The 60,462-nt window shown below is 42.6% G+C and overlaps 1 protein-coding gene across 1 annotated transcript; it reads right to left on the reverse strand.

Annotated features, from left to right (window-relative positions):
• Positions 1-513: 513 nt before the first annotated feature.
• On the reverse strand, positions 514-20,769 carry TXNRD3 (thioredoxin reductase 3). The gene is made up of 16 exons (XM_054838484.1): positions 20,542-20,769; positions 14,017-14,077; positions 12,313-12,422; positions 12,022-12,135; positions 10,351-10,423; positions 9,355-9,474; positions 8,808-8,950; positions 7,307-7,422; positions 6,973-7,198; positions 6,652-6,744; positions 6,102-6,178; positions 5,063-5,219; positions 4,753-4,860; positions 3,747-3,842; positions 2,089-2,223; positions 514-1,799 (listed from the first exon to the last, which is right to left on the reverse strand). The coding sequence occupies exons 1-16, from the start codon at positions 20,662-20,664 to the stop codon at positions 1,737-1,739; spliced, it is 1,815 nt and encodes a 604-aa protein (XP_054694459.1). The 5' UTR covers positions 20,665-20,769; the 3' UTR covers positions 514-1,736.
• Between the last annotated feature and the right edge of the window lie 39,693 nt (positions 20,770-60,462).

Genomic DNA, 60,462 nt, shown 5'->3' on the forward strand with positions numbered 1-60,462 from the left:
GCTTGCTATGAGAGACCAGAACAAGTAAATCCCCAGAGCTCTGCAGCAAAGTACCACCAGAAGCTCAGCAAGTGTCTCCATTGTCAAGTGAAAATAATTTGCAGTACTACTAGGCACCCACAGCAAAACCTCAAAGTCTCCAAGAGTTATTAAATTTGAACACCAGCAACATTTGTTGCTAACATTCCAGCTAGATTCTACTGAGCTTCTTTCATCTATGTTGCAGTTAAAACACCACAAGATACATATTTAGGATCTTCTGTAGTACACAGAAGTGGTATAAAATTGTCTTCTCAGTTTGAACAGAGAGAATTCTGCATACTGAAATAGAAGCATATCCAATTTCTTGAGCAAGCCCCTAGATGTGGCAAGAAAACTCATTTCTCTATTTGAAAGATTACAGCATGCACAAGCCTAGAGGTTTTAGTATTGCATATGATAAACAATATAATTGAAGCACAATAAAATCTCAAGTATGCGATAACATAAACCATGAGGTCAGACACCACAAAGTGTTGTATGCATTGTTTATTGAACTTCAAATTCCATGGTACATCAAAGATTAAATAGTTAAAAACTGTTTTTTTACTATCATACAACATTCAGAATAATCTTTCAAAACATCTATTTAGACAAAACTAAAAGCCAAATTCAAGCACAATTCCCCCAGAGCAGAATGCTAGGGGTGGAAGAAAGCTTCAGAGTATTGACTGTACACAACACTACACAAAGCATGATAGCACACCAAGCCACTGCTCTCTGGTGCAACACATGCTTCAACGAAATTGTATGCAACACTTACTACCATCATGGGCAGGCACCTACTATATTAGTGGGACAGATTACTCTCAGATCCTGCTCCCCCCAGACTTCAGTACTCCACATAAAGAGTACTGACTTACAGTTCTAGGTTCTGTGATGTTTTACATTACAGAGCTGAAACCAAGTTCAAGACTATTAGCACTAAATAATCATAAACAGCAAGAGCAAACTGACAAGGTCTTCCACTTCTGTTCTTTAACCCTGACACACAAGATGCCTGCAACTGAAACTATCATCTTAAAGACATGATGTCACCTGAGGTCAACCAACTATGAATGTTAACAACAGTGATGCCTTAGATTACTTTGAAGTTTTAGAGTGGTTGAGGTGGGAGACTAGTGCTTGAACTGCACTACTCAACGTTACATCCTATTTGTGCCGTCTTGCCTCAACTGAATATACAATTAAGTAAAACAAAATGCATCAAAAAAGATAAATCGGTCATCTGTAAACTGTTGGCAAGAATCATTTATTGTATATTTGTCCTCTATCTCAGGCATTTGTACAAGACAGTGGAGCCTAGAAGTGTTAGCTTTAATTTGTGCAACTTAAGAGTTTCCTTCAGGAGGAGTTCAGTCATCTGACCGGACGAAGAAATCTCCCAACCTTGCATGGCAGTCATCAGTTGTAGCTCACCTCACAGTAAGGTTCCGAGCCAGAACGTCAAAAAAGCACAGTAGTGCTCATTCCAAGCAACGTCAGGATTTACAGTTCAAGATTTCCCTGCTGTATTACTGTTTCCATTTGCAACACCACTTACTGAGGAAGCCTCACAAAGGCACCACTCCCAGCTGCAATACACACAGTGGTACTGATGCAAATGTTTATTTTGCTGCAAAGCAGTTAGATGTATTAGGGCTTCCACAGAACCAAGTGTGCACAACATGAAAACATGTAAAACAGCAGGTTTAACCTCAGCAGCCCCTTTGAGTGATGTCTTGTCCTGAAGATTTTGTAATATCCATTGTAGTGAACACCTGTAAGACACCAAAACAACAGTTTATTTACTGTTGTTCTGTATTATCATCCACATGGCTATTGATTTCCTCTTGTAAAGTAACAATACTAGATTTCTTTGAACTGTAAGAATGGAAAACAAGCTGCAGTACACAACACATTTTATACCACATGTCAGTATCTTATGGTTAGAAGTTAAGCAAATACTAAATAAATCTCAAAATACTATGTAGTATCCTTTCTTTGCGTCTAAGGTAACTATCTTCAAAAGCAGGTTTTAAATCAAGCTGTCCCCTCTCCCTCCCTTACCTCTCCACAAGTTGGATGGATACCAATTGTTTCATCAAGTAATTCTTTGGTGAGGCCACATTTTATTGCAGCAGCAAAACCTTGGGTAACTTCACCAGCATTAGGTCCAAGAACATGAAATCCTATCACACGATTCTTTAAGACAAGTGAGAAGAAAACCCCAGGAGTTAGTACTAGATAAAGTTTAATGGAAACTCTAGTATATAATTCCCACTACACTAAAAATTATATGTTGTGCAAGCAGGTCAATAGCAGTGTCTTTCTTCTACTTTGAAGAAAGTAGTTCTGCAGTTCTTTTCAGTCTATTATAACAGAATGAAACAAGTTTTAAAGTATATGAGTTAAAATCATGGTACAGCAGCAATTCAAAGACACTGCCTAAAGCTAAACAGATTCTAGTTTTGTCAGCTGTTTTTATGACTTTGTAGATACACAGTATGTTTAGTATCTTCAGATTTAAAATTACTTTTCCACATTGAAATTAGGTCAGATAGAGGACCTTATTTGTTAAAAATCTGATACTGAAGAGCTTCACTGGCTGTTCCCTTCCTCCCCAAGCAGTTAATAAGAAAATGACGACATTATAGGATTGAATTTTGAGCAAGCCATCTCTGTAGCAAGATCTAGAGTCACGGCAGCAGGCTATTAAAAAAACCAAGTTAAAAGCGGGTGTAGTTTGTTTCAATTTGTTTCATTAACTGGTTTATCAAAAAGGATACAATGTTTTAAAAAATTTTTCCAGGACATTCCCACACCTTCAGAGATGTCCTAGCCCAGGTCTGGCCATGATTCACAGGATAGGATACAAATTCCTCGTAACACAAGTAATTTAAATACACTATTTACATACTTTCTCCTCCAGCATCCTAGGAAAAAACCTTTCACATAGAAATCTAAATAAAGTCCCTGCTTCCACTGGGTTCTTTTCATTTGGATTATTTCGAATGAGGGACCAATAACAGCAGAACTTTGAGCCCTTCTGCAATCTTTGAGAAAGGGTTAGGTGGGCTAGTAAGGAAAAAAGATTACTTCCTCTTAGTTTAAAAGCCATGTTATTTCATCATATCATTCCTTCTCTCCAAAGGAATTTTAACCACATAAATCTTCCTTTGTCTGTTCTCCCAGATAGTTTTGGGGGAAAAATACCAGCCAGTACACCACTTTTTTTTTTTTTGCAACAACAAGAACCTACGATCACTAGAAATTCCCATTTCTCATCACTGAATTTTCTAGGACCAACCACATGTTTTCCAAGTCTCTACTAAACATACAAAACTCTGCACTTTGCAAAGGGCAAAAAAGCGCAAGGTCCAGAAACATAAAGCAAGATACCAGATAGTACACAGTTACTCAAAACCCACTTGGAAAAAAACCCTGGCGAATTTCTTCACAAATCTATCCTTAAATAGGAACTCAATATGAAGTTTCATAATGTATAAAGCAAGCTACCACTTGCTCAAACAGTTGTTATATCAAACAACCCAAACCAAACCAGTCAGCTCTCTCCCAATTGATTAGACCTCTTAAAACAAAAACTTATGTTAACAGAATGGGTAGAGCTGGCCTCAGGCAGGCCAAATAAGATACTAGTCTTTTGGCTGGTCTAAAAAGAAATTTCAAGAATACACTCAGCACATCCATTCCAACTTGCTACTCACGTTGTCACGTTTACTGCAGATTATCTTTGCGTAACAAGTATTGTTATCTCTGCTTGGTACTGTCCATTCAAGTGGCCAGAACAAACTGTGATAAACCTGGGAGGATGACAAGAAAGAGCATTACAATTTGATGAATTAATTCAGTCAGATATAATTCCAATTTTTAATGTCTTTACAAATAGGTGGTTTGCCATTTAACTAGCCAGATTTTCATAACATATACTAGACAAGACAGTGATTTTTGTTCCCCTCCCCGCCGGGGCCCAAGCAGTGCATCCTCCCAAAGTCAGCAGAGGAAGACTTGACTTAAACCACGTGTCCCTGATTGAAATACTCAATTAAAACAGCAACAGGTATAAGACACAGCTTTTTAAGATCATACTTTCAGAAAGAAGTGCTTTAATAGTACAAAATGAATATCTAGTTACTATAAGTTTAAACCTATTCTGCAGAAGAGTAAACAGAAGCTAAATAATGCCAAGTGTATTTGAAAGATGTAAGGAGTTGAACACAAGGCATACAAACAGCTTTAATGAAACTCTGCAGAGAAGTACAGAAACCCAAAGTTACCATAAAACAGGAAAGTTATGCCTGAAACTTCTATAGCCATAAGAATAGGTCAGGAAGAAATTAATTCCCAATTCAAGTACAGTGAATAAGCAGAAAATAGTCCATCCCAGGAGTTTGGTATACTTCAGCAATAAGTCTTCAATTCACAACAACAAAAAACCCCACCCACTTACAGTTTTGCAACCTGAGTTTGGCCTCCTGAAGTCAAATGCTTCTTGGCAGCATACAGCTATGCACACTTCTAACAGTACTAAGTCCAATCCTGCATTTCTGGGAGTCCCATACCTTGTTAGCCAGATGACACCACTTCCACTATCAAAGACCTATCTAGCTAACCTTCTAATCTTGTTTTAACACTGTGCCTTCAGCATAAAGCAGCAAGGCCCAAGAAAAACATTCTCAAGCTACCAGTTAAGCAAGTCTTGAGTGCTCTCACCTCCAAGTTTTGCTTTCCATATTCTTCTATGGCTGTTTCTTCAGCTAACCCACAGCTGCCATACTCTAAAGGAGTAAACACTGTCGTTGGTACATTGATATAGTCACACTAAAAATAAAAAAACAAAATTTATATTTAGACTATGCAAGTTCTACACAGTACATAACAGGAAAAGTTGTATTAGCACTTTTTTGTTTTTAGAAAAAACACTTGGAGCGCCCACAGTCAAGTGGACAAATCAACTCGTGTTATTGCAATTGTGAGGCAAAAAGCATAGAACTAAGTCGAAGTTATATTCTTATAACTTTACCTTTGTGGAACTACCACCATAAAGCCTGCGGGCTAGCAGTTTCCCTGCTTGAATGGCAACTGGAGTAAGTTCAAGCTTTCCATCCAATATATCTCCAATAGCATAAACATAAGGCACATTGGTTTGTTCTTCATCATTTACAGGCACTTTCCCATTCCTTAAAACAAACACAAAAGAGAATGAGTTCAGTATCATAACATTCCTCAGAGATCAGCAAAACACAGAGGGGAGAAGTTCTGCTACAAAGATGTTACTCTAACTACTGAGCCCATTTTACTAAATATGCTTATGCCTTTTTTACTTCAACTGCAAACTCTTCAGAGCAACAACTACCTCCAACTCTGACACGTGGCTGAAGCCAGTATTCAGTGGGCCAGTTTTGAGCTGAACAAAAATGCCTGTCTGGTGACAGTGAAGTTAGTTACTCAGACATCTTTGGACTTACGATCTTTTATTGATTATTATACAGCTTGCAATGTACATTTTCCCCTATAGGGAAAAAGGGCGGCAATATCACTCACATGTTTAAGTAAGATGGCTTAGTAAGTTGTTAGCTGCTGCAACCTGATCTTAATTTTTCTTTCTCCTGAACAACATAATCCTGCTTCTTTCTTTACGCCAATTTTGCACTGACACCAGGGAGAAACAAGAAAAAAGTTACATCTGTAGGAAGCAAGTAGTTTGCTGCCTCTTTAAATCCCTAGATGAACTTGCCACATGAGCTGAATAAAATATTTAATTTAACAGAATATTAAACTGTAGTTTCTAAGTAAATTAAGCAAATACATTAAATCTATTCCTTAAGCACATTGGTCAACAAGTAGGTATTAATTCAAAATAGTTCTTTTATGAAATACATAAAGAAATGAATTCATGGACAACTGTACTCAAATCCAGGAGAAAAGTTTTTAAAGGTTCACATAATAGCCACCTATAAAAGTGAGGATTTAAAAAAAGCATCAGTATCATTAGGTATTAAAGAAGTTTTAAAAAAAAAATCATCGCATTCAGTGGTTTAAGGGAGTTGAACAATACTCACTTCTCATTGATTTTGACACCAATTGTCTCTAAACCAATATTTCTGGTACATGCATCACGACCAATGGCTATCAAAACCTAAAAAAAACCCAAAATTACATGCAATAATTTTATGCAAGAGTGCAATCAGCATAACACTTCCTTTGGTCTTTTTCTGAAACAAACAGCCAAAACCATCCAACAACTGTTGAGCATACAATTGGAGTGACTTTTCAAAAACCTTTTCTGAAAGAGCCACCAATAGTTCAGGCTCCTCCACGTGCAACTTGTTTCACAGATGTAACAAACAGCAAAACATTAATATCAGAACAAAAACAGAAGCAACAACACTGTTCATATGAACTGCATTCCAGGCACGTAAAGTTTCACCCATTCTGCAGACAGGGCACAATTGAAGATGAATATTCATATATTTTTTCCTGCCAGTAATTTATGTAAATAATTTTTCAAGCAAGATTTCCCTTTACTTTTTTCCTGAACAGCTTTTAAAGTGTTTTAATACATTTTCATGTGCTGCTACATTCAGTTATTTCAAATCCAGAAATGCTTACAGTGTTATATTCTTCTTCAAAGATTTCTGGTCCCTCAGTAGACTTTGCTGTCACTTTCAGTCTTCCAGGCATGCCCTCCTCCAGCTGTTCAACCTGTATAAATATTTGTAAGCTTAGAATGACCTTAAGCAGCAGAGCTCACTTACACTGTCACTTCAAACCTCGACCTACTAATCTATCATTCAGCAGTAAAAAGAGCTTAATATCATAAAACATTTATTCCTGTACAGAGCTAAAGCATTCCCAGACAGCACATGCATTCTACAAGTGCTGTTTGAAGTAATAGTGCGTGGAGAGAAGAAACCTAAAGAAAGCACTTACCTGAACAGGTACAAACTTCCTTATGAACTTTACGCCGTGTGTTTCCATGTGAGCACCTACTCTTTCTGCCATTTCTTGGTCAAAGCCCCGAAGGAGTATGGAACGCACCATCACTGTGACATCCAGACCTAGACCAGCAAGAAATCCTGCACACTCCAGAGCCACATAGGAAGCACCCACAACTAGAGTTTTGCCAGGGCAGTAAGGCAGGGAGAAGAGGTCATCACTGAAAAGAAAATAAGTGTAAGTTACACGGTTCTTTCAACACAAGCTTGTTCGTCTTTGCGAACACTAGAGCAAACAAAGTTCAATCTATTATGCCTTTTCATCTCACCTTGTAATACAGTATTCTTTATCTCCAGGGATACCCAGATATCTAGGCCTTTCTCCTGTTGCCAGGACAAAAGTCTCTGCTGTGTGATAGGTTACTTGTCCTTTTCTATTAGTTGCCTGTTTATATAGATAAAATTAAGAAAGTCTTCATCATAAGAACAGATTTCAAGACAAAATAAATTTTGTAATCCTCCCCTTCCATTAAATATTGTGGATATGTTTAAGAATCAAGAACAAGCGGTTCCAAACAAGAACTAATGCATTTAGAGAAGCCATGCAGGTCACTGAAGAATAACAGGTTTAAAACAAACTATCAGCCTTTTCTCTCATCAGAGCACTTAAGATCATTTACTCTTTCAATTCTCTCCATTTCAACTATTCATTTAGGTTGAATTGTTCTTAACAACTACTTTCAAGCTATAAAAAGCTATAAATTAGGCCCCTCCTGCCTCCCACTTCCAATAAAAGCCCAAAACAATGCTAGTGGCAGAATAACATCAATTAGTTCTTAGGCTAATGGAGAAATGAAAAAAGTATCTAGTTACATGATTTCATAGGGCTTAAAACCTTGACTTCTACAGGCCCTTGGTCTTGGGAAATTTCATCTTGCCAATGCATCTCTCTCAAAATCTGACCTCCTTGCTCTTCAGTTACTTTCCAACACAGATGAAGGGAAACTTCCTCCCCATCAAGTCATCAGGTAATTCAGGTTGGAAGAGATCTCACAAGGTCATCTAGTCCAACCTCCTGATGAAAGTCTTTCTGTTCTACTTCATTTATAGACTAGGGATACATAAGTAGATGACCTGCATACCTGGACACTATAACAGTTCGTAGATGAGGCAAGTTCAGCATACTACTATCTTTTCAGTGCTAGCCTCTTGGTTTCAAAAACATGCAGTTCAGCCTTCATAAACTCATATTGAAAACAGACAATTACATTCACTGAGCTAAACAGTTGTCTTCAATATGCACTTATTCTAAGTTAACCTTGCTACAGTACGATCACTTACAGCAAGACTGCCTGCACATTTTGTCTTGCAAAACCGACAGTTTTTCTTATGCTGATACAGCATAAGGTTCTAGCAGCACTGTTACTTAAGTGCCTAATCTGAATTTAACTTCAAGTTTTTATGCTTTAGTATGAAGATTTTACAAGTGGAAAAATCATACAGCTAAAGCTTTTTTTTCCCCTCCTCACTCAAGCTGCTGGTCTCAATCATGAAGTTAGCAACTGAGACAACCTTACTCTTATTCATGCAAGACATAAGTTTACAGATATCAACATTACTTTTACATAACAGTTACTAGGTTTGCAAACACTGTGGCATGTACTAAAGTACAGTAATAATTTAAATCAATTATTTCATAGATGAATTGTTAACTTCAGTTGACTTACACTGGCAATGTCAAGATAAAAACTTTTCCTTCTTGGATTTTAAAAGGCAGTTTTAGAACACAAGTTTTACATCCCAACTAAATGTTTTTAACATAGCACATACCTTAATTTTGTGTGGTTCAATGAATTCTCCGTAAGAATTGAGGTATGTCACGGACTTCTCTCTTAAGGACACTCGATAGCCCCAGTTTAAAGAACCAATGTAGTTTTGAATTGCTTCTACCATGATCCCCCAGTTATGTTTCACTGAAATGACATTAATTTCATACTTAAAGAAATCAAAGTGCAATGAACCTTAAAGAAAAACTTTAGTCTTATTAATTGTACATCATACTAAGAAAACATTATCATCAGTAATGAGGATACATATTAAAGTCTTGTTCTACTATGCTAATATTTACCTGACTTGTTCCTATCTGAAATAAGCCCTTTCTAGAAGTTCTTTCATTTAATTCAGATAATACAGGGAACAACACACAATTAGCTTTCAATCCTAAAGGTTTTTATGACTGAGGAAGGAGCATGCCTTTCTGATTTACCCAAGAAAAACTACTGAACTCTGCCTCTAGTTTACCAAGTTCAAAGTACAAGAATGATCTTAAGCTCAGATCTGTACACCGTCTTGGTCTGTCCTCTGTGTTCTTACTAACCTTGTTCTTCATACTGCCACCCATATTTCCTTGAATCTTGGAGCGCCTGACCCAGAAGCGCTGCTTGATGCATTAGCTTCTTAGGAATGCAACCTACATTTACACACGTGCCACCAAGTCCTAAGATGGAAAAAACATGTTATTGCCTGTGTAAACAGGATATTTATGCTTTTCCTATCATGTGCTTTATACAAAGCACCCATATATCAGTTGGTGATATTTGCTATAGTCATACATGTAACAGAAAATGTCTGTTGTAAGAGAAATTTTAAAATACAATGAACACACTAAGCTTACAAGTTTGTATTCAGTTTAAGAGGTTACTTGACTCATTGAACCAAGAAGGCTGCAGTGTGCTGTCTTGAACATAGACCTGGGATACTCACTCCAGAACGCTTCAGATTTTAGTCAGATTGGCAAGTAAGCAAGGCAAAAAGCCCAGAGTTCCTAGAATTTAGTGTCACCTATTATGTGGTATTTGAAATACGTATTAGTTTGAAATCTTAGCTATGAAAGCACATACATACTTCAACTCAGTAAAACTTGACCAATGAAGTTCCTTACTCATTCTCAACTGCCAATATAACATTAATAAGGTCAGAGAGCTGCTGTCTTTAATTATGGAAAGGTGAGGCATGCATAGCCTTATAGTCACACTGTTCTAGAGGTAACCTAGATCAGTTGCCCACAAAATACTACTAGATGAACTAAAAGACAAAAAAACCCACAAACACGAGAATGTCATCATGCACACACACACACAATCTGGAACAGAACTAGAACATTTGACAAAGAACTGAGAGTTAGCAATGCACAAAACAGAAATAACTGCCCAGAAAAGCAGGCATGCCAGGAAAACAACCCCTTTGTTATCTGTGTTCCAGAATTACAGGAATTCAGACACAATTTTTAACAATATAAATCCATAATATCTAACAACTCAATATGTATCACTGGCACAGAAACATCGTAAAATACAAGTTAACAGAAGCTTACCCCATGAGGTTCCGAGAGGTGTTGGAACAACATAATCTAATACCATTACTTTCTTTCCCAAAGCAGCAGCTTCCTATAGAAGACAGAAAGACAAGTCAGCATTACTAAACTTTTGCCTGACCAGGAAAGCCTGTCTGCTCATTTACAGTCATGATATACTTAGCACTAACAAAAGCCTCCTCTGCTAGTTAGTCTCATTATCATACACGGCTCTTCTACCTCCTTCACTAGACAAAAATTCAAATCCCTCAAAAGCTATTACTCTCTTCTGAACTTTGAATGGATGCATATGTTCAACGCGGCATCCGTACCATCCTACACTGTCAAAAGCCATGGTCTGAAGAAGGTATGAGATGGGCTTACCAGCCTACGATCCTCATCTACCTCACCCAAAGAGATATTTACGCTGTTAGCTCTCCTTTTCTCTCAGGAGGGCAGGACTGACTTGGCATATTCATGAATGAAGTGACAGTAATAAACTGGAGACAGTTTAGTGGAGGACCACCAAGATGGACAGGGGGGTGACGCACGCGCCCTATGAGAAGGGTGAGGGAACTTGGCACGTTCAGCCTGAAAGCCCTGCATAATCTTGTTTGACATCACAGTTAACCCTGCTTGGAGCTAGCCATCCTTCTAACACCCATTCAAACCTGAATAATCCTACAATACTCTACCCAAGTAATTGGCAGGCACTTGATTGAATCTACCCATTGTTTGTAGGTGCCTCAAATTTGTTTAAGAACTCCTGCACGGTTACTGCAATCCTCGTTCAAACAATGTTTAGCCAGCTATCTTACATTCTATGAATACTTGACCTCTTCCACTCCGAACAGTTTAGTAATTATCACCAAGTTTATAACTGGTGTTCCAGAATGCACTGCAAGGAAAGATCTGGAGCATTCTGAAAATGCCCAATTAAGATTGGCTAATACAAGCAGTGCTATGTCACCTTCTCCTGCCTTTGTTGTATTTATCTAGTGAAAGTTGTACACTTAACTATTGTTGTACAGTAAGTCGACAAGGCTGTCAAGAATAACATCACCATGCCCAAACCATAAATTGACAGTTAGGATATCTGGCTGAGAGGTGGGAAGCGTGGGTTCAAATCCTTCAAGTAGAAGAGAAAACTGAATCCGCATTTTAGGTCCTGAGGCACTCTGAACAACAGCTAATCATGTAAGAGGTACACAATCTCTATCACTTTTTCTGAAAAAGCAGCTAGAAAGAGAACTAAAAAGCGAGCCAGTTCCTTGAGAGAACAGCTGAAAGGACTTCATTTTAGATGATTAGCAATCCTGAATCCTTAACAGTCAGGTGTACTTCAAGAGTAGCCTTTAGGTTTTCCAGATTACTGCTTGGAACTGTTCAAGTGCCTGCGTACTACACATGAAGAGGAGATACTTAAACTTTTGGTTCCACCCTCAGCCAGGAACCTAAAACCTATTATTAGGACCAAGACCAATAAATAGGCATTGGCTAGAAACTGGTCCACACAGACCATGATCTCCTGAGTGAGCACATTACTAGACTACTATTGATTCATTAATTAACAAGTTGAACAGTAATAATCATCAAAACAGACTGTTTTATACTATTGTGATTAATACAGAGACTAATTTTTGAAGAAGTTTCACATATAGCCTGTTCTTTAATGCAATTTTCACGTCATACCTTGGAACACGCAAGTCCACCTGAGCCACCACCAATAATAATGAGGTCATAATCATAGGGTTCTGCATCTTTGCTATCCCCAAGAAGTTTCTGCAGTGATCCATCATGATAAGCCTGTAAAAAAAACCCCAAACATATTACACACATTTCTGAGCAAACAAAAACCAAATGATTGGCTTCTCTGACCTAGATCACCCAGTCTAATACGTCACACACAATTTAATTATGATCAAACAGCAAATTCACTCAGTAGTCTTGCCTACTTCCAGCTGATTTTTAAAGTAGTATTACCTGATAAGTTGAATCACAGCCACCTACATGTGTTCCATTCACAAATACATTAGGCACTGTCCTCTGATTAGTTAGCTCTGCTAACACTTGCTGAATACTGGGTCCATCAGCTAAGAATAAAAGAAACAAGTACATTATAGAACATTTTTCAAGAAGGGAACTTTTGAAACAACCTGAAGTATTAAATGCTTGGACTGCAATATACTGTAGGCCTGCCAAGAAAACAAACGTTAAGCATCACATTTCTAGACTTCCTGAACATAACCAAGTCTTTAGAAACTCCTTCTCAAAAGAGCATGCTTAAATACAGAGGGCAAATTGGTACTTCAAGCCATAATTCTACAGAACACAGTAAAGCTGAAGTAATACCGTTTAGTCCCTGTACTTCCTGGATTCTTATCAGTCTCTTCCTGACAGTGTCACACTTGCTATGCAAAAATTCTTTTCCAGATATCACAGGAGATCATACAGACAGCTTTTCTTTCATGAGAATTGTCTGGTTTTGGAGTATGTTCTGTGTAAGTGCACATAGTTTTGCCCAGTAGCTTTGTACTACGACAATATGGGGATGGGAAGAATTAACATGGTCTTCTACTCAGACTTTTTCTACCCACCACACTGTCTTAAACATTTCAGTTTTAAGATTATCATTGCCTGACCTGACCTGTCATCTGAATCATCAGCACCTACACATAGACTCAGTTCAGATCTCTCACCACTTGTCCAACAGTAAGCGTGGGAATGAGAATTTACAGTAATCACTGACTAAAATCTTTTTACTCCAAGATCGTATCTCTTTGGTATCGATACTCAGAGCAATTGCAAAGGAAACACATTATTAATTAGGACTAATTCCAGGGGGAAAAAAAAAAAAAAAGGATTGTGCATTGTACTTTGCATATCTTGAGCTATAATTAGTTCACAGTATCTAACTTTAATAAAAAGTAAAAATAAGTACAAAGAGATGCTATGGATCAATAACTACATTTTCCCCCAAACACTGCTTAAGCATAAACACTTCAAAAGAGCATTAGCACTAAAAAAAAAGAAAGGCATTGGAAACTAAGTTTTGTACAGGAAAAAGCTGATGATAATACACATTCAACAGCTTACCAACAGCGCAATTAAGTTTACTAGGAATTACATTAGAAACTACTTGTTCTTAAAACTACAATAAAAGCTACATGCATTATGTACATATATGCATAAGGCACTACGCGTGTACTTCAAACTAAAGCGGTTTGGGCTTTAAAAAAAGCCCCACCTCAAAATAGCGACAGCCAAGGTACTGGAATTTACCCTTCCTTCCAATGACTAAGCAACTTTCTCTGTGAAGGTCACCCATATACCAAGTCACACATTAACAATTCCTCTAAAACCACAAAATAACCTGACGCAATAGAAAAAACACCAGCTTTTTTCCCCCCAAAAGACAGAGCTCCTCAGAGAGAAATCAGATCTCACATCCTCTATCTGTTGATGACTTGTACAGAAAGAGTCAAAGCCTTCAGTTATATTAAAAACACATCCTGTATTAAAATCCACATTGAAGCCTAATTGTTTTTATCTCTGAATATATTAAAATTTATTTTAAATGTTTTATATATCCTCCAATTAGTTCAAGACAGCCTAAAGAATCATACACAGTCACCCATTTTTAGTTATGTTAACCAGCATGTGATAGATTTTCTTTCTTCTACTTACCAGTTACATCAAGTTCCAAAGCATAGTACTCCACACGCATAGAGTGGAAGAGTTCTTTCACCTGCAACAGAAACAGACACAATGCCAGTGCAAAGCCTTCTAAAGATCTGATACACAGCTCAGGGTAAAACTTGAACCTGTGACACACAGGTAACTTAAGTCTTGGTTATTCTGCTCTGAGGGCCTAGCTCTACATGCCTTTGATGAAGTTTGGCACTACTGCTTTTTGCATGTTCCTCACTTAAAGCCAGGCTATTTAACAGCATTCAGATTAAGCATCCCACATCACAGCAACCTTCCAATACAAGTTTCATTACCTTAAGAAAAAGTTTCTATATACAATTTGCTTAGCTGCAGACTTCTCCATCCCTGACAGATACCAACTGCCATATGGAAAAACATCATGAAGAGAGATAAAGTAGCAGCCAGATTCCTTGATAGCACTAAGGCAAAAAAGAAAAAAGGGACTAGAGGATAAAATGCAAAACAAAACACTGTCAAGCAAATGCCAAAAAAAGAGTGGATTATGAAAAGCTGCAGAAAGGATAATACTCTCCAAGTGTACTCAGCACTAGGACAGCTCATGCCTACCAGCCCTGCATTCTCTTTTCGTTGCTATACTTCAGAAAAGTTTTAGAACAAGTAGAGAACAATTACTGTAAGGAGTCAATAAGTTGGGTTTAACAAAGATGGAGAAATAACTGTGTTTAAATAAATGACTACCTGAAGGAAGAAAAGTGGAGGTGGATGGAATAAGAACTAATGGTCTTGAACTGCATCCAGAGATTGAGATTATACTTTAGGAAAAGCTTTTCCTAATAGCAAGACACTGGAACATATTGCCTAGGTAGATGACAATCTTCATCAGTGAGTGGCCTCAAAGTATACAACTCTGAGCTACCACTTCCCCTACCTTGTGCCGGGGACAAGACTAGATGATGCTTTGAATTTTGTTCCAGTTCTGATTTTTGGTTTGCTGTTTAACAACATCTGCCTCGACCTCCAGGATCAGGCAGGAGTGGTTTAACTTCTTTGCCATTGTTTTACTAAATTAGTCATATCTTGCTTGTGAAATATTGGGAGTGTTAATACCAGAATGTAACAGTTACATTTTTTAGCCTTTTAAATTGTTATTCTTCTCCATTAAGCAGAAGCAGCATTCTAAAGATGCTTCGTCATTAAAAGGCTGCTTTTCTCCTGCATTGCTAGATACAGTATCACTAGAACATGCCCTAGAAACATGGTTTATGCATCTAGAAGTCAGCAATAAATTAGAAAGGAGGGGAAAATAGGAAAAAAAAAAAAAGAGAACACTATATACGAGCCTAGTGTTAAAAAGGAAAAAATAAAACAACCAACCTAAATGACAACTTAGTGGAGATTCTCCCCAGCCTGGACAGAGTTCTGGGTGTTTTTCTAACATCAGTTTTGGACAGACAGAGTCTACAATTATCAGAATCAAATGAGGGAGCATTTTAGAACTGAGATTTTTTTTTTACCGTAACACCTATTTGTAACACCTATTTGTAAAACTGGCAGTACTGAAATTGTAAACTATCCTTCCAGTTAGAAAACAACATACCTCATGGCACAGGAGGTAGTATTACATCTGGCACTATTTACTCCTTTAAAATATAATTTGCAGACTTACCCATGCAAATAGATATTGTAAGGCAATGGGTAAAATATCTGCTTTTAATCATAACTGTCTTGATGTGAAAACAGCTGTAGCAAGAAGCACTAAATGTCTGTGTGATGGATCCACTTGCCAGCATGGAGTCTGAACAATGAAGCACACTAAGTTGCTGCCAATTCAGGAGAAATCTTTTACAACCAGTTTTCTGATGAATCTCAAATTTATTGACAGCACTAAGCTGAGTCACATCTAATAAGCATAAAGATGTCCAACACATGATGAATAAAAAAAAAAGTGTTGTTAATGTTGCTGTGATCCATGCTGTTACTATGCCAAAGGCTGAGTATCCAGTGCTTTCTACCGGAGTTTCAGCTTTATGCTGATAAACCTAAAGCTTTTGTGTTCTGGATGAACTACAAGGCAAGTTTCTTACCACATCACATATCAATTGTAACATAGAAAAATAAGCTCTGCTTGTATAACTGATTACATTAGTTCTACAATTACAGAATAATTCAAGTTGTAAGGAACCTTTGGAGGTCATCTGATCCAACTCCCTGCTCAAAGCAGGGCCCAACGTGAAATTTTATCAAGTTGCTCAAAACACTGTCCACTCCAGTTCTGAATGCCTATAAGGATGGAGATACCATAACCTCTTTGGGATGTTCCAATCTTTGACCATCCTCAGAGTAAAGAATTTCCATTTTATCTCATTGGAGTATCTCTTGGACTGAATGAAAGGAAACAGCAGTGGAACTGTTCCAGACCTCCCATTCTGCAACTGCTCTTACAAAGCCCAAGCTGAATGCCATGAAAGATCTAAAAAGCAAAGCTTAGAGAGACCACTACTATGAAGTAGTAAGCTAAGAATCTGGAGGGAAGTCACAAAATTAGCTACTTGGCTGCTGTTTTAGTTTGCAGCAAAGCAGCAGAGTAACAGTCAAGTTTTGATTAGGTTTTTTTAAAAAAAAAAAAACCCCAAACTGCTAAAACATTGCAGCAGCACCTGGCAGGGGGGAGCACAGGACAGAGCACATTAGTAGAACAAGAAAGGATTACACTCAAGAAAGGGCAGATTTAAGACAAAGCATTTAGGCAACCTTTATTCTCTACTGAAGATAGGGAAGAAAAAAAAAAATCAGACAAATGTCAAGATCCTAATTAGAAGTAACTATTGCACTTCATACTTATGAATAGATCATGCTTGTGTTGTGCTAATGAAACAAAGACAAGTAACAAGTATATGATCAGAGTTATGAAATCTTCAATACAGGCAAGAGATAACAGATTATTTCAGTTTGGAAAGGAAAATGATTACGAGGAGTAGAAAGATAACATACACTAATCATGAGTAATATCTAGATAAGGTGAACAGGAAATGATTTCTGAGAAATACTCACTGGAGCAAACAGCAACAACTGCATTTACCAGAAAACAATTTTGAAATGAAAAGCAAGCCTCCAGACAATACATAAACCAGAGAACTTACTGCCACCTGACATTGTAAAAGCCAAAATTAAAAGGAGATCAAAAGAGCTATTAGATCAACTAATGAAAGAAAGAGCCACTGAAAACTTAACTCAACAAAATTAATACAAACTCAGGTCAAGAAATTTCTGAGCTACACAATGCTGAAAACTTCAGCTGCATACTAGGAAATTTCCCAATCCTAAAAATGTAAATTCTCCAACAAGTGTATAGGACAGGATACTAGGCTGCATGGTCACCAATACAACTGTTTACTTCCTGTCTGACCAATGTAATGGCCTCATTTACCTACTAAACTCTTCCAGTTTTCTCAAAAAGAGTCTAGAAAAATTTCTAGGTATTACTAAACAGTAGATAATAGTAGATAATTTCTCTGAAACTGAGAAATTGGTCTAACACTTTAGAAAACTCTTCCTGGAGATGCTTCCTCTCGCTAGAGTAGCTAAGCATGTTTGAAACAAGCTTCATACAGTAAAGTAATAATGGTATGTCCTATGTCTGCTAACATTCTATAATAGCCACACAGCTGAATTGACCAGAAATCCTCATGGATACAGAACATAATCAACAATAGCCTAACATATAACTAGAATAACCGGCAACTTCTATGCAACCACAGTTGTTGCTCTTAAAATAATTTCAACATATCACAGTGTTCACACATGGCAATTTTTCATGCTAAAAACCTATGTTTTCTTTATGCACTTCTATCTTAGTATTAATCTTTTCAGGGTGGTAAGATATTAAAAACAGCCGAGTTATGACAAGGAAGTCATTCTAACACCACCCTCTCTCTACTCCTGCCTTACTAAAACAATTGAACAACAAATCGCATTTGCAGAAAAAGAACTGCACAATTGCCTAGTCATGCTACTAGCTAAACTGGACAGAATCAGCTACTTAGTTCATTAAGAGACTTTATTTGCAGTGCTTTTCTGAAGGAAAGCACAATCTTAATTTTCTTCCAGCATGGCTACATCCATTTGAAATAAAGAATTCTTCCCACCCCCCAAATTAGGTCCTTTTAGAGCACAAGTGTTCTCTGCACTAGTGCTAAACATCATCAGTTTTTCAATTAATCCTACCAAAAGCACATTGCTAACAACCATCCACAGTAAAAGATAGACACAGCACACACTATTCATATTCATCTGTCTTTAAGAACTCGAAACTATGTGATTACAGGCTAAGTACCCAAGCTGTAACTACACTTTCAAATTATATCCACTTCATTAATTCTACAGACTAGATCAGCTAGCAAGAATGCTGCATTACCCACTGTTCTCCCATTCCTTTTGTTATTTTCTAAGTCTTCAGTGGAAGGGATTGTTAGTACTCATACTGTTGCTGATATTTATGTTTTATCACTTGATGTTTCATGTGTGGCTTCCTTCTCTCATAAGCTTCCTTCTTCTAGTTCTCCCTCTGCAATATATGTACCTCTTCAACGTGTTTTCTTCTGTTCCAAACAGGAAAGCAAGCCAAGAAAATCTGCCAATAGCAATCAGCTCTTCCTTCCCCCCCAAGTTTATCACCTGTTCCTTCAAAAAGATTCATACAGGCTCTTTTAACTCTTCTGCCTAAAACAGGCCACGAGAGAGGGCCCTCCTACTCATGATATTCATTCTTCCCATTTCCAAGACAATAAAGAATATATTCCTCATATCTGATTGTCTCCTTGAAGCAAGTAATCCTGCCTAATAGGGAAACTCTGAACAAATGTAGAAAAGAACATTAATCTGGAATTTAATTACTGGACTACAATAAAGTCCATTTTTTTCTTAAGCTCCTTGTATCAGTCTATCCCCAGCGCAATAACAGAAACAGATGAAGGAAAAGGTTGCAAAGGTTTAAAAAGTCACGATGCCATTGTATGATCTCAAAAACGCTGGGCTGAGTGCCATGCATATCAACATTTGAGCAATCACGATCACTAAAAGCACACAGAGAAACACAGACAGGCACGACTCAGTATTTTTTGAAGGACAGCACTGAAGTCCTCAAAAAAAGGATTTCTACTCAACAGAAGACACCGTTTTTGTCAACTGGACTAGACTTGAGCAAGACTCCTACCCTATAATAACTGCATTTGCCAAAACTTCAATTGAATAAATTATTAAGTCAATAAACTTTAGAGGGATTTGAGCTGCCTATTATGCTATACTATCTTTCTGCCAAAACATTCTTGGAGAGATACACAGAAGCTTCCTTTCCCAAAACCTCAATTAAGTTACAAGTGAAGTGGGATATATTCATTTAAGTTTTCTACAACAGGGTCACAATATCTCCCCCCTCACAAGAGCTACTGGAACTAAACCTAACCTACACATGTGAGCACAGCTTCTGAGTGTTTTCCTTACTGTCAATTCCAGTGAGGAACATCAAGACTCAATCCCATAGTTCCAATTATGTTTTTCCACCATGGCCACATCAAATATGATATTACGAGGTTTAACTGACACTTCATAACACGCTCTTTGCAAACACTTAAGAATCACAATGCCTATAAATGCACAGATTCTGTATGGGCTATGACTATAGTGTGTTGGTATCGTAAAACTCGAATGAAGATCCTGTTTCTCTTTAATGACAATGGTTCACTAGTTACAGTTACCTTGTGATACTGACACATAAACAGGGCTAAAAAAATATTTTTCACTAAATATCACAACTAATCAAGTGGGGTTTGTTTTAAACACACATTATGGCCAGCATTTAAAAGTTACACTCTTGCTATAGAGTAAACCTTCTACCTCAAAGTTCCAAAACAAGAGGAAACTTAACTTATATTCCTCTCTGGGATGCAACTTTGTTCAACTTGAACACCAGTGTGGTGCTCAAACTTTCAATAAGAAAGCAACACAACCAGCACCCTGACCTTCAAGTAACAGATACAAAAGCTGCTTAGCTGAGGAACAAGCAGACTGTGCAGAGCATCCCACACATTCATCTATCCCTTCACTCACGTGGCAAAGGGAAAGACCTACCGAGGACGCTGGTTAGGATCTTTGCCTCATTTCGAGCCTGATAAGGGGGTTTCCAAGGGGTGGCACCTGGTGCTAAACTTAAGCGGGATGGATACTGAGCTACTTCTGTACTGCTTAAATCGCTAGGGTGCCGTCACAAGAAGCAGCATCCCTGCAACGTTTGCTTTCCAACCCTTTTCTTCCTGCGCGCTTCCCACGCCTCGGGCGGGCCGCCAGCCGTGCGAGCGGGCGCCCTCAGGGGAGATGCCTCTCGCCTCGCACGGAGGCATCGCGCCAGGCCTGCCTCCTCTTCGCGGCGAGACGAGCCGGCGAGAAAAGGGAAGCGGCTCCGAGACCCTCCGTTCCAGCGGCTGCCGGCCCGAGGAGGGGGCCCGCGGGGGGAGCGCGCCGAGGTGCCTCCCGCCGCCGTCTCACCTTATTGCAGTAGGGGCAATAGCTCTTGCTGAAGATCATGACGCGGTGGGAGGCGATGAGGGTCTGCACGCGGAGCTTCAGGCCGTCCCAGTCCGGGAGCTGGGTCTGGCCCGGCGGCGGCATGGCGGGGCCGGCGGCTGAGGCGCGCAGCGACGAACTGCAACCGCCCTGCGCGCCCAACGGCAGCGGCGTGCGCCCAACGCCCGCACTGACCCACAGCTTCACCCCACCCCTTCCGGAGCGGGGAAGGTGACGAGCTGGACCGACCTATCCGCGGGGGAAGAGGGGGAGTCAAAATGCGAAAGACAGTTTCTCGCCCTTTCTTTCCGCCACACGCATTATGACTCATTGTAAAGTAATAAGAAGTAGTTTCCGTCACGGGTGGAAGCATTAATATTTACCTAAAGGTGATTTAAAGAAGGATAAACTTGCATTTTTTTAAGCCATCCCTCCGCTCTGAGAGGAGGTGTAGAATAGCCCAAGAGCAGGGAGGCGAGAGGGCGCATGCGCGGCGCGGGGCGTGGCGTTGCCCGGGCGGCCGGAGGGCAGTGCCGGTGTCGGCCGGTCCCTCGTGTGGCCGCGCACAGCGCCCGGGTCCAGCGGCGCCTCCGGAGGCTGGGGAGGGCACAGAGTTCCGGCGGGGAGCGACTGGAAGGGACAGACGGGAGTTGGGGCTGGCTCAGGTGCAGGGGCCGTTGGCCTTTCCCTGCCTGCCGTCCTCACCTCACGGGCCGTCCGGTCCCGAAGTGGCGGCGATCGCTCCGTGTCCGGCGTGGAACAAATACCCGCAGCGGGACCCGGGGCCGCCGATTTTGTTCCCTCTCGGTGCCCTGTAAACTAGGGCAAAGCCTGGGGGAAAGCTGCCCTCCGCCTGTAGAAGGCAGCTTCCCCTGCCTGCCTTCAGCTGCTGCTTGGGTCTGGGGCACAAGGAGGAGAACAGGGGCACGGGTGGAGCTTCTCCTGTAATAAAATGGGTTATGGCTTCAGAACGCGTTAGCCAAGACATCGGAAAGAAGCTCCCTTTTTCACATTGAAGGATAAAGGAAGGGGATGCTGGCGCATCTGGTACTGCTTATCATTACGCACATCTCTGATCCATCGTTCTCTTCCCAAGAATCATAGTAATTGTCAGGACTGAAAGGTGCGGGGGGGTGTCCTGGCCTAACAGTGGAAAGAGCCTGGATCCGGGCATAGAGCAGGAGGAATCCTGCCTGGTTATTCCCCTGCTCTGGTGGGGTTTTGGCTGGGGAATGGCAGGCCGTGTGCCACGGTCCCAAGAACCTGGTCATCTCCCTGCCAAGTGTTTACGAATTGCAGCAACAGCTTTTTGTGAACTATCATAAGGAGTTGCTCAGATTTAACATCTAAGAACTTCACTAATGTTAATAAATCAAACACTGCAAGCTTCTGAGTGACAGGGATTGCTTTCCGTAGGTGACGAAAGCACAGAGTGATTTAATAAGGTTCAATAGGAAGATTGTAACAAAGCAGGTAATAAAGTCCAGTGCTCCCTCCCATGCCTGCCACAGACCAGCCCTACTGCTATTTACTAATGCTAAAAATAATCACATATAAAAGCTGTAATGCCACCAGTGATGAAAATGGGCCTGGTGGGAGACAACTGAATTAACTTGCTTAATTCCTTTTTGATCACATGTATCTGTGCCCAGTGAGCTTGAAAAAATGTATATTACATTTATTTGAATGCTGGCGATGAAAGAGTTCTAGACTAAGAGTGTTCCTGCACTCCCCACAGAGAAAAACAAATCTAGCTTTTGCAGCCTCTTCTTTCAGTATCAACATGTAGGAAAGCAGATACGGTACCTGCAGCTACTAAGGTTTGACATAACACGCAGGGGCCAGAACTATCCACTGCACTTTGTTCATAGTCCAGTCAAAACTGCTTGTTTGGTTCCTAGCTTTGGCTAATTGTTCTCCTTCCTTCTCAGACTCCTTTAACCTGATGAGAAACATCATTACTCTTAGTATTCTTACAGGAATTAATATTGCAAGGTCAAGAGTTTGTGTCATTGTCTGAAGGCAGTGGGTTTTCATACTGAAGTTGGCATCCATTAGCTCTGGAAAGGTCAGAGAATGTAATAAATATTCAAAATATATTTTTCTGTTGAAATGCTCAACACTGATGGCAATGTGCCAAGTCCCATGATGAATAAATGTCCAAGGCAAATTATGTCACTTGAGCATTTTTTCCCTTCTGTGCTCTCTCTGCTGTCGGTTATTATTATCACTGTTACCTTAGACAGACCAATAATGGGGGTAATGGTTTTAAACTAAAGGAGGGTAGATTCAGACTAGATATAAGGAAGAAATTTTTTACGATGAGGGTGGTGAAACACTGGCACAGGTTGCCCAGAGAGATGCTAGATGCCCCATCCTTGGAAACAGTCAAGGACAGGCTGGACGGGGCTCTGAGCAACCTGATGTAGTTGAAGATGTCCCTGCTCATTGCAGGGGGGTTGGACTAGATGGCCTTGAAAGGTCCCTTCCAACCCAAATGATTCTGTGATTCTATGAAGAATGAATGAAGGGGATGATGTCAACTCAGAACACAGATGGGTGATCTGGAAGCACTATAATGGCAGTATCTTGCTTAGCTTTGTTTTCCTCAAAGCTGGAGTGGAGGAGAGAGCAGGGAGATATGGTCTTGCCATGTTGGCGGTCGCTGTTGATGGTTGAGAGAAAAGGAAAGGATAGAACTCTGGTGAAAGAAGACAATTGTTCAGTTCTAGAGAGGAAGGGACTGCCACATGAGTATCCTGCCCATACACCTCAATGACTCTGTAGCTCTGATTATTGTTTACAGTATGGGCCCTGAATCTGTCTTCTGTTCTGTGGGGTTTTTTCTCCCTCAGAATACCAAATCCTATTCAGCTCTCAAGATCTTACTCTTCAGGTGTGCTGGGGGTAGATGTAAGGGGTTGACTAGAGCTCTTTGGGCAACCATTCCACTCACTAGGAGACTATATCAAAATATTCGTAACAGCAGAAGTGTTGTAAACATTTCTGAATGAAGTGGTTTGCAAGAAGATATTTTCAGGAAGGGGCAAGTGGCTTGTGGAAACCAGGGAACTGTTTTAAACATAGGACTGTGAAAGACGTGTTTAATAAAGGTTTAAGCATGCTTGAACTGTGCCTCCCTGCAGGCCAGTCAGCAGCTATACAAAGAGCAAAGATGATAGTAAACTTCCCCACCTTCCACATGAAAAGCCTTGGTCTGCTTTCTCTGATATAAACAGATAGAATAAAAGCAACTGGTCTCATTAAGACAGTCCACTCCTATGCATTACTCACCTTAGTCTAAAGGATTAGTAAAACCCAAACCACATAAAGTAGTTCTTAACGATGTAGCATAATGTGCCATGGGAAGGCATTGAGGTAGAAACTGCGAGGGGAGGTTTATGAATGGAGTGGAATGGAATGGAATGGAATAGAATATGCATAATTTTGGCAGCTCTTGCACAGGACTAGAGGACTCTTAGCATCGTAAATGTCTGATCCCATATTTAAAAGTGTAAAGCTACACACCATTCTGAAAAACATGTCTGCCATAAAAATGACTCCAAAAGACAAATTGACACAGACAGCAGATGTTGGAAGCATTTCAAAATGAAATTGTTTGCAAGAAGATATTTGGAGGAAGGAGCAAATGGCTGGCAGAAAAGAACCAGAGAACTGTTTTAAACAAAACAATGTGAAAGTCTAGCCATCCTTTTGTCTAAAATCAAATTCATGTGTCACTGGGCTTTCTCCCATTCCTCAGGTACAAACAGCTGTGAGCCTTGATGCTGCTGAGGGGAGTTGATTTAACAGTGAAGAATAGGCAGGGAGCTCCCTCCCAGCCACATCTCTTTGTTCTGTGACTCAGTCCTCATGTCACAGCACAGGAATGGAAAGAGCATGACCTATATCCAGCTTTATATTCCATTGCAGATCTGTCTATGAAGTGGTATTCTCTAAGGTTGCTGCCTCTTTTGTATATCCAGAATGCTGTGACACGACTAAGAAAGAGTGGAGAATGTGTCTTAAAGATCAAGAAGGTGACAAAAGCCCTAAACTGTATCCTAATTCTTTCTCACATGATTCCAGTGCCTTCCCTGACCTTCTGGGAACTTACCCTCTCTGCATCAGGAGAAGGGTGCTACGTTTTAGAACTGCGTTTCCTGTTTTGGAGAGGGAGCTCCAGGTCTCCCCAAAGCCACGAGCATTTCATGGGTAGAAGGAAGAAAAAAGAGGTTGGTGATTTCTTCAGAATAAATAATAACTGACTGTCCTTGAATTACTGTAGAAATCACTCATAAGCCAGGAGACAGCCAAAATCCTTAGCCATGAGCGTGGTTACACTCTTTGTCAACACTAACAATGGAGAGTTAATGGAGAGTGAGCTATGCTGGCGGCTGTTGAAAACCTGATTTGATAGCCAGTCACTTGGGTGACATGCAGATGGCCTGCAGCTCAGAGTTTATGGATTAGTGTTCATGGCAAATGGTGTCAAAAGCCTTCTGGCACCTTCACAAATTTTGGCACCATTAAGCATATTACCATCAGGTCGTTGGAGTGCTGATGGTGCACATAATACAGAGTGTGTAATAACCCTGTGCTCCAAGTCTGAGATGGGGAGAGTCTTTCAGATCATAAGAGATTTTGGCCAGGGAGGGAGGGGAAAGAGCTTAGGGAGAAATGATTATTCTTCCTTAACTGAAGAAAGAGGAAAATAAGCTCTTCAGCCAAATAGCAGCACTCTCCAGGAAGGGCTGGGCATAGCGGTAACTTCTGTTAGTAGTGGTAGTGCTAAAATACAGTGAGCATACACACTGCACAGGGCAATCACATCTTCATTGTTGTAAAGATTCAACATCCCACCCAGAAAAGCTTGTCTGGACAGTGGTGGAGCATTGAAATGAGGCATCGATGTTAGCTACTATTGAGAAGTCAATGGGGGGAGCTCAAGACCCACCAGGAATAATTTTTCTTCAAGATCTTGAATAAATAGGGAGAAGCTGTTGTGCTCCTTTTTAAAGGGCATCGGAAACCAGGCAGTTAAAAAGAAATAATCAAAGTGGAAGAGTTAGGACCTGCATGTGTTAATGATGTACACATGTATATTTTCTGTGCAAAACTCAAGCTTGTGAAGTCGTAAAAGACAGAGTGGGTGCTTTAAGTTCGCTTTCCTGGCTTTGCAAACCATCTGTTAGTTTGTGACTGCAAATGAGAGATGGCTGTATATCTGCTTTTCTGCAGATGTGATGTTGGTGGTTCTCCGTTTCAAAATTTGTCCTTGGGAGTCTGCTGAACGTGTCTCATCTGATCTTACCCATCACACTTTCAGTCTAAAGAGTATGGTCGGTGTCCCTTGAACAATGTTTAATTTCGATTATTATCATTATTTTAAAGTGTTACGGTGAGCATGAAGTTTTCTGAATGCATCATAATTGGATTGCCAGCGCTTAGGCTCAGGGAATGTCTCCTCCCATAGGTGTAGGGCACAAGGTTTGTTGATGATGTTATATGTATTTTACAATAAACAGTAGTATAAAGAGTGCCAGGTCTTCTTCCTCAGGTGGCTGCAGTGAGAGGGAAAGCAATGAGGCTGTCGGGTTCCAAGGATTCGTAGCGACCAGGGTCTCCTTTTGCCCAGGTGAAGCTTTAGTGAAGTCAAAGAGACTCGGGCTGGATCTGAACCTGCAGAATAATGGCCTCAGAGTTCAATTGTGCTAAGTGCTGCAAGCCAGAAGCTTTTCTAGAGCTGGCAGAAGGTGTTGGTGCTCAGCTACTTTACAGGATGAGCCCTTTATTTGTCTGCTTTAACAAATGGCATGGTGTTCGTCTCCCATGGACTGAAGTCACCTTTCCATGCTAACTTTCTTATGAGGGCTTTTTAAAAGAAAAAGGAAAAGAAGTGTAGAAATAAAGGATAAAAAAAAGTCTTTAATCTTTTAGAAATATGGGAACTTGGCTGTATTTCTAAGCAAAACCAGTTCCTTTAAGTTGTCATATGCTGCATATTTCCCAGGAGAGTATTTTAATGAAGGCTGGAGGTTTTTTTTAAATTCTAGTCAGCTTTAGGAAGACAACTCTTTTGCACTTGCAATGCAGGGGTCTGGCCTGGGGTCTGCTCCCCTTTGCATTCCTCACTTCCAGTGAAATTCCTAGTGTCTTGATCTGTCCACTGTGACTGTGCCATTCTCCACTTGAGAGAGAGAGAGAGTCAGACGCATCACAGGTTAATATTTCAAAACAGGGAATATTCAAATGTTTCCTACAGTTTCTTTAGCTAGACCAATTTATTTTATCCTGCAGCTGCACAGGAATGCTCAGCAGGGAGGTCAGATAATAAATTCAAAAGCACAGATTTCTACTTTGCCTTTTGTCATAGATTTATTATCAAGTGTGTCTCTTAAAGTCTATTTACATGGTTTTTCCTTTAGGTAATTAAATACTGTGCTGAACAGAGCAGGGATTCTCCCAGTTTTTCATCCTCGGGGTGGCTGCATCAGAGAGGGATCTTTCTGTGTATCCGGATTCCCACCCAGTTTGTAGTTGCCCTCTCAGTTTTTAATTCCATTCTGCGGAGAAGCAGGCTGGACATCTTTGAATCCTTGGAGTTGAGAGCTCTGCCCTTTGTGCCTTATGGTTCACACGCACTGTGCTCTCTGCTGATCGGAATAGTGTTGCTAACTGCATATGTCAAAAGAAGCGATCCTTTTAGGATTTTCACTGCTTCAGTGGAGTGAGTTTATTCTTAATAGTGGCTGATGCTGATGAGGATAAGCAGTTGGCTGAATTTCTGGATCCATTCAAGGTTACGCACCACGTAGGGTGGTTTGTTCAGCAAAACCAGGCCTGCCCAAGAGGTTCATAATATTTCCTGCTCCTGGGTGGTGATCTCAAGGAGCAATCTTTCTTGTGGTTATTTGGTGCTTCCAGGCCTGGCTGGGACCCAGGAAGATGCAAGAAGCACAAGAGAAGGTATTGTGGAAAGGAGAAGACATAACAGACCTGCGTTTTTTAAAAGTTTAGAGGTGGATGAAGCTCACATTTCAGAGAAGGATCAAATAAACCCATATTTGTGCTGGAATAGATATCATGGCCTTGCTAGATAACAGCATAATCCAGACACAAACCCAGATTTGTTGTCAAATCTCGTCATTTTAAGACATGTCTCTCAATTCTTGTGTTTTGCTTAACACCGTGGTGAGGATAGAAACCCCACCTTCTTTTTCAGCTTCTGTTACAAGCAATGGCTTGGAAACGTGTGTCTGACAATCTCAAGTATCAGGCTGACTATGCGAAGAACTAAACATTTCTTAATAGCACAATTTTAGAGCCAATCGATTTTTGTATGCTTTCATGGCAAGACTCAACAGTTGGGTCTTTAGAGATCGTGGTCTGATTGACTCTTGATTCAGTTTGCAGGTGGTCCCCGTTTTTCTAACAGGTTAACTCAGAAAACAGAACAAAATGTTCCCAAACACTGGTGTTTGATCAGGTCTGAACATAGTCTTGTGGAGTATCTGAAATGTTTTTGTTCTGCAGCCACAACACCAGCAGGGTGCTGCTTTAAAATCCTACTGCCTGTGTGCTCCCTGGAGCCCCCCCGTTCAGAGGTACCTTACATCGCCAAGACAATATGCACAGTATGTCTAGCTAATTTTAAATTATTGACTTTATCCTCGGTGAATCTGTGAAGGAAAGCCTTAGTACTGTTCAGTGAAGGCCTAAAATCCAAATCAAAGCAAATGCATTTATTGATTTTAATTAACTGAGCCCCAAAGTGATAGTAGCTCAAAGTAAGAATTGCCGAAGTGCTGTCGTTGGCCTCGGAGTTTCCCAAGGCTGCCTTGTGTTTGTCCTTCTCTTCTGCAGTAATCCACAAAGATCCCTGTCTCTGGGAATGTCAACACCTAGCACTGCAGTCAAAATGATGAGTAGGATGACAGAAATTACTTCTTCCCAGCCCGTCCTTCTCTCCTGAGGTGGTGCTGCTTGCAGCCGGCTCCATTTGACGCAGATTGCCTGGCAGCAGGACTGTGCAGATACTGTGGTCTTTGGTCTTGCCAATCTTGCATGTCCTTGGTTTTCTTCACGTAGCTCTAGTAAGCATTTTGTCACAGGAGGATGTGGTAGATGGGGCTGAGGGTGGTGGGAGGGACAAAGCAATGAGTCTATAGGAACTAGTTATTTAATTTAAATAATTGGGTTTGGAGCTCTGCTGGGAGAGGAGGGACAGCAGGGCTAAGGTGTGGAGCTGCTAGCACTTCTGTGCTCCCTACTTGATTTTTCAGTTGCTTTTCTTCTCCCTCATATGGAATCCATTTTGTTATTTTGACTTCTCTCCGGCTAAAGTGTTTTATGTAGTACCTTGGATGTTACTGAGTCATTGATAAGTACTAACAAACCATCTGCTTATCTCAATTTGAGCCAGAGGACAGGCTGCAAAGCACGGCAGGGTCTTTTTTTCTCTCCTTTTAATATGTCAGAGAAAAATGCAGCAGAGGGCACTGTGTTGTTAGGTTTCAGGGGAACATTTACCGAATTGCACTGGGTGGCTGGGAGTAGCCTCCTTCCGAACGCCTGTACAACTAAATAACAGAATATTAAAAGCACGTCCTCCGAACATGAGGGTTTTAGGGTTTAGAAAGCAGTCTTTCTTAAGCTGCGAGGACTCGGCTGTTTTAATTTTTCGCGTACCTGGGAAGTGCTAGCATCGGGATCTTTTTCTATTATGTATAGGATCTGAAAGACAGCCTCATTAAAGGAGCAGCGTAGAACACAGATGACATCGAGTAGGCAGGCTACCTATAATAATGTCATGTTTTGTCATTTATAATAGATAGCTCTTCCAAACCTTTGGGATTCCCACAGCACTTGGCAAATTAAATATTTGAATGTTGTTAAAGGGAAGCTTGTTCAAGGAGACCAAGCAGCTGTGAAGTGGGACGTGGATGCCGTTGCAGGAAGAGGCGGAGTGCTGAAATTCCATTTGAGGAAAAGTCCCCATTCACACAAAGCATGTCATGGGACATTTTAAAGTGTCTCTTCAATAAATATGGCCTTGTGTAAGGCATGACTGGAGAGAGCTGGAGAGAGTAAATAACATGCAGCGTTTTCACAGCACTGAGCTCTGTCGCACGGCTCATCGCACAGCAAGCAATGTGCAACCCCCTGTACCTCCGGCTGACGGCAGGAAGGTGGATCTGACGCATCTGGAAAGGGAGTCCGTGGTTTTAAGAGGCCCTATTTGTTCAGGCTGGAGGCTGGCAGTGCAAAGCCACCTCCTCATGCCAGCCTTTGCTGTTAAGATGATGTTGACGATAATGTTAAGATAATTAATTCTAGATGCTTCAGGTCAGTGGTGAAGGTTTCTCTGGCGGATAGGGACTCTGCTGAGATAAATACTGTACTTCCCTGAGCTTCCTCTGGAGCAGGGTTTTGGTCTCACAGACTACACCCACACACAGTGAAGCATAAACCCACAAAAGAGGCTCGTGAGGTCAACTAGATTGTTCTTGTGCTTGAAGTTAAGCAAGCGCTTAGATACATGATAATAGGTTATATTTTATTTAATATATAAACTGGAGTACTGGAAGAGGACAAGATTCCCAAGGAGAAGGATGGACTGCTCTGACACCATTCTGTCAAGGGACTGCCAACATGGCAGGACGTGCTATGGGTGAGGAGCAGGGAGAGCCCTGGAGAATGCAGCTTGATCTCATGGGAGCAAGGAGTTCAGTCTGTCCTGTGTGGGGCCAAAGTCAGGATGTCCCATTTCAATGTAAGTTCATGACCTTTCGTATGGTTTATTAAGGGAAATGGGAAGTGGAAAGCAGCTGTAAAAATGAACAGCATTAAAATCTCCAAAAATTAGAAGAGGAATAAAAGGAATGAGTGGAAAGCCTTCTCCTCTCCCCGCCACATAAATGATGTTCTTATCCTAGTAATGGTGACAGGAGGTGGTCAGATGGCATTATTTAGCTGAATGGCCTGCGCCTCCATGTGTGCTCAGATAAAGTTCAAAATGACCTTTAAAAAAATCCATTTTTAAAGATTCTTTTCACTTCAGAAAGGTCCAACTTTAGTAGCTTAAATTTAATTTTGTTCTTGAGGGAACTGCCTATGGGGAGGGAAGGCAGTGCTAGAGATGCTCACGGTAAACTAATAGCAGGTAAAATGTCGTTTTAAAAAAGTGAGTGGAAAGCACGTGTCATTGCAAAGAGAAAATTAATGAATTCTGTTCCCCTAATTCCTTTTCTCAGGTTTGATTTCTGATGTCTTTTCTTCTGACTGCCACTGCCACTGCCTCTGCCTCTGCTTATGTTAACACAAATTTATTAGCTGGCTCATTGGTTAGACTGAACCCAAGGTCACAAGAACAGGGACACCGTAGCGGTCAGCTGCACACACTTACAGGCATAGCCATGGGAGCACAAGTGTCTCCAGCTCTAGAAACACTCAGCTCACAGGACAACCCCCATTGCTCCTCGGTAAGCACAGACTGGGGTTTTTCCTGTGTATCTCCAGCAACAGAAAGCTAAACTGACTGCAAGCACTTCACAGCTGTACCCCATAAGGAACAACAGTGACATATAAGCACCGGCAGACATGTTGTACAAGGCCAGGGACTTCATCACTTCTTAAGAAGCAGCAGTTGCTTTCCTTAGTTCCCATGCTGAGGAAATTGGTCTTCAGATTAGTAATGATGCAAGGTGAAGGAGACATTGCAGGGAAACCCTTGCTGGGACTGACTGGATGAGGCATTCTGGCACTGGCCTGTTGCACAGGAGTGGAGCCACCTGCCTGACCCTGAGCTGATCTTGGCTTGGAAATTTCATTTTGAGCTCCCTTCAGTGTTTGCTACTCTTATGTAGCATGCAGATAATAGTCGTGTCAGTTTGCCCCAGTAACAATTATAAATGCATCATTGTGGCAGCTGGTAAGCAACCAAAGAACTGGGCAAATGTGTGTTGCAACCAACAGAAGAAAAAGACAATCTAAGTCATTGGGGTGAGCAAAAAAATCCCCTGGAGTTACCATTACTGTCCATAGGAAAACATCCTCTCTTCTTGTCTTGCTGCTTGGAGGTTCCTGGCTGGATGCTGGGGACAGCTCAACACCTTCATTCTCTGAATTTGGGATTTCTCATAAAATGTGTCCACTGGATGGTATCGTGCCTCCTTTCCCAACACATGGACCTCCTGGTCTGAGCATTTCGAATGTCAACCAAAGACTGGTTGCTGAGCCTCACAGGACACTTTTATTTTCTTGCACTTGAAGTATCCATCTGCCTGGTGAAGTGAAGCCAGAATTAACTGTGCTGGCAGCTTTGGTTTGGCTTGTCCTGTGGTTAAGCTGCTGACAAGCTAATTCACAGTGCTTTGTTGTCCCTGGAGATCCTCTCCTGGGCTTGTTGGGAACAATAAAAGAGATTGGGCTGGGGATGGACAGCCAAGACTACCCATGTGTAAGAACAAAATGGGCAGGCCAATATGGGAGGGTCATACAGGTTTGGCTGGGTCTTCTGCTGCTCTGGGATGGACACATAAGCAGTTCACTGTGGACTGATGGCTATACGGTGCTTTGGATGAATTTTTGCACATAGCCCCCTCTGTCTGGATCTCACTGCAAGATGATGCCTGATGGCTTGGCTGTATTGGCAAGGTAGCAGCCTGGCCCCTTCTCTCAGCCCTGGTGTGTCTCAGAGATAATGTCTAACAGGAGATCCAATTAGAAGCTTGACTGGCTAAGCAGAAACAGCAACTGGAGACTGAAGTTGGTGTGCATGCTGTGGATAAAATAGAAAACTACCTGCAAATCCATCTAAAGACTGCTACTGGAAATTATTGTATTTTGCGTCTTTATTGCTGAGGAATAGCCTATCTGCTTCTAGGCCTCTGATGCAATGACTCATTCGCAGGAGTCCTGTAACTCTTCATTTTTTCTCTTCCTGCCACCAAACACGGCAGATCTCCCTCTAACAGCAGTTTGTGTTGGAGCTAATTCTCTGCTGAGCCATTATTATGGCAAACAAGGAACTCAAATATAATCCCATCGGCCTCTCTCTGCAGGAAGAACTTGGACCTCGACATACTGCCTTCCTGGGAACATCTGCAAGCTCAACTTTTTTTTGGTATTATGTAGCTGAGAGTCTGGGCTGTCTGAATGACCCCAGGCAGATAGTCAAAGATGACTTTAAAGGCTGGATAATGTATTTCACAACTGTATAATCCTGCAGTAGCCTGGGGGTTTAGAGTTGTTTTGTACTGTTTTGATGTAGGGCTTATTTTAGGTTTTATGAAGAGATGTTGCTTTCTTAACTAACACCGCAGTAGCTTACGAGCTGTTCTGCCAAGGACCCGTTTGCTTTAGGCTCTCAGTGTACAAACCAGTGCTTTGGGGGGGCTATGTTCAGACACGCACACGGGTGGAGACATGCTGGCCTATGGACATCAATGCACCCCTGCACATATGTGCAGCTGCTATACTGAAACTGCCACGTGAAGAAAGATCTATATCTACTAGTGTCAGATTTATGTATATGCGCAAGCACGTGCTCATACATGCAGAGAGAGAACTGCCTGTCCTCAGACATGCACACAGAGGCATGTGTCTGTACAGAGATGAGCAGAAACGAGGCCATAAATGCCCTTCAATTAAAAGGCACATTTTTATAACATTTGTTCATGTAATGGTTATGCACATATTTTTGCCTGCATCCTGACTCAGACCGCTCTCACGTGACAGTTTCACCTTAGCCTCAGAATACATGAACTAATGATGAAATCTACAGAAAAAACATGAGGCCATAACTTAAGAGAACATTGTAGGAGTCCATTTTGAGCTGTTTTCCTCTCCCTTTTCCACCAAACCCTTCTAGTCTAGTTATAAAAGGTGCTCCTCCTGTTTTTCTCCTCCAACATCTTTCCTTATGAACTTTAATAAGTAATCAGGTGTGATCAATGCCAGCTACTACTCTCCTCTCCTCCGCTTGCTGTTCTAGTGCAGAGCGATTCTGTAAAAACGACCTCCTGGGGATCTTGCATTGATTTATTCTCAGCTGATCTGAAACTTCAGCCATTTTCCTTCTCACATTGTCCCTGGTAGAGCCTGTTCTGGAAACAGAAGGATGCTGGTGTGTGATCTGGCTCTGAAGCCTGAGCCAGCCTCTCTGGTGACACGGGTGTGCAGGGCAGACACAGCTCAGGTTCAGGCAGGGAACAGAGAGGGACACTCAAAGGGGGCACTTAAATGTCCCCTTTTTTTTTTTCGCATCTATTTGCAAGCCATGAGTAAAAAGGCACCATATGTTTTCCTGCCGTCAGAGCTCACAAGGGAAGTGGTGTGAAATAAGGAGTGATTAGGAAGGTAAAGCTCTCTTCACCCATCCTCAGTAAGCACAGGAGTTTCACCAGTGCAATATGAGAGATGGAGCACAAGGGCGGCTGTACGAGGTCATATGGAATAACCATCTAACCCGGGTCTCTGGTATTGGCCAGTGACGGAGGGGTCTGGAAAGAGAGCACAGAGAAGAGTGGCCCTCTTCTGCTGCTTCTCCCCAGCAGCTGGCAACCTGCGGTTCAAGGGACAATCTTGGAGCTAGCGCATGTGCTGATGGAGGAATTTTGCAAACAAGCTGGGTTTGCTCCCCCACTGTGAAGCTAGAACAAAACAAAGAGATCTCAGGGCAGAGGCACACAGCAGCCCTATGGAGGCCAAGGCAGGAGTTCAGACTACGATCCTCCCCGTCCTGCAAACACAGATGCAAATAGTGTGTAATAAAGCATGCCAGTCTCTCAAACAAGAAGCTCAGGAGAAATTAGCCCAGCTGCACCATCCTTGCTCTTTTCCGCATTTAGAGAAATGACACTCAGGGACTGCAGACATATGCTTATGGTGCCAGCATTGACCCTCTCTTCCTGCTAGCTGAGATAGATGAAAGAAAGGAGGGTTTGGATGTGATGAAAAAGCACCAGAACTCTGGCAACTCTGATAACAGCGACAACTCTCCCCCTGCCAAATCAAAGGGGTTTGGGTTAAAGCCTTGACATCAGGGCTCTGTAAGATGCATAGGATCATGAGATACGTAAGGTTAACAGAAAGTTAAAGCCTCAAGCATCAGAATGCCTGTGTTTTCAGCACATCTGTGTTTTCAGTTTGGATTAAGTGCTATGGCACCCTTTGATACAGGAGTCACCTTACAGCCGCCTGTAGCTGTAACCAACGGAGGCTGCTTCTCTTTGCTCCCTCTTCCCTTTTGTACACAGCCCATTGCATCACTGGAGTAGGATGAGGATAGGGAAACCCTCTGACCCCAGCGTGCAGCCTCCCTGCATCTGGGAGAATAAAATCTGCTTCTCCCCTCAAGCAATTATAAACGATAGCTATTTTGCTATTCAAGGATCGTGACTTTAACACTCGAGGGGTTAATGCACCAGGGAGGCAGCCGATGCTTTCATGCCGGTATGCTGTATCAAACAGCACAGTTTCCAGGAAGATGAATATCCGTAACCAAGTAGCACAGCAGAGCCCAAAGCCTGTTCAAAAGAATTCTTTTTGATGATCTGGTTTTATTACTTTCAATGAACTGGAGTCTCCAAGGTACCAGTGAATAAGGGATGCTGTAAAGCGGCATCTTGTATACATGTTTCAAGCTGCGTCTGCTGGTGCTAAAAAGGATGAAAGAGAAACTGCTTAGCAATGACCCTAGGGCCTAAACCCAGCTCTAGCTTCCACGGGGCATTTGCTGAGACAAAAAGAAGATCTTAACCATTTGCACTGGGACATGACAACCGGGATGCAGCCTACATCATTCACTTTCCCCACTGGGAAAACTAATCCATTTCCAGGACAGAGCATGTGGCATGTGTTATATGTTTCATAAAAGCTCTTTGCCAACTGGAAAAAAACCTATGAAATGTCAAATCAGGAACAGGTAGATGCGAATTATGGGGCTCTGTGCTATCTGGAGAATCTGGGTGATTTAATAATATGCTATGTGAGGCACTACACCGGTCAGAAACCCTCTACAGAAATATAGTGCTTAAATTCACTGGTTTTGTTTTGTCTCCACATAATATGTGGATTTGAGCGTAAAACACAGCTTGGACCATGAGTGCATGGACCCTCCTGGGAACGTGGTTCAGTATGACCCCCACCAGACTTGTGAAGGGAGGCAAAAAAGAGTGAAACCTGGTCAAACTCAGCAGAAGGAGCACCCAGTCATGGGTGGGTTCTGTAGGCACCATCTTGCCATTTCTGTAACAGCACTAAGGAGAAATTTTATAGCTGTAGTCTGGAGCTCAACTTCTAAATGGACAGAAACCCAGACTGTTTGAAAGTCCTCTTATCATTAAAGGACGTCAGCAAGTGCCCTTTCTTCCTAAGCTCTGCGTACACCATTATAACAATATTAGCCTGTGCATTGCCTCTCAGTGCTTTCGCTTTGGAATTCAAATCATGTGTATGTTTTATAAAAGGCTCTCTAGTGTGAGCCTCAGAAATACATATGCACTCTCCAACTGTGTGGGTTTTCTCTTTCCTGCCTAGTGCACAAATTACTCATTGTAACATGATAAATGAATGGGACTGTGTAGCCCTCTTTATAGTTTACAGTTTTTATAGTGCTTTGCCACCATATGCTATAAATTCATGCAGCAGTTGTAGCGTGTAACAGGTTTTTCTGTTTGTTTATTTAGTTATTTGCTAATTCTTACAGCTGTATATACATATATGGATGTGTGTGTAAATATATATAGATATTTGTGTCGTGGACTGAAGCTTAGGAGAAAAGATCGGCTGCATCTGGAGAGCACTTGAGGGGCAGAAAACAAGAAGGATAAAAATATTGCCTTGATATCTGGTGAGAAGTGAGGAGATTGAAAAGGAAGTAACTTCACAGGAAAAATTCACATTTCATGGTCTGCAACATTTTGGGGCAACTTCTGCTGAAATCAAGTATATGGTACAGTCAAGAAAATACAGAATGTAAAATCGCGTTGTGAAAAGCCTGGGGAATTTTCATGTGATCCTGTAGCTTGCAGACAGCTAGGAGCCAAGGAATGAGGGAAAACACAGCTTTTAATAAGCTTCTGGGATTTCTGATAAGCATTGTCACGGGATCCCATGCGCTGCTCCTCCCGAGGAGGGGAAGTCGTGGGGAAGCGGCTAAAGGAGTTGCTGATGGGCAGAGCACCTGGGTTCCCAGGTATAGATGTGAAGACATCTTCTGCTTCGACCTGCAGTGCAATGGGCTACCTTGAAACACCCATATAGCTTGATAAACTTCTGTGCGGTGCAATTACAGGAGGAGCAAACCTAGCTGGCCCTTCGGGGGGAGGTATGTTGGGAAGGGGCTATTTGTGAACTGGGCTTTCTTCTTGCCTATTATTCTGCTCCTCTTCCTTCTCTCTTGTGACTCATCTGCAAGTACTGTTTGCTTAGGCCTATCTGTTTGATTCATCAGTTGTGAATAGGGAATTATATTCACCGAGTACCCAGACAGGTTGATTTAATTTCCCCATGTTTCCTGGTGGGAAATCAAGCTGGTGTTTTAGTGGAAATCCCTAGACATTAAGCCTACTTGCAGTCAAGGCCTGACAGAAGGAATACATATAACTGCCTATAAATCTATATCTGTGTAAGCATGCATTTTTTTTTTTCATATCTACAAACACAGCTACATGCATCGGTGTATATATGTGTGACCATGTGTATTTATTCTGTGCCTGGCCAGTTTCAGTATCTTTCTTAGCAATCCCACTAGCATTCCCATGTGTCTCTCTGTTTAACAGAGTTGGACAGGACGTGTTTACACTTTATTTAAGAAACACTGTGAAAACAAGAGGATCTTAATCATCACTAACCATGGTAGTTGCAAATTAAATATCTGAGCTCTTGGAAGCTCATTCATCATAAATATCCTACGTGTCTCTAAGAGGGAGACTTAAGGAATCATCACTAGTTTACCTGAGGGAGATTATTAGGAGGACACATAGCGTAAGTAAACTGGAATAACAGCTATAATGGTGGATCTGGTGCTTCTAATAAGAATAGTTTCTAGTATTTGTATGTCTTATTTTACCTATATCATATATATTTCCCATTTAGAAAACAACTTTAAGACAGGACCCACTTTTTAAAGCCATAAGTTGAACTGAGGAGGACAGGAAGGAATCGGGGAGAATATACAGGAAGGGATCAAACAGGAAGGAGGATAGAGGCTGTCAGAAAATAACAGCAATAATTCACAATATCCTTTCTCTGACCACACCAGATCAACCATGGGACCCTTTCGTCTGGTAGCAATTACAACATAGCTGATGATTCAGAGAAAGACGACTAGCTTAATTAGTCGTTTCATTAAGCCAATAGCTCAGACTGAAAGAAAATTCTTTCTTTGCTCTCCTAGAAGGGTAAATTATGATGAGTATTTTCCCATCAGGCTGTTTTATTTACCTACTGATGTTATGTTTGTGTGTATATTCTGGAAGAAAGCTAAACCTAAACTCTGGATCCAATACTCCTAAATTTTGGCAGATGGAAGATTTATACCCTGTCTTGGAGTGCAAACTTGCTTTCACCGTTGTGCTGACATGAGACATCTCCATAGGTCTAATAAGAACCATACTTCATCTGAAGAGTATGATTTCCAGCCCTTGATTTTACATCAGACCTGCCAGGTACCCAGCCCCTCCTGGAAGTCAGACCACTTCATTAGGCTCCTAAGCAAGGCTTTAGAGGGCATGCTTCAGCCTTCTGCTTTTGAAATGAAGAAATACAGATTTTCTTATTTGCCTGCATAAGGATTTAATTGAAAAAAATGTTCACAGTAAGCTGCAGACATACAAGCTGCGGGTGTTAGCTTTGTCAAGACAACAGAGGCCAGTACCACCTTGTTCACTGCAGACGCTCCTGTAAGTGTGCATAAACTACACGCAACATACAGCTACACTGCATCTCCAGAGAGGCTGAGGTTTACATGCCGTGCTGCAGAGTGGAGTTAGGAAATGGACAGCAACAGTTGGGAAGTTTTAAAAAGAAACATGCAAGACTGCTTTAGCCATCTGGAGAAGCAACCTTTCTTCATATTATGCAAAAGCTTTGCAAGTTTTTTGGTAGGCAGTTGGGGAGGATATGGAGGAACCCTAGTTCATAAAGTTAACATAGCAGCTCATCGGCTTGCACTTTGCCCAAAATAAATGCAAATGACTCGTTTGTTCTATAAAAGGTCACCATCTACAAGATATTTTTGTTCAGAGATGTTATCCACCAGCAGCAATACAGCACCCAATCTGTACCAGGGGAAGCTGGCATTGAGGTCCTGGGTGAGGGTGTGCATGTGAGTGCATGTAAATGCTGGAAGAGGGAAGAGAGGAAGGAACTTGCTCTTAAAGAAGCTTAGAGAAAAAGGAGATAAAAAATAAATCAACTGTCTCATTCCTTTCTCTATGAATTGATTGAGAAAGATTAAACAATTTATTGAATCATTGCCAATCCAACGAAGCATTTACCAGCACAGCCCAAAGAGATCCTTAGAATAACAATGGAGATTCCTCAGCTTTGGTAGGACTTGAAAGAGTCAGGGCTATTCTGAAAAGTGGTCTTGAAGGCAAGATCTGAGTTGTGCTTTTGCCTGAGGAGTGGTGATGGGCTCACCTTGTCCTTCCTCACTAGTAAAATGAGTATTTGCAGTGCTGCAGGATTTCACAACTGCCTTCTGCTTGTGATGTAACCTGATGGTGAGACCCAGGGGGACACAGTTGTTCTATGATCAGTGAGATAAGCATTTGGTTATATGATGGTGGTGTGTTGCAGAGGCTGGTCTGGAACCAGCCCCACTGGTGGTTATGCTGGGTCTCTGAGCTGAGCTAATTTAGCTGGGCAGAGTCTCTTTGCACAGGTATCTCTAGTCTTATTTACACCCAGGCTTCATGGGGCCATCTCATCACCCTGCTTGGCTCTGTCTCTGTCTTTTCACTGAACGAAGGCCGGACTTAGCCCTCACTCATCTGCTCCAAAGACATTCACATAGCCTGTCTCTAGACAGACCTTCTTCTAAAGGCAACACCTGGCAGTGCTCCTCCTCTTTCCTTTGTTCCTCATTTACTTCAGCCAGATCAGGATTTCAAGGTAATGTCTTGGAAGCAAGAACAAAATAGAATGGACATGACTTGCAATATTTGCAGATCTTAGATCTAGATGCACCAATTGTAATTAATCTAGCCTAAGGTCCTGTTTGAGACAGAATTTCACTCAGTAATTCCTGAAGAATTCCTTTGATTGCTTTGATGTTATTTGACTTCCCCTTTGGCAAGCCTTGGTCTCCTGTAAGCTTCAATCTCACAATTACCTGAACTCCCACTGTTAAGTACAAAATAGTCCTAACTCCCATGGAGTCTGTTGAAATCAGCTCCGGGCAAGATCAAGCCACGAGTCTATTCTCCCTCCTCCCCTGGACATCCAGTTTTGTTGTTGTAAAGTCCTGCCTTTAAGAGTCACTGAGTACCACATTTGTCTGCTGTCTCCCCCCCTCCAACACCTCCGAGGCGAGCCTGTGTTCAAATGGCAGATCCTGTATTGTAAAATGTCATATGCCAAGGACACCGAATGCCATCATCAGACGAAATGAAGCTGACGTTGGTAGTACATGCAAATTCAGCCAGAGACTCACATCCCAAACTGCCATGTAAATCCACACTCTGACATCTGCCGGCACATGCCCTTAGTTCAGGATCTTAAATACGTCAGAGAAGGTGGCTGCCAGGCATTGACTTCTGGATCTGATTTACAAGGAAAATTTGCACTACAGTGGCATAACCTTTTCATTGCCTTTGCTCTGAGCAGAGAAATGGATTGTTTTAGACAACTCAGGACATGTTTCCAGGACTGCAAGTGATAAACTGAGACACAACTGGCCATCAGCAGAACCACAGTTTCTGCCTGTGCACCTGCTCTTAAACCCTCTCCAACGGCTAGAGAAAATGGTGTTGCTTCAGCTCTCAGGTTTGTGTAGTCAACAGAAAGAATCAGGTTGGGCTAAGAGTGGCGTAGGACTTGAGAAACCTTGGCTTTCCATCAAGGCTGCTCAAGTGATTCGGGGTATGGCTATGGGCACTGGCAGCTCAATGATCAAACTGCTACAAAACATGTCGACTTTGAGTCTGGTGGGGCATGTCCCTGAAATAGATTTATTGTGCTCTTCCTGTCTGCTGCAGAGGGACATGGTCAGGATCTGGCCACATCCATCTGTAGCTGTGTGACCATGGGAAAGTTTCTCAAGATTCCTGCCTCCTTCTCTGTGCCAGGGTAGAGCAGCTCCTATCATAATAAAGATTAGGAAGGCAAACAGCCTTGTGCTGTACCAGGCGGCATGAGTGGCAGGTGGGCTCAGACCTTCTTCCTGCCCCTGGGGAGATCTGTGCTATTTATCTCATGCTGAATCTCTATCTTAATATCTGCAGCTTCTTGTTTCAAATGATTAGTGATCTGATGACTGGCATTAACAGTGATTAACAGAAGCTCTGCAGAGGAAGCAGCACTGACTGTGTATACACTATCTGAACGGGGCCAGTCAGTAAGTAGACTCGAGAGATTTATTCTGCATCACTCCCAGCCCTAGAAGAATGATGCTAAACTCTGTCCCTGCTTTATGAAGCCTCTTATGGCACCCTACTGCTAGATTCAACAAACCATTTTGCATATATTTACTGTCTTCCTAGCCCATAAAAACTGGCTTTCCTTTATTAACTACAGTTTACTGCCACTCTCAGCAGAAGCAAATAATAATGGAAATGAAACTGTACTCATTTTGAAGACCCCAGTATACTTCCAGATGTTCATGTTGGCAGTATCTTGTCAAACTGTAATTGCATGTATTGTGCTTACAAAATGGTTAATAAATAAGTGTCCTCCAGATGTTATCACTTCCTCCACCCTGTATTACCATTGCAATGCATGAATCCTTTGGAGGCTCCTATTGTTTCTATATCCCTGACTCCTGTAAAAGCCTCAGTGCCAGGAAGTGCTGAGCACCCCACACTGGTCCTCCCCTCCCCGTAGGAGCTGAGATTACCTGGAGGAGGAGATGGGAACAGTTCATAGGAGTCTGGCTATAATAGAGGAGAAGGAGTTTGCATCAGAGCAGGCTTGTCATACCAATGCCATGACCATCACTGTGGCTGTTCACCTTACTCTGTTTGCCTTGGACTGAAGCAGACTGGGCTGTAATGCACTTTTCTTATAGTAAAGTTCTCACGCTAAAGTATTTTCAGGCTTTCCCTCTCCATAGATCAAATATTAGTACAGGTCATAAGAATGTGGTCAGCATCATGGGTAACTGACTGAAGAAAGAATGCCAGGAAGGTGGTTTGCTTAATGCTTTGGTGGCCACTTGATCTCATATGTACTCTTCCTATTATTTGGGAGTGGCTACAAACATTTGTGACTGTATCTTTCCATAGCAGCCTAAATTATTTTGGAGGGCTAATACTCGGGATCCAATCTGAAGACTTGCAAGTGGCATGGAGCAGGCTGGAGGAGACCTCATGAAAGAGGGTCCTCATGAAAGATCATGGCTGGGAGGTAGAACAGAGCCAGCTTACCAAGAATTCCTTTAGAAGATAAAATGACCTCACTGAGCTCTTCCATTATGGATCAGAGTAAGGACTAAGTTCAGTCATAGAATCATAGAATCATAGAATGGTTTGGGTTGGAAGGACCCTTAAAGATCATCTAGTTCCAACCCCCTGCCGTGGGCAGGGACACCCTCCACTAGAGCAGGTTGCCCAAATCCTCATCCAACCTGGTCTTGAACACTTCCAGGGATGGGGCATCCACAACTTCTTTGGGCAACCTGTTCCAGTGCCTCACCACCCTCATAGTGAAGAATTTCTTCTTAATATCTAATCTAAATCTCCCCTTCTTCAGCTTAAGGCCATTACCCCTTGTCCTGTCACTACATGCCCTTGTAAACAGTCCCTCTCCAGCTTTCCAGTTCCTTGTGCTGAATAAAACAATATTCAGTGCCACAATATTGTTGTGCTGGGTCATGGGAGGTGGCTTTCAGAGGGCTCATTGACCCAAAGAACTACCAAGGAGTCTTCTCCTTCTAAGCTTGATGAAGTTTGCTGGTTGCTCTTTTGCCAAGCAGCCTTGAGGGCACAAATATGGGTCATGTCTGTCCGTTCAGTTGGAAGGGTGTGCGTGTTGCTCTGCTTGAGAGCACAGCACACAGTCGTTGGCAGCACTTTGAGTAAATCCAACTGTGCTGTTTAGTAGTTTAATTATAATCTCTGTGCCTATGGCACCTTCCATCCAAGAATCACAGAGCCCTTTACAGGCATTAATTGGTGAGGTAGCTAAAAATCTTACCATTTTCTAAATGTGTGTAGGGAGAGGGGGATGGAAAAGGAAGTGAAGACACAGGAGGATAAAAGGTACAAATTTCATTCATGCGCATGCACATTTATGACTCCAAATATATAGGTGTCATTTTATAGCTAAACTGCACACCACAACCCAGATGTAGGCTTGATAGGGATCCCCCCACCTCACTGTGCTCCACCACTGCAGTTTTTTGGCCAAATTGAGAATCCAGTTGTGTGGGCATTTTTACACGTGCAAATGCACAATTGGTAAAATCATGACCCAGACAGCCTGACACAGTTATCAAAAGCTGTTAGCAGAGCTGGGACCAGAATCTGTGTATCTCACCTCTTACCAGCCTGTCTTTGCACCTCTCCTTCCCATTCTGAGAGAAGGGTCCTGAAGATGGTCCTGACATGGTTTTGCAGGACTTGTTTTGGTGCCAATGGCTCCAATGTGTGTTTCAAACTAGTTTGGCACCTCAGAGGAGAAAATCAAAACAGACCTTTGCACTGCATCTACTGTACGATGCGTGTGGTCACTCTGGTGATGAGTTCTGACAGCATAATCTTATTAAAGTTCATTCCTGACAAACAATATAGATATGGGTACAGGGGAAAAATCACATACTGTTAGCAGTGACAGGGTAACCTTTATCAGGGTACAGTCCTATTAATTGCTGCAAAATTCCCACTTTAGAGAGGTTCATTTGGCTCACAGTTGGCTCTGCCTCCACTTGCTTTTGTTCCAGTTTAACTTTGACGTTGTAATTAATTTGCTCTCCTTGCCTCCCCTTGGGGCCATTGCCTCTGTCAGACCACAAAGCATCTCACAGCAATACTTCAGGAGCAGCTCATAGGCTAGACAAACCTATCTAGCTCTGGATTCCAAAATTTGGGCCCGTTTCCTCCCCTTCGGTGCTCTTGGCCTCAAGAAGCAAAATGGTTTTTATGATTTAGCGTCTGATTTCTGTGCTGAGGATAGAATGATGCAATCACTACCATTTGTTTTTGTGGTAGCATCATTTGTACAAACGCACCCCTGATGATTCATAGGCAATTGCAGTTGGTAGGTACCAGGATGTATGCGCTGAATGGGTTTTTAGTAATGTATTCACTAGAAATTAAGATGAAACTTAGCAGCTCATTTTCCAGATGCCACTGATGCAACTGTCAGACAGGAACAACTTCCAGTGCCTGCTTGCCTGAGCCAGAATTGAACTGGAGATTTGCAAGTAAAAAGCTTTGGCTTACATTTTCAATCACCAGTAGTTATTTTTTTGGCATTCATCTTTACCAAAAGTGCTGAGAATCTAGTCTCTCTAAATCAGGTCACCTTAACTTTTCTCACATTGGACACCCTTAAGTAAAGGTACTGAAAACCACCAGCAGGTTGAGAAAATATTAGTTTTTGTTTCCAGCTATGAAACACCAAGGCTTCCATACCTCCTACTTTTATGTATACAGTGAAACTTACTGGTCCTACTGGAAAGCCTGTATTCCTAAGCAAAGTACAGGCATACAATGAGAAAAACAGCCTATGCCTCGAACAGCACACAACCCAGAGCAAACTGACACAGTCTGAGGGTTAGAGGTGAAAGCACAGAGAGATAAAAGGTGAAGACTTCTATACCAGCCATCTGCATTTAGGAGGCCAGCCCCCATTGCCCAAATTGAGGAGTACGTCCCGCTGAAAGTCAACAGCATTGAAGTTGTCTTGAAAGTTTGATGAATCTGCTCAAGGTCACCCAGGGCAGATGGAGCAGAGGTAGGAGCTGTGTCCAGCACTCAGAAGTCCTTGGCCAAAAACTAAACCAGTCTTCCTGCTCCACATCTGTCCCCATCCACACAAGCTCCTCATGAAGAGGATTTGGTGAATGTGCTCAGGCAACATTTTTTTTTTTTTTCTCTTTTTTTTCTGTCTGCAGAGGAGATAATATTAATTACTCTGTATTCTGGAAAGCAATAAATAAATAAATAGATGGAGATCCGGAGGAAAAAAAAATCCGTAAATTAGAAACTGATGATTTATGAGACGCCACCTGAGGAAAATTCTCCATCTCTTTTATGCTTCGCTATTTCAGTGCTGCATTCTCAGGCTGAGAGAATGAATCCTAATATGCAGATGAGCCTGTGATAATGATTTTGTGCTGCCTGGATTACAGAAGCATATTTTTGATGCGGACGTATTTAAAACATCTTCGCAGGGCTCTGAGTTCCTTGCATAATTTGATGAGCAATAAGTAAGACACAGGTATGCCATGCAAGCAGCGAAATGTTAAAAGGTTATAGAACTGTATTACATCCAGTCATGTGAGAGAGCAAATTAACAGTGCTGTTCTTCCAAAGAGACATAGGCTGTAGAGGGAAGATCATCAAGTTGATCTCACTGGGAGAGTTAAAAAAAAGGAAAAAAAAGAGACTTGCTTCTTTTATGGACGTGCCAACTCTTGCTGGTGGGCTGCAGGGACTCAGCTGTTCTTTCAGCTGAATTTGAGTTTACTTTCAATTTTTTAATATATTTATTTAAATACTTGGGAAAAATACATTTATTCATGCAGTGGCATTTCCCGTGCTTTTTGAGACATCAGTAGAAGAGTCTTGGCACCAAAATCAGTCACTTTGGAATATTTTCCCATTAGTTTGCTCTGTCAGTAAAGTGGGAAGCATGACTCCCCAGCCTACAATTCCTACTGACATTCAATCAAAACATCTGACCTAACATTTTAGTACTGACACGCAAATTACAGGTCATCTTCTGAATAGCTAACCATTCCTTTTTTTTTTCTTTTTCTCCCATTCTCTTCTCTACCTCTTTTCCTCTCTCCTCCCTGTCCCCTTTCTTCCGTTAATGCAATGTGTGATTGTTCCTTGTCAGGCTGGAGCACGTTCCCATCCTGCTAAGTGTCAGCGTGCTGCTATCGGCTTGCAGCAAATTGTGCTTTCCCTGAGCGGTGGCTGATGGAATGAATGGCAGCCCGGAGATAGTCCTGTCCTTCACAGCACAGAAAGGCCGAGAGTTCCCACAATTGCTTTTCCCCGCGAGCGCGTTATGGTAGCAGGTCAAGGGAGCCAGAGAGTTGGAGGGGAGAGAGAAGAGAATTAAAAATAATAGTCTAGAAAACTTGGCAATATCCTGATTATAATCAGATGAAAGGAAAACAGTAAGGGCATAAACCCCCCCCCCCCCGCTCTCTCTCTCACCAAAGTATTTATGTCAGCTGAACCTAATGTGGTTTTGCAAGGCTGAGGGTTCAAGACTTTAAACTGCGGATGAAGCCACAGCTTCACCTCCTCCTACCATCATGGTCAGAAAGGTGATGTTCCGTGGCAACTCTTGCATCCTTGTGTGCTTGTCATTGAATTTCTCCCCGCTCATATCCTACATGTGTTCTGTTCTGAGGGCTCCTCCTCAAAGGTTTGTCTTAGCTCCTGAGGGTTTAGGAGTTCAAAGGCAGTGAGCTCTGCCCCAGCTCTTTCTCCATTAGGAATCTGGGGATAAACCTTGTTAAATGTCTTGATTTTGTTGCTGTTGTGGTTTTAATGTCACATTTCCCAGGTAATGTGTCCTAAACTGTCCTTCATCCTCATCTGCTGCTGAGATCTGTGCCATGACAGCTGTGGACACCTGCATTTTGAGATCGTCACCCCATTGCCAGGTCACCAAGTTCCTCAGGACCAGGGCTCTGCCTGGCTCTTCCCCATCCAGAAGCATCAGCTCTCTCCCATCAGTTGACAGTGCTGTGGGCTGAGGCACAACTGAGCAGCCCTGATTCTCTGCAGCAGGGCGCTATTACACCACATCACATTACACCATTGAACACTACAGGCAGAAAGAACCCAAACCAAAGTAAAAATAGGACCTAGACCTGGATTTCTTGGAGCCTGCGTCCCCTGTATTAAAGCATATTAAAGGTGGGCAATAATCACATTGCACAGTGCACTACACAGAGATGTTGGTGCAATCTGAACATAGACCCCAGTTTTCCTTCCAGATGTCTCTGTTGGCTGATGCACTGAGAGAGGGAGGGAAGCGGCATTTTGGATGCCCCGCTGAATGAGAAAAACCCGTGCGAGACTGCTTCAGGAACTGCTGGAGCAATGCCTGCTTCACCCTCGCCGTTCCCAAGTCAGGATGAGGCAGAGCTGCACATCATTGCCCCGTTATGTACGATTAATATGTCAGGGTTCGTCTGTGTCCGGCGGCTGCTCCTTTGGTGCTCCTGGTACCGCGGCCTGGCCCTGGGCTCTGCCCTCTGGCCCTTGGCGTTGTGCGGAGGCGGCGGGGGCACTGCTACAACACCAAAGAGCACAACCCGAGAGCATCGCTGGACATCGCTCCAGGGAGCGCCTGGCCGCGATTAAACCCTGCCAAAGACGCTACAAGGCTTTCCTGAAGAGCTCTAAAGCAATAAGCACTTTTCTGCCCTCCTGCCACCTCGAACAGTAACAGCAGCTGTTACCAAGCCAACAGTAAAGCAAACGAAGCCCTCGCGCTGGGGCTGGGAGATGCTGCTAATGATATTCACTCGCTGCGGTTCGGAAGCGCTGGCAGAGCGATCACGGAGCAGTTAGGCATCCTGGATGTGGAAACGCTGGATGTTTATGCGGAGGTGAGCGTCCCCTGTTTATTCACAAATTCTTCGCCTTTTTGAACTGGAGGCTTTACGAGGAGAGCCTAGAGATAATAATAAAATAAGAAACAAGAGATACTTTCCAGGGGCTCCATCTAGCTCCATCTCCGTTGCCATGCGTGGGAGTTGCACCGGGCTCTGAGCAAACAGACGGTTTCTCCTTACTGCCTGGGTTGGCGGCATATGGCTTTCTAAACGTGTTTAGTTTAGAGGTTTAGGTTTGTATCCAGCTCCTAACTTCCAGCAGGTCCCCATCACTGTGCTTCATCTGCCTGCCAGTGTGATGGGCCAAATGCGGTTCCCATCTACTTTGACTACATGTTCCCATAGCACGAGCAATATTGCGAAGCCGGGCCCAGTTATCCACGTCTCCTAAAACTTCCATGCTGGCATGGAAATATGGTGGGATTACGGCCCTGCTGGGTTCCAGGTTTGCTGCAGTGAATCAGTCCTTGTTCTGCTGCTCCTCCTGAGAACGAGGTGTTGCCAAGGCACAGGCTGTAACTGGCCAGAAAAGGAGGGTTTTGTACACCTCCAGCCCTCTCAATGCACGTAAGTGGCAGTAGAACGGAGCTAAGAGGATGCTTTTCCAGTGGCAGTCATGTCCCTGGCCTTACTCTTCCCTCACTTGACTGGTTTTGTCTTTCTAGGCTATGGGATCTTTGGCGCACAGATGTCTCTGTTTGTACCAGACCTACCACATTGGGATCCCTATAGAATAACATTAATTCTCTCAATTTCTTTCTTATCCCAAGTAGTGATCTTCCACCCCCAAGCATGAAAGTAGCCTTTGTAATGGTACCTTAGCAAATGCTGCTGCAGAAAATTTCTCTGTCTGCTAAAGGGCTCTTTCGTCCAGGGTAGAAAGGCATAGCGGGAACCAATGGCTAGGAGCTGAAACCAGATAAATTCAACGGAGGAATAAGGAAATAAGGTTTGCATTTTAAACAGTGAGGTTGATTAAGCACTAGTTCAAAGAAAGTGGTGGATTCCTTATACCCACCTGGCCTTAAAACAAGCCTGGAGGCACTTTCCGGAAGATCTGTTTTAGCAGACACAGGTTGTTATGCTCAGCACAGGGTTATTGGGTGAAATGTAATGGTCTGAAATAAACAGGAGGTCGGTGGAGTTGTGCTAATGGCCTTTTCTGGCCCTAAGCTCTATGACTCAATGAATAGCATGCATATAAAAATATACTCTCTAAAGCAAGCTACTTAAATACGTGCCTGACTCTAAGCGTGGAAGTATTCCAGCTCTCTTCTGTGGGACTTGCCTACTAAATCAAGACTCATGTCCTGCAGGCTTGATCTGATACACCTTGAAGTCAGCAGGGATCTTTTCCCTGACCACTTCAGGCTGCAGATCAGGCTGTCAGAAAGACATGAATAGGTTAGTACAACTCCTGGAAATGCGTTTCATGCTGAAAGCGCTTTGCACTTGTATGAGCACTGTCTGATGAAGGATCTCAAAGCACTTTGCAAACATTAATTCGCTACTTAATTAAACTTAAAACACAAAGCGGATGAGCTTTGTGTCTTTCTTCAAGCACCATTTATCAAAGGAACAGGTTGCACTTGTCATGCTGATAACAGCGAGTAACTTTCCCGCTTGCGTTGTGTTTCTAAATCCAGTTTAAGTTGTTTTCCTTCAATATGAATAATTTTTGGAACAGTTTTTGAAAGAAAAATGCAATCCAAGCACACTTACTTATTTTGTTGGTGGTGCTGGAAATTAGAGTACAAACGCTTTATCTGCATTACAAATACTATTACAAAGTGCCGGGGTGCTTTAATCTATCTTCTAGAATTTTTTTTTATTATTATTCATGCTTGAAGTGCTTCATCTTAATGCTCACAGTAGTTACCATAGGCACACACAGCAGCACCAACCCCACTAGAGGGTTTTCTGTGTTTTGTTTTCTTTTTCCTGATGCTCTTATTACTTGGATGACATTAAAGTATAAACAAGCCAACAGATGTGCCCACAACCTGGTAGCTCTCTTGGTGGAAGGAAATACTTGATTGCAGGAAGATTGCAGGGGTTTTGTGTGCGTGTTAATACTGGGATAGTGTCCTAAGTACTACTAGATGGTGGTGTTATCAGAAAGTAGATTGGAAAACGTTGCCTAAAATCACACGGGAGACAGTATATAGCTGCAGGGAAAGACCTGATGGTGCTGGATTTATATTTGGGTTGGCTTGACTAATCTTCCAGCCCCTATTCTGGAGCACAGATATGCCTGCCTCCCTCTGGCTGCTAAAAGCTGAAGGATGATGGATCTGAGCCGGCAGCATGAAGGGAATTACTGGAGCTCTGGTTCCCTCAGAATGAACCATCTGCTTAGCAGCCAGTGCAAGTCTAGGACAGGAGACCTCGGATTTGCAAGGCTGTACGCTCACCTTTAGTCCTTCCTACAGAGAGGGGGAAACCTGACAGATGTGGGACAGTTGTATTTAAGGATGCTAGTTCTCTGTGAAGATTAACATCCTGAGTGGATGTCCCGTCTCCTCTGCTCATTACTTGCTAAAACTCAGCACGGGATCAGCCTGAGACCTGGCGGACCCAGGGACAGAGCTGCTGGAGGAGTGACCACCCCAAACAGGCTGCACACGTGACAAAGCAGAGAGGTTTTCCCGTATTGCTGCATTTCGGGGCCAAAACGTCACCTGCTGTAAAGCAGTGGTTTCATTCAAGTAGTTGCAACTAAGGCGCTTTACAGCAGGTGAAGGTCTGGCCCACAGCAACCAATTTTATTCCTTGATTGCTCAGAAGGGGCTCAATCGTTTTCTGGATCATTTGAAAGCTGGGTGAATCGGGACTCACAAATATTCCTATCAGAACTCCCCAAGCCAGCTGCTTTTATCTGATTTCCCTCTCCTCCCTTTTTTTAAGCAAAATCTCATCAATCAAGCTATTATGAGGAAATGTTAGTATTTTAAGTGCATTTGCTATGTGTGGACAGAGTCAGCACACACATCCAGCACATAAAAATTTGATAATTCACATTTTGAAAAGAGATATCAAAAGGCATAATTTAATATGTTCTCATTGAAAAAATCATGAACTGCGCATTCCTTAGTACTGTATATTCAACAATCCTAATTACTGAAGCTATTTACATTAGGAAGACAACTATCACGACCTGAAGGGTTAGAAGAAGGTGATGTGGGGAGGCTGTTTTATGTTGTGTTTTGATTTTCAGTGCAGGCTGAGTCTTCTGATTCCTTGGAAAATAAGAACCTGATCCACCATCCTTCAAGACCACCACTGAACTTCAGATTGGACCATGAAAGTGGCGTTTGCCATAATAATCTCTCTCAAGACGGAGAATGATTGAATTAGGTTATTGCATTGGAAAAAGCCTGGCAGAATCAAAGCTTCTGTGATTTCTTGGCTGGGTTTATATGTGGTTGCTGGAACTTTCAAGCTGGTGGTTGGTTTGCCCACGTTTGTCCGTGTTGTCACACTTGAGGAAGGAGCAGAGTTGCGGTGGTTTGGGGAATGCCCCATACAGTTCAGACAGGTCTGTAGGTGGCCGTTCAGTAGAAGCAGAATGACGAGTGCTCACGTTGGACTACCTGCAGAAGGTCTTTACCTTTTGTATGTGTTTTAGGACAGATAAGAGCATAGAGATATGAAATGATTTCATAACCTGTATTTTAGGCTGACCATTACTGAGATGTTGTGCTGTGGAAACAGACTGTTTAGTCCATAAATATTTGTGAATCTCCCATCTTGCCTCTGCATGCCTAGTTCATGGATGAATACAGGAAGGTAGTAGTGTTTTCACATTAAGAGTTTGGTGGACAATCACTTCCTAACAGGAGGGCATGTACGTCTGAGGGAATGTGCTGAAATGTATGCAAATGTGTGCAAATGAATGCAAATTTGCAATCTACTTTTCCCCCACCTTCTTTTGCAGAGGATATTAGCAGGTATGCAAAGATCTAAAATTATCAAATTGAGAGGAATGCTGTGAGAGTGTCAGGAGGGGCAGGTACCCTAAAGTTTGGGGATTCAGTAGAATGGATGTACACTGAAAACTCTCCTCCCACCCAACCCTAATAAAGAGATTAATCACTTTCTCCCTCCTACTGCAGGAAAACCTAAAATCATAAACACCTAATTGGGCTGGGGGCAATGAATTAATGTGAAAACTGTTGGCCTGCTGCTCAAGTGGAAGGAGTTGGCAAACCTAATGGCAGAGCTCCTTTCACTTGCTTTTTTCCCCTGTAATTTGGAAATTCAGTGACAGAAGGATGATTTTCAAGCTAACTCCTCTCTGGATTGCTGAAACACAGACACCCAGAATTTGACATTTTGAACAAAACAATACTTGATCCAGACAAGTAATACAGCAACTATGTGATTGCAGTGTGGGGTTTTTGTTCCTCCTGTAAGAGAATTTTTTCCTCCCTGCTCTCAACAGCAAACCAGAATATTCTGCACCCTCAGAATTAAGAAGTGGTAGATTGGATGATTCCCTCTATGTGTTGGGAATAAGACATCGTCATGACATCATGAAAGAAAAAAACCCAAACCAAGTAAACAGTTTTCCATGATGAGAAACACTTGCAGAGCTGGGGCTTGGGTCTGAGCTGAGGCAGACCTCCATCCAAACTTTGAATGCATGCAGGTCTGGCTGTTGGTGAGCCTGGGATTCATGGTCTCGGATCTACATCATGCTGGTTTCACTGTGTGTAATGGGCTAAAATAAGATAGCCTGAACAGCTCTGGGAGTCTAGCTTTGGATTAAAAGACAAGTAGTTTTCTGCTGCACTTCGTGTTGGCTTCAAGGTGATTCCCCAGGCTTTGCCCAAATGATTCAAGCCTCCACAGCTGCCTGAGCACAACTCACAATCTCACCAGCAGACATACCCTTTAATGTAAATACTTTCTGTCCTGCATTCCTCAGGCCGGCGCAACTGAAAAATCCTGAAATTGCACCCAATTAGTGATGAGCTGTGCAGTGCCAGGTAAAAACACGGACAGGACAGCTCAGGTCAAAAGGAATTTGTCACATGGGGACAGAAAACCTCTGGTTCCACTTCCAAGGCCTCAGGTTTGGCTGAAGCTCGGGGGGGCTCAGAGAACCATTTGAGGCGAACTGTGGCTCCTCTTCCTCCTCCCCATCGGAAGATCCGCCGCTTCGCAGACCCTGAGAGGAGAGAAATCCCCTGGGGAGGGGTCTGAAATCATCCCTCGCCCACCGTTTGCTCTCTGCGAGCGCTGACGATCCTGGAAGAACCCGGGGAGAGGTGGCCACAGGGTGTCACTCGCACCCCACGAGTGAATCACTCCACGGCGCTCCCCGAGCTCCGCCGGACCCGCCGCTCCTCCCGGGGCCGGGCGGGATGGCGCAGGAGGGGCGGGATGGCTGTAGTAGCTACACTCCGGAACGAGGAAACACAAACCTTGGTGCTGCAGGCCAGGAATGGCGACCCTTCTCCACAGCGCTTTTGATAGCCAGGATGCTGCCGGATTTTTCAACCTGCTCATTCCTTCTCCATCCGCCACAGTCAGAGAAAGTCTCCCAGGAAATGAATTATCATGGTCCAGTGCAGACACAAGCAGGTCTAGAGGGGGATGTGTGTGGGAGTATAAATGAGAGCGGGATCAAATAAATGGACATTTGCAATAACCTGCACTATTAATATTTGCACGTTTCAACCTGTCTTCTAGGCTTTTAATGGGAAGGGGTTAGTACCAACAGGACTAGTTTTTTGGGGTTGGTTTTTTTTTTAGACCCACAGGATTTTTCTCTTTTGGACCAGGTTATTGGAACATTTGGTTTTAAGAACAATTCTTATTAAGATCTATCTAGCAGTCTACCTGTCAAGGCATTTTCTGCATGTACAGGCACACTGTCAAGCATCTAAGATTTTCTAGCTTGAAAACCTTACATTTGGAGCTGGCAGCTTCCGGCATGTGAGCCAGGTGGCCTCAGGAAAGCTGATTCAGCACGTGGCTTCTGCCACTGCCCGCAGGACTTGGCCAGCAGCAGGATTTGCGCCCTGCTGAGGCAACTACAATTTCCAATGAGTTTTGCTTCTTGACCTGGGAAAAGGGATTGGGCAAGGAATGGAGGCACTGAGCTTTCCCCTTCTCACTGCTTTTTCTGCATGAGTCACATCTTGCCTGCCTCAGGCATAATCCCTCCTGCTGGGTCTGTAATTTGCCCATTTGTGTCAATTTACAGGTTAAAAAGAAGGGTCCCAGTCCTGCTGCTGATGGGTCTCCAGACAGCTTGGGTGGAACTTTCCACCTGGATGTTCACAGTGTTTGGGGATATGGGTAAAGGACACGCTTCCATCTTGGCTTGCAGTCCATCAGAGTTGATTGTAAGAGTGCTTGGTCTAGTTATCTCTTGCTCCCCTTTTTCTTCTGTGAGTTCTCTAAGCGTGAAGAGATGATAGCTTGTCTTCTTTTTATCTAGAAAGACTCAGCATGATCCACTGAAAAGAAAAAAAAGAAGGAGAGGACCCCCACTCTCCATCCCTAATAGCTGGCTCATCAGCAAATCTGTAATGTATTTTTTTTTCCTGGTTGCATGTAAACCTCTGTTGGGGGGGGGGGGGGGGGAGATGCATTTGAATAAAAGGAAAATATCTGTTATTTAAAAGTAATAGCTGTCCAGCAAAATGCACTGATATAATCTTTGAACTAATCTTCTCCTAGGTTCCTCTTCACAACCCTTCATGAACAGTTACAAGAAACTCAGTCTCTGCAAAACACTGAGGAAATGGCACAAATAATTCCTTACTACATTGCCCACCCTGCTGCTGTAACACTATGATCTGTTGGCTACTTTGGCATCTAGAGAACCAAGCGAAGAAAGCCAACAGACGCATATGCCTTTTGTATAAATCTGTTTTCTAACATGTCTCCTTAAGCTACGCTGTATAATTTGTATGCTGTCACTAGGGATAGAGGTGCCATTGAGTTTTGTTTGCTGGGAGGGACTCCCATGCGCGCATCCAGCAAAGGAGGAAGCACTGGAATATCTTCAACCTCGGGAGCAAAGGGCCCTGTCCTGGGTCATTCCCTTTGTGCCCCTTTCTCTGCTTCTGTAGGTCCTCCTGACCCATTGGCGTGGGAGATCAGATCTGTTTAGAGCATATGGAGTCATTCCACATCACTAAGTTAGCCTGGAAATGGGAGTTGGCAGTGACTGTTATCTATTACCACTCGACAGAGGGTTGGCTGCCTGTCAGATTTGTCTGTAGAGTCTTCTTGCACAGGCATGTGTGTCCCCATTGCAAAATTCACCATCCCAAATGATATCAACTGTGCCTTCACGGCAGGAGCTGAATTAGCCCTAGAGACTCCCTCATCCGTCAAAAGCTGAAGCCAAGTCATGCTAGGAAAGCAGCGGGATGAGGAAATTGTGCTTTCTGAGTCCCACTTGTTTTATGGATAGGTCAAGACCTCCAATCACCAGGGTCATCAATCCAATTAGAGAGCATACTTAACAAAACCCTGTGAACGCTCATTATCAGAAAGAGTGCTGCGATGTGTGATAGGAGGAGCACACCACCACAGACATAGAGGCAACCTGATAATGTCGGCCTGTTCAAATATCCTGTCCATGGGCATGGTTTCTGTGGCTGCCCCTGCAGCTTCCCAGCCACTGTCAGCATCTCAGAGGCGACCAATATTTGTGAGTCTAATTGTGCCTGTAGTTAATGCAGAGAAGATGGAAGCTGTGGGCTGCTGCAAGGCTACTTCTTTTTAGTGAGTTTGTGAGATTCATGGAGGGGAAGGGCACTGAAACTCCAGATATGCTAAAACGTCTGGCGCTCTCACTTCTCCACTGGCCTCAGATCTGGTTTCAGCTCTCACTGAAGCTGTGTTCTCCTTCAGCACAGATGTCTTTGCAGACATCCTGCTTATCTCCTCCATCCTAAGCTGAGAGACTCTAACTTCCAGCTGGCACAGACCATCAGTCCTGCAGCTCTAGAAGTGTCCACCAAGTCTTTCAGACTTCCAGCCCAACCATCCCGGCTTGCCCTGAAGCATGGTTTTCCTCGAAGAGCCCTAAGACACCACGGCTTCCTAAGTGGGCACCTGCTTTTGAAAGATTCCATCACCTCTTGGTATTTCTAAACATGATGCTCTCCCTTGGTAAGCAAACAGCAAGAAAGCAAAATGGAAACAAGGGAAAATATGACACCCACTGCTAATAAATGCAAAGCGATGGAAAACAATTTTGCCAACTAGGCAACTCAAATTAGACTTCTCTCTCAAAGGAATATGGTCGATTTGTAGCTCTTATTACAGTGTAATGCTATTTCCCTAAAAGTTTGTGTGTGCATTTTAATGAATTCATAAAACCCGGACTGTAAAAGCCCCATGGGGGAAACCTGGCAGCTCTTTAATTCAGCATTAAAGCTCAACTGATGTCAATTGAATTGATTTCTGCGCACAGAAATTGCATTCGTTGAACGAAAACTTTAGCCCTTGCCATTCCCCCTTTTAAAGCTCACTGTAATACAATTGGCTCCTTGAGTCAGGTTCAATTACATGTTGAAAGTTTATAATCTGGTGTGCTGAATGGAGGCTGTGAAATCAAGAGAGAAAACCTCACTAACCTGATTAAACCTTATACCACAACCGTTCTGGGGCCAGTGAATCCTTGCTGTAGCACAGGGGACCAGCTGCTCTCTGAGTATGCAATGTGTCCTGATTGCAGCCAAAGACTTTATTCTGGTAACAACCACAGTGACCTCAGTGTCTCTAATGGGAGTTCAGAGCTCTGACCTAATTTTAAATTTTTCCTCTTTTAGCCTAGGGAGAGCCTTGAATCAAAACAGGAATTATGAAGGGAAAGGAAAGATTCAGTGGCTTCACTGGGTTTGGATTCTCTTCTAGTGTTAGACACATCTGTGTTAGGGTATGACCCTACAAAGGGTAATTTGCAGTTGCGTTTCATGTGGGTTTACATCCTTGACTTCAGCTATTAGTCTGGGGGAAACTCCAGTAATCCCCCAAATTTTGACCCAAACAAGAGTCAAAGCCAGGAAAGTTTGACTTATTGGAAAGTTTTAGTTGTTTCCACAAACTTCACCTCAGTCTACAGGAGGAGTTGCTAACTTCTGCAGATATTTCAGCAGATGCAATCTGCAACAGAGCCCATATTTTGGATTTGATTTCCAGAATTGCTCCCAGTTCTCCTATGAACATAGTGGAAATCTGATGAAAGTGACCTTCGTTCACATTGTTCTGTCGAGGGTCAGATTAATGTTAGTTGTTCTCTTTGCTTTCCCAGTGTTTTGAGTACTTCTAATGCTCTTTCACTACTCCCAGAACCAAAAGCATATGAAGAAAAAAATTATATGATCTTCCCACTATTAAAAAAACAATCAAATGGGCTTTTTCTGTATTTCAACCTTCGGTAGAGGATTGACTTATTCAAACCGTTTGCTTATCCTGAGCCAACATCACCGTTACTTATATGGCACGGAGCTAGCCTCCAAAATCTCCTTTGGTTTGTTTTGGTCATATGCAAAGAATTATTCCCTAGTAACAACAGCGAGTGATCGGTATGGCATATTCCAGCCAACAGCCACAAGGTTTATTACAGCCACGGATCCTCACACACCCATCTGAGACAAGTGTTATAATCCTTTTTTATAGATGGAGAGAGTGAGCAATAGAGATGTTCAGTGACTTGGGAAGAGCTGGCTGATTTTCTGACCACCAGCCCTGTGCTGTGGACTCCAGCTTGGTTCCTCCATGGGGTGCATGAGACATGCCTGAGCCCCAGAGTCCAAAGCTGTGGATGAAACAGCTTTCCTTCATTTGATTTCTCAACCTGCAGCTTAAACCTATGTCCCCACTAGCAGCCCCTTAGCCAGTCTGGGGTTGCCTGTGGTCACTGTAATAGTGTCAACCCAGAGAACCTTTAATCCTTTCATGAAAGATAACTGCAGGTCTCCGCTTTTATTTGGTCTGCTGATCTAAGGGAAAAACCTCATCCCCTTCATTGAAGGTAGGTCAAGGACAAGATGCTTCACTACATTTGGGTTAAAAAAGAGCTTCCTGACTGGTGTTTGCTGTGTTGCACAAGCAAGGCCCTTGGGGTGCTGGGCTACACGCCAAGTGGCCAAGTAGTCACAGGGCAGGCTCAAAACACCCACCACATTGGGAGTCTACATCGGAACTGGGCAGGGATGGGATCTTTTTCCATCATCCATGAGCTGATTTCCTTGTCCCAGTCCAAAAAGTCTTTTCAAATCCTTCCTCGGAAAAAATACCTCAAACCTGTCTTCTTTAGTGGTGCCATGAGAACTGAGCTAATTGCAGAGGAACATGGGCTTTTATTTGAACGCTTCAGTATACGCTGTCTTTCACAGTGGGACAAAGAGTGCCAAATACACGAAAGGTGTTTAAGAAATGGTCATAGATGATAATTAGTATAAACTATACAGAAGCAAAAAGCAGACTCTAGGGGCTTTGAAAAGCAACCAATAATTCTGGGCACAGCATCACAGAAGGACATAATATCCCAGAGTCCTGAGAAGCCTCTCTGGAAACCCAATGGACTAATACAGCAGAAAACTTTCCTTGAAGTTTGGTTTCTGTTTTCCTTTGCTGATTATTAGCTTCCTCAATCTAGTGCCACATCCCACCAAGCAGTGCTTAGCAGGATTGCACTTCCCCATTATTGGCCTTTTTTGTGCACGCTTTCTTACACCATGAACTATGGAGCCTGGTAGATCTCTACAGGCCTGAATAAGGGGAATACAAGGGATGATGGCTATCGGGCATGCAGAGGGTTAATTTCTCTGTTGCCACATGCCTGAGTGGGAACAGACATTGATAATCAATGTCCCCGAGTTCCTCCTACCATCTACTCCCAAAAGACACAGCTGCCCCAATAAGCTTTTGGGTAAAGTGAAGCAGCAAAGGAAAAAAAAAAAAAAGAGGCTAATGTTCCACTTCAAAATGAATCCCCATTTCCCTACCCAAATACCAGAGAAAAAATGTCCTCAGTGTAGCCCATGTGCTTATCATTTTACAGCCACAACATACTTTGCTTTGTTGGCTTTGCCAAGCAACATGGCTGAGATGTAAATTGTTAGGAGGAAAGGAACAGTAGAAGGACTTTTTTTCCCTTCTCCCTTCATTCAAATTTTTTTTGCTATATCATCAACTTTAGGCATCCAGCAAAAATAGCCGTGAAATATGGAAATGCCTCGTTCATAGCACAGTGATTTTTAAAGGCTTCTGCTGTGCAAATGCAGCTGAGATAGGCTTCTATAGTCTCTTGTCATCTTCCACTGTAACAGTGCTTCCTCGCTATTTCACTGAATAAGCAGATACAACGGGAAACTATTCACCAAACTAAAACATCAAAAGCCCATTAAAGTTCTGATTTAAACTCTCCAAAAAGCATGGAAATTCACAGTAACATAACAGGCACCCAGGATCTGTTCGCAGCTAGCCATCACCCTTAACACTGTCCAACTGTGCTTGCATATTGGATGGCTGGCACTTAGCTGTGAGCTTCTAGATGCTAGTGGGTTTAAAACAAACTTGTAATGGCCTCTTCAGTGCTGCTCCATCTTAACCTGAAGCTTTCCTCGTTCCCTCTTTTTATGTTTGTTTACCAGTGCATGGACAGAGCAGGAGACTAAAACCACCTTCTTGCAAGAGCAAAGCTACCCTCAGCTTGCAGTGTGAGAAGGGGCTCTGTGCAGGCAGCATCAGTAACCCCCTGTCTTGCTCTGCCCTGCGCAGGCCAGAGATGAGACCCTTCTCTCTCTGCAACCCATTCACTGCTTGCTCTGCTGAGTTAGTACTAGTTCTAGTGGGTGCTGTGGCTAAGCACTCACTACACAATCTTGTCCCCTTACCTCACTTTGCTGAGACTCTTCAATATTAATCCAAAGTATCTCTTGCACCTTCAGGCTGAATGAGAGACTAAGGGCAATGCAGGCATCTGCAGGAAAATTAATACCAGGGAAGTAAGGTGTGGCTATAAATTAATTAACCCTCATTAAGACCTAAGTAGATGTGGCATTCACAATTCAAGTGGCAGTGTCATGTGATGGTAAACCAGCTGAAGATCCTTTTAATGTTTAATGAGAAAATCCAAATACATGGTTAGTGTAGCTTCATTAAACCACTTTGCATTTGCATTGTAATTATCCTAGAGGAGCTTTCTCTGCTGGTGCAATCCTGTGGCTGTTTCTCTAAATCTGCCCAGCTTTGCTGCTGCTCTGCCCATGGAACCAGCATGCCTGGTGCTCTGAGCCAGTTTGGTGAGCTAAAGTGGCACAAAAACTTTTTTTTTTCTTTTCTGGTGACTTACTTCCCTTAACAAGTTCACTGGGTGTCTGCACAGGGACAAGTAGGAACACACTTGTGAATGTGGAAAGGGCAGGACTATGGCAGGGTCTGCTGTTCTCCCCAGGTGGTCAGTTAGGCAGGGAGCAGGGCAGAGTTTTAGGTCAGCCTCTCCTTGAAGAGGAGATCCTCTCGGGATCCTAACTGAGCCTAAGGGGCCTCTGGATGCTTTACAGATTCTATCAACGCACTTAACCAACTCAAACTAAAAAATCAAGAAACTATATTACCAAAGCTAACCTGTTATTGATCATTGTAGACTACCAAATGCAACTGTCAAATCAAAGTCAAATCAGCAAGCAAATCTCAGTATGAGACTGGAGCTATATTAGGCAAATCATCAACTATGCAGCAGAAATAACCTGTCCTTATAAACCCCCGAAAGAACCCGAGAAACTGGTTCTATGCATATTTTGGAAATGGGAAACCTGACTTTATGCCTGGCTGTGTCCACTGCTATTCCCCTGCCCTTTTCTAGGACTGAAAATATGCAGACTTTGTATCCAAGCACCTTTGAATCTGAAATGAGGGCAGACAATGAAGACCAAATAAGCTTTATT

The sequence above is a fragment of the Grus americana genome, chromosome 11 (assembly GCF_028858705.1).
Source record: "Grus americana isolate bGruAme1 chromosome 11, bGruAme1.mat, whole genome shotgun sequence".
In the NCBI taxonomy this organism is placed as follows: domain Eukaryota; kingdom Metazoa; phylum Chordata; class Aves; order Gruiformes; family Gruidae; genus Grus; species Grus americana.

Coding starts and splice junctions, on each gene's coding strand:
- TXNRD3 (XM_054838484.1), bottom strand. CDS start 20,664: ATGCCGCCGCCGGGCCAGACCCAGCTCCCGGACTGGGACGGCCTGAAG. Junction 7,423..8,807: donor TTGAACCACACAAAATTAAG/GTATGTGCTATG, acceptor CTATATAAACAG/GCAACTAATAGAAAAGGACA. Junction 1,800..2,088: donor TCCATCCAACTTGTGGAGAG/GTAAGGGAGGGA, acceptor GGTGTCTTACAG/GTGTTCACTACAATGGATAT.